At 43.9% G+C, this 71,842-nt stretch overlaps 3 protein-coding genes across 3 annotated transcripts; 1 reads left to right on the top strand and 2 right to left on the bottom strand.

Moving 5' to 3' along the window:
• The first annotated feature begins 362 nt into the window (after positions 1 to 362).
• LOC144104929 (uncharacterized) lies at positions 363 to 5,808 on the top strand. The gene is made up of 2 exons (XM_077638160.1): positions 363 to 559; positions 2,714 to 5,808. Exon 2 carries the CDS (start codon positions 2,878 to 2,880, stop codon positions 3,847 to 3,849), a length of 972 nt encoding a protein of 323 aa, XP_077494286.1. The 5' UTR covers positions 363 to 559; positions 2,714 to 2,877; the 3' UTR covers positions 3,850 to 5,808.
• Positions 5,809 to 30,474: 24,666 nt separating this feature from the next.
• LOC144104927 (atlastin-1-like) lies at positions 30,475 to 39,001 on the bottom strand. The gene is made up of 8 exons (XM_077638156.1): positions 38,844 to 39,001; positions 34,358 to 34,685; positions 34,091 to 34,303; positions 33,682 to 33,900; positions 30,906 to 31,070; positions 30,794 to 30,839; positions 30,668 to 30,739; positions 30,475 to 30,609 (listed from the first exon to the last, which is right to left on the bottom strand). Exons 2-7 carry the CDS (start codon positions 34,676 to 34,678, stop codon positions 30,720 to 30,722), a joined length of 984 nt encoding a protein of 327 aa, XP_077494282.1. The 5' UTR covers positions 34,679 to 34,685; positions 38,844 to 39,001; the 3' UTR covers positions 30,475 to 30,609; positions 30,668 to 30,719.
• A 2,623-nt stretch (positions 39,002 to 41,624) lies between these two features.
• On the bottom strand, positions 41,625 to 44,161 carry LOC144104926 (atlastin-1-like). The gene is made up of 5 exons (XM_077638155.1): positions 43,961 to 44,161; positions 43,852 to 43,908; positions 43,727 to 43,798; positions 43,536 to 43,670; positions 41,625 to 42,606 (listed from the first exon to the last, which is right to left on the bottom strand). The coding sequence occupies exons 1-5, from the start codon at positions 44,144 to 44,146 to the stop codon at positions 42,244 to 42,246; spliced, it is 813 nt and encodes a 270-aa protein (XP_077494281.1). The 5' UTR covers positions 44,147 to 44,161; the 3' UTR covers positions 41,625 to 42,243.
• Positions 44,162 to 71,842: the final 27,681 nt, after the last annotated feature.

Below are 71,842 nucleotides of genomic sequence, written 5' to 3'. Positions count from 1 at the left end.
TTATTACTTGTGTATTTATTTACTCAGTTTCTTGATCAAAATATTTTATTATTGTAAGTATTCCTCTCGAAAAACACACTTGCAGATTCCTTCTTTCCCGACATCTTGCGATGATACGCAAAAAAAATAGCAGGTAATTAGAAATGTCGATCTGTCAGACGTTGCATAACGTTTTCAAACATTGAATGGAAGCCGTTCAGGGCTCACAACAAGGAACTCTTTTCAGACGTCGTCATGCGATGAAGGACAGGCCTCAGTTATCGGCCTGACTGCTTGCCTGGCGATAGCATAAAAAAAGCAGATAAAAGAAAGGAGCAAGAGTATATAAATGGCTCGGACTGTTGGGTGAAAAAGGCAGTTGCGCCAGAAGTATTGCTGCGAAAGCCAACTCGTACGCAATAGGACCGTCTCGCCTTCTTGTAGGCACACATTTTCCCAGTCGTGCTACGAACAGTCAGCTGCGGACGGAGCCCGAGTTTGCCCCCTTGACGGTGAGCGGAGTGAGAGGCTTAGCAGTGAACAGACCGACCGTGATGCGGCCGACCTACTCATCAGAAAGGTAGGTGTATAAAAGGACTGGGTCTGGCTTTCACTACTTAGCATGCTCCTTCAAGAAATGGTCAAGTCATTCTGTAAGCTAAAATTAAGACTTTCAGACCTCATACATTGGACGAGAATTTTAGGATTACGGCTAACATGTTTTGTATTCTTGAGGTATTCTTGAGAAACTCAACAAAATTTGTCCTCTACTCTCGACGGTTTTCTTTTCCAGAAAACTTAAAATTGTTTTTGAAATGGGCGAACTAGTATTGGGAAATAGCAGTGCGAGATATTCTTTAGTAAATCGAGCGCCAACTTTTCGAGAAGAGTACAAAAGTAGACCTAGAAATAAATATTCAAAAACTAATTACTATATATCATGCAATATTCCCGACCAAAAATAGGTGCTCTAATTTCAAATTGCACGAATATATTTTGGATGAGCATAATCTTTTTGGTTTAGTACCCTCTTACAGTCGAACACAGGGTAAATAAGGTCCTTAGGTATATATGCTAAAATGACAAAACAATTCAAAGAACAAAGACTCAAATTTACGCAACAAGTTCGTTTTGCCGCGTATGAGGTTGCAAATTTTGCGCTAAGGTGTGTTCATACTCGGATTATAAAATAGATTTCATTTAATCCTCGATAAACGAGTTATATGAGTGTTTTTTGATACAAGAGAGAGAAATATTGTACAGGTTTAATGCTGCACCACTTGCCATGGTTGCCCCGCAGCGCCAATATATTGTACAGCAAGGCGGCACTGCTAAAATTATAGTGTCTCGTGTACAGGCGAGTTCAGGTGTTCATAAGTCCTCACATTGAGCGTCGCCAGCCCTAGCATTTTTCAGAGGATATATTTATTTACACGAGGGGTGGTGTTATTGGGGGGCCTTGACGATCGGCGCATGTGATCGCCGCAAGAGGCCAGCATATCGACACAGTTCCCGTCTCTTTTCATTCGTTCCCGTCGACCTCTCCATAGAAGGCGGCTCATTTTTGCTGAGCTCGAAAAGCAAGCCTCTTCGTCCACGTAAAGGGATGAGCACCAAACACCCAGCGTGTGCCTCTCTAGAACTGGCGAGAGTGCCAATGGACTTCAGTAACAATACATTTGGTCGACGAGGTGGTAAAGTCCAAATGCTTTTTGTTCTCTGCTACCAGAAAATTCTCCGTCACGTCCTAAATCGCTCTAGGAAACTACTGTGGCAGATTTCCAGCTTTTATTCTGAGCACGTTCGTATGAATTGTAAGGTCGCATACTCGACATACCGCACTATATAAAACCCGGCTGTCCTTGTTCCAGCTTTTTTTCCAAGAAGTATACGGTACAATAACCCCATCAGGAATGTTGGATTCCTCCGTACGGTGACGTATTTCCTTAACAAATTCCACTTTGCATAAAATTCTTTGTTTTTGCAATTAAAGCGTGTCTGTTCATTAGTCAAAAGTATTTTAGCGTGGCGGATGACTTATTCTTATAGAAAAAAACTACTTTGACTCGTTCCGCGCGTCTCGCGGACATTAAAAAACTTTCACATAACCAAAGTACATATTTTAAACTAAATTGTTTTAAATAATTTGTCAGTGGGCATCTAGCAGCAAGACGACGTGGTGCTCCAGACTTCAATGAGAGGAACGCCAGACTTGCAGTTCGATAAAGTTCAATAAATTGCCCGCAAGAAATCAGAGACTTCAAGCACAAACTGCGTGTCTTTTGTCATTTATAAGCCCATTTTTGTTATATGTGAAGCATACATAATAAATTCGTGAATAATTTTTTATTGTTTATTATTCATAGAATCGGACTTTTTATTTTCGAGATAAATACAGGCAGTTTGTAAGACGCAACAAATTTTTCTTCATACAATGAGGGGCAGTCAGCTCTACGTTTCTGCGTCGTGATATGTCTTGGAAAGATAAATGTTTTCCCTTCATTAAAGTGAAGAAAATGCAATAACAAATAATGACGGCACCTCACACCAAAACAGCGTAGTAATTTTGCCTTCGACTTCTCGTGACTCAGCTAATGGATTGCCTACTTCGATATCAGTTGATTATGCCTAGTCAGTGCATAAAATGCTAGAAGAGCACCGGTATGAACTGAATAAGCCAGACCCAATTAGGCTGACTAAAAACAAACTAAACTTTGAATTTCTCTTCCTGCAGGTGAAATTTTGGAATAAAGCGGATGCGCAACCGTGCTTCCTGCTTCTAAGGTTGTCCAGCACTTCCAGAGTGAGTGTGGAGACCACTTGGTTTGCTGCCACAGGTGTTCGACCACAGTTCCTTGCACCGGCTTGCATGCACACCTGATTTTGGAGTACTGCACCATGGCGTCCCAGCCTCCCTCAGAATGTCAGCGGGCATCTAGCAGCGAGGATGACGTGGCGCTCCGGCCTTCCATGAGAGGAACGCCAGACTTGCGCTCTGATGAAAGCAATGCCAATCCTCATTTGTCACTTGCTGCCGGTGGAAGAAATGTTGACCGACTCACTGAAATTGTTGACGTGGAAGAGCAATGCAAAAGGGAACTATGGAAAGAGCTTCTGATGGGCATTGAGAGTGTAAAGAAAACAGTGAGCGAAGTGGACCAAGCAGTTAAAGCAATAGATGATAATCAGAGAAAATTATCGGAGGACACGAGAGAAAACCTGACTTCTATCAGTGGTAAGATGGAACGCGTTCACCATGACGTCTTTTTAGTATCTGGTGTTTTGGAAAATTACATCGAAAATCAGGCTCGAGAGCAGCTTGAAAAGGTAAACCAGATCGCCGCCGACATTGCGGAGTTAAAAACTGATGCAAAGGAATGTTTTGAAACAATGAATAAAGTTACTGAATTGAAGGAAGCCGCTCAGAAGGATGAAGCTGTCCACCGCTTTGTCATAAAAGGTGTAAAATTCCTCCGAGATGATGCCATCAGACGTGGAGAAGCGGAGTACGATGGTGATAAAGCGTACCTGCGTGGGTACTACATGTCACCCGGTGTCACACTGAAAAAGAAAGATAATGGAATTGTATTGCATGCCCGGTTTTACATGCACAAGGGAGCGAAGGACAACGTTCTCGCGTGGCCATTCCGGAAAACAATCGTACTGCGCGTGATGCATCCAGCTCGGCGGGAAGACCAGGAGTTAAAGGAATTCGTCAGAGGCAATCATATTTCGTGTCGAAGGCCGGAAGCGTCAGATGCTCCCTTGGTGGCCTTTTGTTCTGAAAAATCACTCAGTCTCGATGTCCTCATCACTGAGGGCTACGTGGAACAAGACCAGCTTAGAGTGGAGTTCGAGGTGCTGCACTGATTCACACTTTAAACAGAAGAAGATCCAAGGCCACTTCCTACATTCCAAGGGTTCATAAAATGCCTGCCTTGCATCGTATCTTGAGCAATGTGGAAATTTGCAATGTTTCCGCTCTGATAGGTAGTGCTCTATGTGTTTTCTGTTTATTGCTTGAATAACTGAAACTGCGTTTGATCGTGTTCATCGCTCTTAGGTTGAGGGTAGAAGTAGCAAGAATGTTTTTGATCTTGTTGATAATATGCGAAGTGCTTAAACATAAGTATGAGAATAGCACCCTGTCCCATAACACGTTTTGGCGGCACTAGCAACTGTCTGAAAATGTGCGCGGCGTCAGTGCCAAAGTGGACATTATGCATTGCGTTACCTGAATATTGAGAATCCAGTGTGTCCCTATATTTGTAAATAATACTGTATGCCAGCAGGCACTCGGCCGAAATAAAAAAAAAACTCAGTATCAACAACTTTTAACGGATAGAAAATGCTGTTAATTCGGCGGTCGTGAACTGAAAATATGTAGTGGTCTGAATATCTAGCACTGTAAATGATATGCTTGCACCCTTGATGAGGTGATCTAGGTAAGCATGATGGGGAGGACATTCAATGATGGCAGGTTCCGGGCGAGCATTAGTGTGGCAGAAAACAGGGGACAACGCTCTCCCTGAGTGAGAAATATTCTTTTCAACCACTAAAGCGACTCTTCTCTGGCTACAAAGCTCAAAAGATAAATGATCGTCGAGGCACTCGCGCGTTCGCATCTGAACTCCCGCGATAATTATTGCTCGAAAGTCCGTGTCTTGGAATGTGTTATTACATGGGACGCATTTATGAAATTTAGCCAGAGGATTTGACAGATTAAGCAAGGCGGTTTTCGTTCAAAAAATATAAAGCACCCCTTACGTGGAACCATGCTTTAATTCCTTCAAAGCATCTATGCACCTCCCAGTCCTAATGTAGCTATGAAAATAACGATCCTCTTTCTTCCTTTAGGTGCGAAACTGTCTGGAGGCAGTTTTTTGGCCTTATTTGTTTTTATTTATTTTTAAATAACAATACCAACAGTACACGCACCGTTTTTGTTTAGCCGTTGAGAATGATACTGCTTTACTTTTTTTGCAGTATTTTGTAACAATTATTGCAGACTGGCAAACAAAGCTTCAGAATTTAAGCTACAGACTCGATATAGAGTGTGCATTTTGTTTCCTGCAAGGATACAATTAAGTGGGCACATATCTCATTTGAGCACAGATGGTTTATATCTATCTCGTCTAATTTAAAAAGAACCGGAATTTTTCACTGATTCTATGGCATGAAATGAACATTTGGGTTTATTCACGTGGCACGTGGCATTAATTTAGAAGTGAGCAGCTTCTATAATAGGCCAGCGGCAGCTGGCGGACCAGCGTACACCGGTACGATACTTTAGTGGCCTTGTGCGACTACCTCATACCGCCGAGAAGGCAATAAACATTTAGTTGCTTTTAGGCACCAATAAAAACAGCTTTTGCGCAAACAACAGCCGCAAGTCACATGTGTGTTATGTCATGCTATTCTAATGTACTCTTAACTGGAGGATGAACTTCGCAATATGTTTTTGTGTGCTTCAGATATCAAGTTGGGGTCTCTTTTGTAGTGGTGACGTGTGTTTGTAAGAATTATTTGCATTGTGAAAAGTTTTTATTATGCCGATGATCGAGACCGTACTACAGTGAATCTATTGACCAGCTGTACGGCCGCACGTCCGCGCCGTTGGTAGCGATTTGTACTTCGTTGTAAGTGCTTGCCTGTTTTTAATAATATTGATGTTTATGTGAATGCTTTCTGCGCACCCATGATATGTGTCTATGCTACTGCCAGAAAAATATCAGAAAAGCGTTTTTCCTGTAAACCTGGTTGGTTGCTTGCTTTAAGCTCCGCATTGCTTTGATTTTCGAAAATAAAAAGAATTCATTGATCGATTGATTGATTGATTTATTGGCGTTTTCCTCAATGATCAGACAAATGAAACACAATTTGGGAGGTCGGATAGATATATTGAAAGTCTTGGGCTAAGCAGTGTCCAAAATATTTAATCCCTCTACTAAACCGCAAAAATATAAGCATGCGAAAGAGAAGAGCAAAGCAGCTTAGTGGTCGAATCAGATAAAAATGAGCACATATATCATTTATGTTGAGTGCGTTCGAGCACAATCAAATTCATCAGTAGCTGTAATATTCCCTTGCCGTACTCATGTGCGCAGTACTGAATGGATAAGGAGGTATCTCTCCCCCTTCCGCCATCCCCTTGCAGGCAATCCACCTTTTTCATTCGTACAGCGACTCCGGAAAGGCCAATTCGGGAGGAAAAAAAAACATCGTATTCGAGAATACGGCCCGCACTGATCTATGGCTCCAACGCTCTTATTTACGGTCGGCTCCTCGATGCTGCTTCCTGCTGGCTTCGAACACGACGTTCCTAGAACCTGCTACGCAGGAGAATATGGGGTGAGAAAAAAGGACGACATACTACGCTGCAGCATGAAGAGCAAAACCGCAAAACAGGACGGGACTGAGGCAGTTGTCAGTACTGTCTCAGTTGTCAGTACCGCCCTGTGTTGTCGCCTGCCTCAGTCCCGTCCTGTTTTGCGGTTTTGCTCTTCATGATGTCATACCAACTGGCCTACACCAAAGTCCTTCTAAGATACTACGCTGCCCCTGACCTTGCCCAGACCGTCGATGAAGGCAGCACTTTACATGTGCTAACAGATGAACACCATGCTCGCAGATTGGAATAAGCAAAGGCCTACTCTATGTAATTTTTTTCTACATAAGCATACACTGAGAAGCTTTCCGATCATTGAGCAGAGCGACACTTAAAAAAAAAACAGAAATGCGATAACCCTCAAACTCGTCAGCGTTGCAGCAAGACTGCGTAAATAATCTTTTGGACCACTATAAGGGTTGCAGCCAAGTTTGTTCTTCAGATTGAGTTACACAAAAAAGGGCTTTCAAAATTTTAAACTCTTATCTGATGTGTGTTCTAGTAGCGCTGTTGAACGAAGTCGGATAAAGGCTGGAATCTGGAAAAGACTGAAAGCAAGTTTATGAAACTTTATTGTTATTGCATTTCTCCAATTATTGCGTCGCTAGCCGTGACGTGATCAAGCCTATATTTTAAATTACCTCCTCCACCTATATTTTCAAAGCCTTTCTATTTTAAAATTTTAGTGTTCTGCCGTTAGAAACAGATCTATTCAGGTATTTTTTAGCAAGAAAAAAATGTTGGGGCAATTTTTTTTCAGAGAAGAAATACAGAATATCTTGCGGCCTGTTTGTTCTGACCTAGGGATATTATTGGTTCCCTTTATTGTCTACCAGATATTTTCACTCTACACGTGTTTAAATCGCATCCACTATCCTTAATCAACCACAAGCATATGCCTTTCGCCCGTAAGCAATGTGCCATACTAACGAAATTTTAGTGGCCTTACAACATATTTTGCGATTTGTTCGTCTTTCTTTATTGGCTCATTGAATTCACAAATATAAAAGAATCAGCAGCCTAACATGGGGCCCAGTGTTAAAGCTACGTCGTTATGCATATATTATCGCGCAATATATAGCCTGCAGAGAGAATTCCTCGTTAATTAGACAACTCCAGCATCCTTGCATTACCGTTAGTCTTGGCTAAAGTTTTATTTATGTTTTTTACTCTAAAACGCAACCATTCTTTCTGTAGAGGAAAAAAATTCATAGTTGTAAGCTGTAAAATCATACTAACTGACTGTTATCAAGACATGAGGAATGCTACCTTATTGTACTTTTCAGTGTCAGAGCAAGGCATGCGGTTTGTTATCTGTTTATCTAGCATCTCTTTGAGGTTAGTGCTTTTTACCATGCGGACCTGCTTTGTAAAGACCGCCTGTGGGCTGCACACTTTCAGCAATGTGTGGCTTTTGCAAGCGTGTCACGGATGATGCGATTGCGTTAGAAGCTTGTTTTGCTGAAAACACAGCGTCGCCTGTCAGTGAGAAAAACCCCCAAATTTTTGAAATCAAATTATAAAAAAAATCAGGTACTGGGGCTCGAAGAAAAGGTCCTCGCATGCCAGGCAGGCATCGAGCGCATGGACCATGAAAGGTCGTTGGTTGAAGCTTGTTTGAGGGGCACTCTGTGAACTGGTTACGTTGTTTACTGTGTGTTTGGGTTGCGTAATGATAATATAGTAATAAAAACCAAATCAAATATTACTACGCTCATAAGGCGTCAGAAATTGCCGGGAATGAAAAGGCGCTTTTGTGGTGCCTTGTTCTCATGAAATAAATGGTGTTTAGGTGCATGAATATGCTGTGTCGTAGTTTATTGCGCAGTTAAACCAAGGAAGTGATTGGTGATCGATAATGCCATCGATAACTCCAAATTTAATGAAAGACCGTGCCGTGTAATGTGATACGGGATTGGTAATTGGCGAGAAGTGAAAAGAAAAGAATAAGAAAAGAAAAAGGGAGGATAAATGCGCTAATAAATCTACTTAAGGTGGAGCTTAGTGTCTTCCTAAATATCGTGATGAATTTTTCATGTACGTTGGGTATTAACTCTTAACAGACTATGTGTTCTGTGTTACACGTGTCCCATCTAAGAATGTCCGCTCGTAGTTTTTAGCCTAAATTAAAAACATTGAGGTTCTCTCAACAAAATTGCTTACAAAACATAATTAGTTTCACTCTGGTTTTCTTGTTAATAATGCCGCTGAGGTAGTGTAGAAAAAAATGTTCGATGACCCCTGGTGGCCAGTCACCTTGTTATCAGTGGTACTATTGTGCCATAAAAACACTATCATCAGCAAATATATTCGAAAGAAAGACGCTGGCTCCATTTTGCTAAGTGCCACACGATTGATTTTTTTCAGCCGCTCTCAGGTGTATATTAACATTTACCGCCGTGGTGACAGTTCCTCGTACATTCGAGTGCTGTGGCGGCGACAGAAGGGCAGCTGATATCAGCAGGCTTGAGGACTCGACGAGGAAGCTAGGTAGTGTTATTTCTCGCTGGAGTTGTAATCTCTTTGCATAGTTCTGTAGTACAACCATTTATGCTTGTTTCTTTGAGCGACATAACGAAGAATACTGAAGCCTCCCTATGCAATGGAGCAATTTTAACATGCTTTTTTATTACTGCATCACATTTGCTGCAATTACCTGCAATCCGTTGACGTGCTCGATGAGGACGATTCGACGCAGTCTGCGGATTGAGGATCCCAATCTGAAGACCTGACGCAGCGTGTGGGCTTCGCCCTTTGGCGCTGGAGCTCACACTTTTAGCGTGGAACACGGGAGAGTTTTGCAATCTCCGCCTCAAGGCACGGGACCTTGGACTGCGCCTTCGTCTTCCGCGTAACTTAGCACGTCGCGACGCAACATTGTTATGCCGTTTATGAATCGGCGTTGCTTTTACCAACCACTATGATTTCCGGATGTGGATGGCCGACTGTCCTGCCTGTGAAAGCTGCGGTTGTGAGGAGACCATCGCTCCTCTTCTCTGTGAGTGCCCTGCATTTGAGAGTGCGAGACATACACTGTGTTGTGCCCTGGACCGCCTCGATCCTCGCCCATTAACAGAGCAAAAGATCCTCGGTCCGTGGCCTCAGCAGTCGACTGCCCTCAAGGCATACAAGGCATTCTTTGCCTACTTGAGAACGACTGGATTGAGTGACAAATTGTGACAGCGTTGTGCGTGTGTGTATGTTATGCCTTTTTCCCCTTCTCTCTTCCTTCTCTAGCCCCCTAATCCCTCTTCCCCAGTGCAAGGTAGCCAACCGGAACCCCTTTCTGGTTAACATCCCTGCCTTTCCCTCCTCCTCTTTATCTATCTATCTATCTACCTGCAATCCATGTTCAACCTTTTTTTCATTATGATGTACACCTGAAGCATTGCAAGTCGGGAATTCAGATATACATATTTGCCGTCTAGTACGCATCCTGACATGTGCGTAACCCTCACGCATTCAATATCTGCATTCGATATGCCCTTCGCAGACATATGCTGGGTCAGTTAAACAATTGTCCCAATTTTCCTCCCATAGGCTGCGATAATACGTGCAAATGTTGGATACATTATTCGCTGTTTGTATAAATCGCGCAACACTAATGCAAGTGCTGTAATCTTATGTAGTTTCACCGCTTCTACACTTTCTGATACTATTGTTTGCACAGTTCAGTAGTGCCTAATTTAATGCTCCCACCACGTATCTCCTATGAGTGCTTAGGAGCCCTACCCATGAGCTCACTCTGTATAGTTTCAGCACAGTAAATGCGGTCGTGCTTCGAGGTAAGTGATCAAACAGTTTTTCATCACGGCCGTGCTGTATAGTTATATTGGATATTGAACTAATCAGCAATATTGCGTAAGTGTCAATTTTATCACTAAAATCTGTGGACACAGAGAACATAAGCTTTTCGAGAACGCATTTTCGTCTAAAACCTGAATTAGCGGTCATTGTAGTCAGCCTCCTGGTTAGCCTTAGCCTACTCCGCGTAAGTGCATCATCAGGGAGGCATTGTTAAGCTTCTGTTGAGATATAGAATTTGGTGTGTCCCTCCTAAAAAGACAAAGGTTGCACAAAACCCGAAACTCAGGCTACGGTTACGTGGTGATCAGCTCTAACTGTTATAATAAAAGCATTAACTGCTGTAAATCTGCACAAACGCTTATAAATTGCAGGGCTGCCACCACGAGCCGCGTCGCATAGAACAATCAGTATCAACAACAAATTTTGCCAACAACGTATTGATGTTTAAGAATAGCAGGAAATAACTGAGCAGAGCTCAGCAATTATTTTTAGGTCAGATCCTTCAGCGAGGCGGATTAGTCGGATATGATAATAACCATGTTCCCGCGCAACACGTTTTGACTGTGGAGGCTTTTAAAATTTTTACGTGTAAAATGTTTAGTGAGTGAGAAGAATACATGTTTTAACTAAATCGGATACGCTTTGCCTTGCTTCACAATCGAATAGAATTCGAATAGCTCAGCTATAATCGAATCGAATACAGAAAGTTAGGCTGTAAACCGAATTTAATATGAATTGAGTAATAAAACAGCCGAATAGAAAAACAATCGAATATTTTAACAAATTTCTGAATCTTAGGAGAATAATCCCACAAAGCAAATATTTAAAAGAAAGTTGAAGAGATAGATAAAGCGTTGTATTTAGTAGAGATAACGCTGGAGTTGTGGAAAGACACCACAGTGGTCTCCACAATGAGGCACGCGGCTCATTAATGAGCAGTTTGCTCAGTTTAATTCATGAACCTTACGAGGTAAACACTTGCTACTAACTTTGGCACAAAGGAACTTACGCGACATCTCAAGAGATTACAGATACCAGAGCTCTGAGGCATGGTTCCTAATATCAGGGACGAACGGGGCGTTTTCTTGAGCTCGCTTAACTTCCGCACATCTCGCATGATTGAAGTTTATATGTTTGGTCATCATGAAGACTCCAACACTAATTTTGACACTGCGGCTCTGAACGAGCAGATCAATCGCGGCAGCGCATTGTCGGATATCACTGTGGATGATGTTTCAAACTTTTTGCCTGTTTGCGAAAAAATTCTGCAAAAAAAGGACGTGTCCAAAAATAGAAGGAGAAGACATATATTAGGTTGGGGCAATCTGGAAAGATTGAAAAATAATAAGCCCCTGCCTTCACCACTGATGTAAAACAGGCTTAAATCTAATTTGAAGATGAATGGCAATGCCGGAGGGCAATCGTATAATTTTACCACCCGTAGGTGGGGAAATGGAAAAAAAAGGAAGGAGGGTCTCTACAATGCGACGCAAGCCGAGGGAGCGGGCCCGGGGAGACTCCCCTGATCTCCACTCGGACGTAGCGGAGAGGATGGGTAAAAAGGATAGGTTTTATGGTTGTCGGGAAAGGGGTTATGGGCATAGGGATGGGAATGGAACAGCAAGTTTTTTGCCCTGATCCTTCGAATGTATTGACTCCACTGCTGGCCTGCCTGGCCAAGGCAGGGAGGACGTCAAGGCTGCCCAATGGTGCGACCCCACTCACGGGATGCCCGAACACCCACCAAACGCAAAGGGCTAATCTAACCCGGGATCAGCTACCTCGAGCCCCTTCAGGACTTGCAGGCTTTGTTTCCAACCTGCCATCTACTATCCGTTGAGTGCTTTCTGCGGTTTTTCAGATACTGGAAGTATGTGGGGTGCGATCCGGCCAATAGAGGCTTAGGTCGTGAGCCTATCGGCCGTCCGGCCGTCGGCACCATGACCGAACACCTCCGTGGGACCCACCTGTGCTTCCAACCAACCAACCATGCACTTACTTTCTCCCTTAGCTTGCTCCGCTCCTACTGAGGAGGAAGTGTTCAAGGCTGGGGTGACCTGGCCACAAACTAACAACGTGGCCTAGGGTGAGATGACCCGGGCCTGCTCCGCCGGTACTCCACAACATTGGCGGGTTTCGCACTTGTCGGACTATGCCCGCCTACCTCGGCGTCCCGCAATGACCCCGATGGCCCCACTGTCAGCCGTGAGGCCGCTTCCCGAGGCATCCCTTCCGAGGAGCCTGACTGCTGTGAAACCCCGCGCGGACCCGGTTTCTCTGTAACCAGAAACCGGCGCGTCAGTCGCCAGACGTGCACACCCCTGCGTGCGGGGGTCACCGTGGACGTATTTGAAAACCTTCTGACTTTTAACGTGCCTTCCGTACCGGATTTCGTGGAACCAGCCTGGTGTGTCTCCAGGCCTGCCTCCGGTCAGGCATCGAACTGCACGAGCGCGACTAGCCCTCACAGTCGCTTGGGCGTCGCTGCCACTCCCATGGGGTATTGCATCCCCAGAGGATGGGCCCCGGCAAACCCATCCCCACCGCTGGCATTGCACTGGAAGAAATTAAGCCTAGTAGCCGAAACTACCCCGACCCGTATCCGGCGGCGCGCGGGTGGGGGGGGGGGATGCACGAGCAAGAAGGAGTAGACAGGACGACGCTGAAAACACAACTGAACTTTACCCGCAGATAATTATTACATTTCTGGGCGCACATGCGCGTCAGCAACAACGCCCACAAAAACAACCATTAAAACATTTGACAGTGCAGGTGCTTATATCTTGCACGTGACCAGATATGTCGTGCTCAAAATATTGTATAACTGTCGCAGTGAAACATGCACTAACTGGTCCAAAGAGCTACGGTTTCCGAGAGCACCTCTTAAGAGCCCGTTCGTAGTTTGAGCGGCGCCCCTCGTCGCCTACCTCGGCGTAACTGGCAGAGCGAATGAGCAGCAGAGTAAAGGACAAAAGACAGTGATCACTGGACACAGTGGATGATAAAAGTATACGATAGCCGAGAGCGCACGAAGGGGATTGCGGGGAGTAGGGTACAGACGACGGCCTCTGAGGTGGTCGCCTGCCAGGAGACGGCGTCACAGCATTCCACGCCTTCGTCTGTTGGCCAGAACAAAGGCTGTGCAGCGTTTGCTGCGCACTGCCCAAGCCGAAACGCAGTGCCGCCTCCGTTGGGCAGTTCGCGTTCCGTATGCGGTTTCCTGTGGTGTAATTACGGCAGCAGCTGCGCTCAAAATTCGGATTACCGAGAAGGTTAATCGTCACCAATTTATCAAATCCGGCTTGTTATTTCAAAAGACTTTGAACACTTCTAGTCCCATTCAATTTGTTTCAAATATCATAAATATGCACAAATTGAGAAACTCTGGAGGTTATTTGACCCCATTTTAAATATCACACACCGCTAAAATGTGGTTGAGCAAGCACTATAGAACTATAAGCACTGTAGCTTGACAGGCTCTGCAATTTCAGCACCTTTTCAACAGTACGTTATACTTGATGTCGCTGGAAATACGTTTTGGCAGTGTTTAGTCGCTTTCGTACGCGACCGCAAACACTGACCTTGGTACTTCTGCGTACACTTTTCGGGGAATCGGCATTAGGCATCACCAGAACAACGTATCCCGGAAAGGATTATGATGCATCTTCCCTGCCATTTATGTATTTCACAGCAGAGTAAATAGGGTTTTATACTCTCTAATATTCGCTTCGCTTACAGCGCTGCAGTGCAGGGAATTACCCAGATGACTCTTTAGGTTCGTCCACTGCCGAGAGAAAACGATTGTCCCCGGCGTAGTTCTGCCGGATGTCAATGATGAAAGCTACCCCGACATGGTCATTTAGAATCTAGTGCCGGGATGAAGCATGACTTTTTCCACTTCTGCTTACAAAAAAAAACAACAGCGCAACGTCGACCGAAGCTAGAATCTACGCCGACGCCACACGAAATACAAGCCAGATGACAATGTATTATCAGTTCGCACGCCCATTCGTCACCGCCGACTAAGTCGAAAGCTTTTCTACCAATAATTAGGCTGATATGAGATCCTTTGTCTAAAGAAGGAACCTGAGCACGAAATCATTTTTGAAGTGACGGCCAGCCTGCCAGTGGCGCAGTGCGGTCCCAGTTGTGCATGTCGTGCGCCCAACGCTATATTATGCACGGTAAAACAAGCTCGGTGAAGAGATTCCTTGTCTTTATTTTTTCTTTTTTTTCTTTTCCTTCTTAACCATCGAGCCAACCTTAGTCTCCAAGTTCGGCTCACTACTGATGGCCGAGGTCGGCCCAAGAGGTTCTAGTCAGTATGATTGCTCGAACAAGATTTCGGCTCACAAAAACTTTCCGCTTTACTCCGAACCACATCAAAATGTTAATAGCTTTTGCTTAAGTATTATACCTCGGTGTGGCTGCTTCCTTTCAGGTGTTTAACATTCCTGTCCGACATACACAATTTCAGCACTCCGCAACATAGGCAGCTTTCAGGATTTTTAATTGTCTCCAACCATTGGAGCTCGGCGCGGCCTGTGGTGAAAGTGAAAGGTTTACTATGCGAGTAGCAATGACACCCATTCACAGCGTGAACGATCGAAAGACACTTTAGTTCGTTCAGAATATTTGGTGTTATGCTTCAGATGTTCACGAGAGTGCCACACAAAGGGATATTCCTGACCACTGTCATTTAGCTGTTTCAAGACAGCGTTAATCCCTACAGTTGATGCATCCAACTAGATAATGCATGGCTTCTAGGCATCGAAAATGGGGAATACGGGCTCTTCATTGAGCCTTTTCTTCAGTTCTGGAAATGCGTGCTCACAGACTGGAGGCCACACCAATTTCAAAGAACTTCTATTTGGGCTAGATGGTTCATTGACTGGCCACTGACGTTGCCAAGTGTTATTTATACATGTCTGTACGAACATGAATTGTTAAAGGGCACAGAACCCGTCAAGCTGTCTTCTTCAGCTTTTTGTCTGTGCTCCAGACCTGTGTAAAGATGTAGAATAAAGATGAATGAATGAATGAATTGTACTCGAGAAAGGAAAACAGTAGCGCCGAAAACACGCACACACAGCAGAAGAACGACGTAGGACAAGCCCTTGTCCTACGTCGTTCTTCTGCTGTGTGTGTGTTTTCGGAGCTACTGTTTTCTTTTCTCGAGCACACCAATTTCGTTACCCTTTGGAGCAGCTTTGTGAGCTGAAGGCAAATTCTGCTTAAATAGCTAGAGTGCTTCCCGTAAACGTTGACGATGGCGAAAAATCGTTGAAGGTTCTCTCGCCGCTTAGTTGTGGGAAAAAGCATCATGGCATGAATGTTGCTTGATTTGGGTGTCACCAACCTGCAGAAATAATATGGCCATGCTACTGAACAGACGATTGAGCCAACGAGCAGTTCTTTCGCTAGAGCTTGACGTGAGAGTACCCTGACAAGATATCCAGTGTAGTGAAGTACTTGGAATGCGCGAAGTGGTCTAAAGCATTCTCTTTGCGTTATTGTTTGTTAATCGGGCAGATGAATGCGTCGAGTAGGCGACAATTAATAAACAGACGTGTGTGTCCTTCAGTACTCTTTTCTGCTAGGATTACTGGAACACCATAAAAGGATATGGAATGCTGCATAAAACCTTGCGCAGACAGGGCATTGACTTGCGTCGTTTTACACTCGAACTATTGCGACACCTGTTCAGAAAGCGATGAGTCGTGTTATTCTCAAAAATTGTCGCTCTCTGCTGCCTGGTTATACACCCGATGTCCGCCTGTGGTTTGCAGAACCCTCCGTTTTTTTTTCTTCAGAAACTCGTCAAAGAGGGCGCGGTAACATTACCTTAGCTCCCCACAAAGATAGCGCTGACCAGATGTAATTCTGCCTGCTTAGAGGAGACAAGAAACGCTCTCTTTGATTGAAACTCATATTGTACTAATTATTTACCATGTTTAAACAGAACGCTGCATCCTGGTCTAAAAGTAGATCAGGCGCCTTATATTGCAGTGCATGTACCTGAAATTTCCTCTTTTCTGTCATTCTGTACTCAAAATAGGCGCGGCTCAGAGATTTCAAGCGGACTAGCCTGCTGGAGGCTGATAGAGGAGCACCTTCTCAAGTGTACTGCTTTATGAATTAATTGTAAAGGGGCTCGTTGATACAGGTGATTGTTTCTCCTCTATAAAGAGTCGCAGAAACAGGTTTCCGCTTGAAACAAGTTCTGAAACGTATTAGTGAAGCTCTATGTCGCGCTGCGCGTTTCCCAGCTTGATATCAATAGGTGACGCAGGGCGCGGCATGGCGACTCCTTATGCCAGTGCATGTAGTCTGGACAAGCAACGTCTGAGCATTTCACGCATCGGTGCTCACAATCAGAATTTAAAATCAGAAGCTTTCTTCTCCTATCACACAGCACTGAGTGAGTTGAGGGATGCGGTAATTTTTTTCCTATTGCGTCACTCTTGAGGCGTAAACAAGATCGGCTTGGCCGACTCATAGATGCCTCTAATCAGTGCGCCATGCTCAGCCACTCCGGAACGAGGTGATAGTCATTCTCACAAGCGCAAGGTAAATGCCAGGTACGCTCCATCACTTAGGCACGAAATGATGTGAGATTCCTTGATATCAACAAGCAAATCGAATCGTCTTTCTGCGCCGTTGTAAAATTTCGCAGTCGGGCCTTTGGGCAAGCGGAAATGGACAAAGAAGAGAAAGTAGAATTTGCCAGCGGCAGCAAAACGATCTTTTTCTCTCCGTCTTCCTGACTTCACTCCCATTTTTCTGGCTGAATTATTAGCAGTAATCTTAGCCTTACGAAAATTAGAATCTACCGTTTCCCACGTCGTGGTTATGACAGACTCTCTGTCCATTTGCTCTTCCTTATCCTCACCCACTGACTCTCGGCCATTACGCCTCTTTAAGATCCTGATTCCGCTCCATCTAAATTCAGTAAGGTTGCTTTGGGTACCCGGTCACATGGGCTTTCACTTAAATGAGGTTGCAGATTCCCTAGCAAGAGCCTCTCTCAGCGGCCCAATTGTTGCTGTCCTGCCATCGTGTGCATATACAGCTGCGGTGAGGTTTCGCAGCTACACAATATTTCAGGAATTTGCTGCCTCGGCACTTGTATCATCTCCCGAATATCAGCATCTTCTGCATCCTTGGAGTAGCAAAGACTGGCGCTCACGCAGACTAGAGGTCTCTTTCACGCGCTTGCGTTGCCGGGTTCCCCTTCTAAATTTCTACCTTCACAGATCTGGCCTGGCAGCTTCCCCACTGTGCCCTTTTTGTGCCGAACCTGAGACAATAGATCCCTTCCTGCTGTTCTGCCGCTGCTTTTCTCATTTGAGGAAGCGTCTTTTGTAAATTCCATTTCATCAACTGGGCTTGCCTGTGTCTTCCGCGGTTGTTCTTTCCATTGGAGCTTCTTTGCTTGGACGAAGCGACAGGAGTGTGCGCTCTGCTGTGCAAAATTTTCTTCAAGAAACGCAGCGACTCCCACTCTAATTTCTTTTTCCCGCCCTCAGTCAGTACGACTTTGCAACATTACAGGCATTGTGTACTATTATGCACATTAAGCAATTGTCCCGTCTTTGATCTCCAAGTTAACTAGACCCCTTTCCTTCCCTCTTCCAATCTATCAGATTACATACTATTACCACTCCTTTTCCCGTCAAAACTTTCCTGTATCTAGTAATTACCCGCCTATGTCTTGGCCACTCCCCCGTAGTGGGTATGTGCCAGCAACGTCTGAGGCCTTCCTTCCTTCCTTCCTTCCTTCCTTCCTTCCTTCCTTCCTTCCTTCCTTCCTTCCTTCCTTCCTTCCTTCCTTCCTTCCTTCCTTCCTTCCTTCCTTCCTTCCTTCCTTCCTTCCTTCCTTAAAACGATCCAGTGTGCGACTGGGTAGGTCTACCTAGTTTTCATAAATATCCGTGATATACAGCAGAATGCGTTCACCTCAAAGTTCTCAGAAATGTGGCCCGCCACGTCGCGCTTCGACAACGAACGAACTTCTGTCTTGATTTTGAAGAATCGAACCCATTTTCCGATCTGCACGTAGTACGGTGTTGCAGAGATTTTTGAAATGCTGAGTGGCTAACTTAAGTGTAGATGATGTGGCCTTGTCGAGTAGACTTATGTGGGAAGTGCTGAGGTGATGATGGTGTCTTCGGGCTTGATGGCACATAACCACGGTGGGGTATAGACCTGGATTCATTGCGGATACAAACGGACTCATGGAGATGGAATGGAGTGCTTCAATAATTTTGTGGCTGGAGCAGAATTCGTTCAAAAAATAAAAAGACTGTAACGAAAAAGCAGCGAATTCACATTCACAAGTATGCAACTACTTTGACTTCATGCTCGCTTTCTCTCTGGATTGACAAAAATAATCACAAGACTTATGCGGCATATGCTGCAATTGTTTTAGGCACCTGACGCAGTTCTTGAAAAAAAAATTGTATTATCAAATGCTTGTAAATAAGCATCGATATTCCGCGATTCCCTCTAATTCTGAATAAATTTGTTCCCCTACAAGCTTTGGCTCTCCAACGGCAGCTTTGTTCTGCATCATTTTCTTGTCATTTTCATTATCCTCTGCTTCTTTGGTGCATTTTGTAAAAAACAACAATAAGACATTTATCCCAGAAGAAACAAATAGTTAATTTTCCAATACGTAATGTTTCCTGAGCTTATGTTACTGTTCTTTTTAAATTATTCAGCTCAGGACAAAACATAAATATTATCTAGAAAAACTACAAAACAATATTTTGATGCTAGAATAGGCAATAGCTGACTATAAAGGCTCTTTCAATAGATTTTGCCAGACGCTCTGATTTCTTAATTTCTAAAATGCAAGCGAGAGAAAACAACAAAGGCTTCAAAATATCAGGAAAAATACTATTTTTTTACAATTTCGTAATCTTTTAGACCTGCATCTTTTAATAACGGAAATATAAGATGGGCCCAGCTGTTTGTTTGCCTACCATAACGATTTGAATGCGCATTTTCTTTCCTCCTAAATTTGTCCTTTTCCTGATCATTTGCTAGTGATAACTGGAAAGTTTGTCTCGGCCTATTTTACTGCCCTCACGTTTTAAGCTTTAACTTATACGATAAATACATAATCTTAATTTCGTTTATCCGCAGTTAGCTTTTGCGGATTTTGTTGTTTTGAATGAGATATCTATAACTGTACACAAGAGGTCTGGTTAAAGGTGCTGCGTTTTTGAAGGGTACTGGCAACAGTAGGTTCTTCTGTTTCTCTCTTGGCCATATGGCAACACTGTATGTATAAATACACCTTACTAAATTCGAGCTTAAAACAAGTTTTTTTTCACCTGCGGTGCTAAATATTTTTTGTTTCCTTTGTAGTGCGTTGTGAATCAAAACATGTGAGGGCCAAGGTTGAGGACTACAAATTATCTATAAAGGGAAGTTGCTAGGAATTACAAGCGCAAGATTTCCATATGCGCCGTGTGTGCACGTTCTGAAGTGCGCATGCAAATTAAATTTTCTCGACGACACAAAAGTTGCTTGTAGACATTACGATGCAGGACGAATACAATGCTAGCGCTTTGTTTTTGTGAGATTGTAAATCAACTGACACCGCACACAACGGCTGCTCGATGGCCCTGACTTATTCCGATGGAGGGTATTGTCGACGTCTTTATGCACATTATAAAGTGCGCGTTCTCCCAGAGCTAAGCCATAAAAATTTGCGCAAAAATCGTAATGAGCAACATACGTCCCCCCCCCCCTTCCCGTAGACGCGATTACGGGCGCTGTAAGAGTAACTTATTATCACACGCCGCCATGCGTCAACGAGAGGCAGCAGACCTCATAGTGATTGTAGTCATGGAGACAGGCGGACAAAAAGAAAAGGGAGTGGAAATTAGTTATAGGTGCGTGTAATCCTAGGGCAAAAAAAACAGTTGTGCTGATAGTATGGCTGCAAATGGGGTAGGTGCAGCAATGGCTTCTGAAACTATGGAGAACTTTCTAGTCGGGTTCTCTTCAGACCTCGACTGGAGGCCTCTGAGTTTCGTGAGGCCAATTCCACAGTACTGGACTTGCGACGCCTGTGGATTGGTGCACAAGAGAGCCGCCTTGCTCTCTTGTAAACACATGCTCTGCGAGAATTGCCACAACCACTCGGCACAGGACGAAGCCAGGTTTTACCCCAAAGACGGCATTCAGAGCGAGCAGCGTGACGTCGAAATGAGGAAATTGAATTCTGCAGAGCAGCTCAGCAGAGAGGTAAGTGAAGTATAAAAATGTGGGCGGAGCTGTCTTTTATGATAGTTGTTTTGTTTCAAACAATCGCGGGAAAGTCTTGAAGTGGTGCGGTCGACGTTTTAGATCTAGGAGGTTCCCTTTACAAAATCTAGTAGGGCCCTTTTCGAAGATTGGGCCGGTTGGAAGTGGAGGCGGTGGTTGCGATTTCTAATATGTTGTTTATTGTTAAAACTGCAACATTAAAGCCAAAAAGGTTTCAACGCACACTTTATTTTAAAGCGATGTGACGACAATATGCTTGTATTAAAATCCCCAGGTAATAATAATGTTAATAAAAATAATCTTTTATTCCCATCAGAATGATGTAGGAAGCAGTGCGTAAAAGTTGTCTAGAAACAGCAGCTTGACAAAGGCACACAGCCCCCTGTAAGAGGCGGCAACAGGTGACAGCGGTGTGCACAAACTGTTCACACAAAAAGATAACACAAAACCGATATCATGAATATAAAGAGAGAACAAAGCCTGCAAGTAGGTATGCCGTTCCAGGAAAACAATCAGCACATGAAATAAAGATTTAGCTGTAAAGCTGTCGTATTTCACGTCTCTACGTTTTACTCAAGTCAGTACCACGGTTTTCCGATATTCATTTAACAATGTGGGAAGTGTCAACAATTTTTATCGAATAATTAATTTCAGTATGTAGAACTGGTTAGGTAGATTTTGACACATTGTTGCTGATAGAAGGAACGAAGTGGTACTGATTTTACAAATAAAGCAACCATAACAATGACCGAAATGAATATTTGCTCAATTCTTGTTTCTTATCCAATGGATTATGTCGACCTTAAAATGCACTAAAGTCCTTTGAATTCTGAGATATTGCTCTATAGAAAAGCCGGGCAAATGAGAAGCATCTAATGCCCCTTATTTCAGTTTCGATTTCCTTCCTTTATAGGGCAACCGCAGCACTTTCTGAGCATTGTGCGATATTAAAAGACTAAACTGTACATACGCTTCAAATAAAGCATGCCGTTCTGTTTTTGCTAGTGTTTCATTCAAATGGTGATGCAATCGATAATTAAATCTCAGGTTTCTTGTTACGACAATGTAGACGTGCGGAAAAGCTGGGTGGAACATCACGGGTATCAAAATTTCGCAATTCCGCGGCCGACAACTACGCCCTACCGAGCGCCATTGGATACTGTCAGAAAACTCTCGGCGTGCTTTGCCTGCAGTGAGATCGTTTTTCTCGCCTTAGAGCCAGAGTTTATGCGTTGGAATTCTGCCTATAGTCAGATGACGTCGTGATGCGCACCCCTTTTGGCGCCTTGCGCTGCGCAGAAGTTTTACGGCCCTCACGATTTTATTTGGCGATTACGTCACCATTTCAATTGCTAGCCCAAAAAGACTTCGTATGGTTTACCTACAAGTTTCACACAATCGAACTCTTCAAGCTCGTCGGGTTGTTCAGGGTTGTTCGGGTGGCCCTTGACAACAACCTAAGAGGAAGGTGTGCCACCTAGGTCACGGGACTTTGTTTCATCATCACGACCTGCCCAACGGATAGTGAGCAAACTGCGTACTGTGCAAGTTGGCAGGTAAAATAGTTATTGGTTGCTCGGGATGAGCAACCTGGGCCGCACAATGGCCGCCGCTGGGAGAACCTGCCATCGCAGGGCACTGGCGAAATGCTTATATGCTGCACCACTGGGGCAGGAGGGTTGTGAGGATTCCCAGGGGTCTATGAATGTGAAGTAGAGAACGGCCTTTTGCATATATGGGAATTAACCGATTACGCTATCGCGTCAGGCCCTTAAACCGGAGGTTGATTGTCTAATCCACTTTCTTTGTGGCACCCTAAACATTTTGGATGCTTAAATAAGCGTACGTTATCGTTGCAGGTGAAGTGCTGGAATCGAGGAAGTGGCTGTGGAGCCGTGTTGCCTGCTTCGAAGATCGCCCAGCACTTCCAGACTGAATGTGGACACCACTCTGTTAACTGTCGCAAGTGTTCGGCGATCGTCCTCTACAACGATGTCTGTGCGCACCTGAGGTCGGAGTACTGCACATCGGCGACATCCCTTCCATCCGAATGTGGAGGGTATACAAGCCGCAAGGACCAGCGGGCGCTGGTTACGTCAGAGACACAAGCATTAAAACGACCAGGCATTGATGTGAAAACCAACCCTCACATCCGGCTTTTTGACAGGAGCAAAGACATTCACCAAACAGGCGAAATTGTATACAGGGTAGAAAAATACCAAGACCCTCTGAGACAGGAACTCGACAGAGGCATTAACAGCGTCAAGGAAACAATCAGACGGGAGGTGGCGCAAAAGACGAGAGAACAGCGCGACTCTCAGAAAGAGTGCTTGATTGCAATAACGTCCTTGAGCGATGAAACGGCACTACGTACGATAGCAAATGGTGTTGCTATGGACACCCTTTCGAACAGTGTGAAAAGACTGGAAATAATTTTGGATAACAAACAGGCCAAAATGGCAGGAGAGCAGCTGGAAATGTTTTCCCAGACAACAGGATGCAATAAGGATGTTACGAAAGAACTGAAGGAATGCAAGAATATGTTGAATCAAGTAGGAAAAATATTCCGAAACACTAACGTGCACGGGTCGTGTTACGACTTTTTCTTGAAAGGTGTGAAGTCACTTCGAGAAGAGGCCCTTAGGAAGGGCTTCGCTGTATACCAGGGCGATAAGATATATCTACTCGGCTACTACCTGTCACCAGGAGTTTATCTTCAAAAGCAGAGTGAAACCGTAACTCTGCATGCCCGCATCCGCGTGAACATGGGTGACATGGATGACGTTGTTCATTGGCCTTTCACGAAAACAGTGAAGCTGCGTGTCCTACACCCAACACGTTGGGCTGAACTCGAGATCAACGAAACTATTTCTGGTAGAGTTTCTGGGAGTGAAAGACCGGACGAGAGTAGCACTGCTGCTGTTTATACAACTTCTTCCCTCAACCTCGATGACTTGATCAATGATGGTTACGCAGAGCGTGATGAATTGAGGGTGGAGTTTGAACTGCTGCCGTGATTCGCGGTCTAATGAAACAAGACGCCAATAGACTTCACATAGTGATAGCTCTTGGTTCAAAGTTGCTTTCTAGTGTGAGCTTTAGTGCAGATAGTTCGACTATTACTCAGTTCGTTCGACTCGTCTATCTCGTGTTACCTTTTTAGCACAGATTGAACGAATAAAACTCGGGCATATTTTCATACCTTCACAGACTTTTATGTATCTATTGAAACCATGTAAGATTGCTGCAACGAGCAAAAAGTGTTCAATAAAGCTTTAAGTCTGCTTCAAGCATAAATATCTTGTTCTTCTGGCATAATATTTTTTTCTGCTGTTAACACAATGATCAGCACTTTGAACTAACGGAACATGAGGTTAGACATCTTAATTTGTGCCACCCGTAGAGTGCACAAATCTCGTCAGTCGCCAGTGTCGCCAACTGAAATTATTGTGTTGTTTTCAAAAAATTCCGTTTCAAATGGTGAAGACGTTTCTTTTCTACACTCGGTTGTGAAGCGTGCGTTTTTATTTATTTTCTATAGCTTAAATGCTTCCATAGCTTCCATAGCAGTACTATTTAGCTGTATTTAGTATAATCCTCTTGGGTGTTGTATATTTCATCTAAGAGACTAATTTATCAACAACATTCACCTAAGCGCTGTAAATGCCTTCTTCTCTAAAGTTCTGCTTGCGCCAGGGACAGCTGCAGCAGCGTCACGTGAGACAGGAACAGGTACTGCACAGCGGTAGCTCCCTTTCCACTTTGCCTTAGCCGCCGCACGCCGAAAGCACAATTGCTTTGGCTCAGGTCATCGTTCTCATTATTTTCAGCATAACTATTCTCACGCAACCTTCACACTAACCTTCTGGCGCGATGTTAATATTGTTTTGAGATTGAGGTAGGAAAGTCATGAGATTGCGCACTCTGCCACACGCCCACCAGCATCTTTCTTGTAGGCCGCATCTTATCCGTTGCATTCCTCAACTCTCCACACACGCGCTCGCCTACCTGCCCATCGAAGTCTTTAAAGAGCAAAGTATTTCTTGAACCGTGATTTCCACCCCCCTATCTTGTTCTGGTATTCTGGCGTGGTGATGTCTACAGTGCCTCTCAGGCTTAGATACTGCAACACATCTTAAATAATATGCTCCTGTGCGGATAGGCTACACTTCACATAAATTTTTTGGCAATGTGAAAGTGAGCAGTGTACAAATATTTATGAAATGATCGCTTCTTACACATGAAGAATCCATCAAGCGAGATTTTCATCCTCAGTGGAGATATTAGAAAAAAAATTGGTGGGGACACTGAAGCTTTGCCTCAAGGGTACAACGTGATAGCTTAACGGGTTAATGCTCATATATGCAGCATTGGTGGTGCTCTACTTAACATTCATAAATCGCTGGCAGTCCTGACACCACTCCTGCAGCAGTGATGCAGTGGTTAAGCCATGCGCCACTGCCCTGCAATGGCAGGTGCTGCCACCGGTTGGGCTTGTGCGACTCGCTTTTCCTCTTGCCGAGCAAACTCTAGCGACCAGCCAAAAATTTAACTGCAACCTGGCAGAGTGCGCACTTTGCTTACAATCCTATGGGCAGGTTGTGATTTCTCCACAAGGTTATGTGACCTATGTGGTCCACCTGCCACCTAGGTTGCTTCATTGGGAATTTTTTATAGATTTTTCGTGGACGTTAGACGACGTCGACGCCGCAGTTACTGGCAAAATGGCTCCTTAGACATATCGCGTTAATATATGTTGCGTTGAGCAAACTGCGTGTTTTTTCTAATTGTCTCTGTATTGCCATAATTCCTGTGTTATAATTACATACATATAGATATTTTTCAAGCATTCCACTTCCTTGTGTAACGCCTCCAGGGGCCTTGAAGGTATTGGAATAAATAAATAAATAAATAAATAAATAAATAAATAAATAAATAATAAATAAATAAATAATAAATAAATAAATAAATAAATTGCTTCTCTGTCATGGCTCGGGAGTAATTCCAGCACCTTCCCAAACCGAGCCAGAAATGGGGTGTTGAGTTTGACGCCAAGCGCTAGCCGGTTTATTTACAGCGTTGTGAATCAAACAGAGCCACGAATGCAGGTAACAAGAAAAAGAAATATATTTTCGCGAAAGCTACACAGAGGCAAATCAAACGCGGCGTTACATTAAGCAAAAATACTATGTGGTGGGTACAAATAAACTACGTTACGCGTAATAGCACCTTTCTAGTAGAGCACATGCAAATTACGCAAAAACTATTGGAATTCAATGAAAGATGAATAATGAAAGCACGCGAAAGTTGCAAATGAAGAGAAGTGGAAAAGAAGCATACTACTTGGGCCGCAGTGACAGTCCATTCACCTACGACGTGAAAGCGATTCTCGAAGGCAGACGTCCTCCTGGAACATCCAGCACGTTGTCGAGGCAGATGCAGTGTTGTCGGCGTCTTGGAGTCTCGGGAGGGCTCGGCGGTGGAGCTACGCCCCGAGGAGCGAACTGAAGTGGGTAACGTGTGGAACTCTTTTTATAGTCTTTGCGGTGGTTGACGGAGACTGTCGTGGACACTGCCGTTTGTTGCCCAGTCACCTCCCCACTGAAACCTCGCGCATGTTCACAGACTGCTTTGCCATTGCTTGGCCTTACTGTTGCAGCGGTGTGAAGGTCACTTTGCTTATCGGTCGCCGTACATTACAAATAAACAAAAAACAAAGATGCGCGGGTCACGTTCAAGGCCAAAAATAATAAAAACATAGGGTCACTGACCAAGTCAAAATTATTCAAAATTGAAGAAACGTATTGACGTTTCGGAAGCCCTACGGCTTCCTTGTGAACCTATGTTTTTATTATGCCTCTACCTGACCAGACGACGTTTCGTCAAACTCTTGACTACAAGGCCAAAAATAAAGATACAAACAGAACAAAACTTCTCGTACACTTTCCTCTGTCTCCAGCGGTTTACCACAATAATCATGTACTGCTAATACAGCGTGCACTTACACGTACTCGACGAAAAGCACTTTATCCTAAAGCTTAGGGCACACAACATTTTGAAAAACACGGGATGCCTAAATATGTTTAATTATATATGCATATATGGTGCCAAGGTTGGGACATTCTTCGTGCGCACTATTTGTAAAATACACACAATCATAGCGGGCCCTAGTATGAAACTATCTCATCAAAAATCATTCCAAACTAAATTCAAAGGTTGCATTGGAATTCTGGGGGATTGATCTTGTTGCCACAGAATCACAAAGCTTCTCTGGGATCTTGATTTTTATTTCGCAAGAAGGAAGGATTCACACCCACTACTGCATATTTAAGCGTAGGGAAGCTTTATTTCTTCCTGAAGAATTTAAGGCAGCAGATGTGCGTCATGAATGTCTGTGGTGTGATTTCAGTGCATTATAATTGAAGTTACCGAAGTGACTTCATGATCTTCCCAGAGCGATGAAGAGGGCGCGTTGGAACGCTGTTTCGTGTAAATATAAATATCCGCAAAAACTAGCTTACTTCGAAGGCAAATTTAATTTCTAACAGTGCAGGTTAGGGCAGCTGCTCAAAAAAAAATAATTAAAATATATGTCGCAACAATATAATTTCAGGTGTTGATTTTCTTACTTAAAATGCCGCATGCGAACAGGTTTATTTACACAAAAAGCTATAATTGTTGGCCTGGGCGATGATTGTGGGAGAGACGGAAGCGGCGAAGAAGAAAGATCTGATGGATATGGACAAGATGGGATGGGTGTGGGTTACTAAAATACAGGAGTTATAGTTTATAAAAACACATAACCCAATGTCTGATTACCGCTGCGAATAAAGACCTAGCTGCTTTGAAATGAAGAAACGCTTGAACAGCAAGGCGGGCGTTCTTCAACTGCAACAGGCACGATGAAGTGTCTCCTTGGGGTCCTCCGACAACAGCGTATTGTGGAAAGAAGGAAAGAGCGCCCAACGCCTCTCTTCCATGCAATATGCTGAGCTCGGTTCTCAACATTTTTGACGTGACAAGAGCCAAACCTTTGACAGCCTGCACGCACGCAAGCCCAGGGGATGTGGACAGCCTTTCCTAGTTGGTGCATTTGCCACCAGGTGCTACTTCCACTGAGCATCGAAAATTCCCGCGTTACTTAATTTTTAATGTTAGGAACACGCCACTGATTACTTATGGCCGCAAAATCTCCTCGCCGAACACGCAGGCATCTATTTAAAAGGATGATAGGGCACAAGCAATTTGAATGGCCGCCATCTTGGATGCGAGCAACCGAAACTATGTCACCATTTCGTCCCCTGACGTCATACTCGCATAGTTCCACCACTGTCCACCATATTATATCGCGACGTCATCATTGGCGCGCGGCATGCGGTTGTTTCTGCAATGCTATTGTAGATGGCGCTGTAAGTCTCAATGCGAGATGCGCTGTTTTCTAGTTGCAGCCACAGATGGCTCTTTGATCTCAGGGTGGTAGGAGACCTCACGAAATCTTGAAACGTGGTGAGTAGTTGCTGCCAGAGATGGCGCTGTGATCAAGGGTGGTAGCAGACCCCACGAAATCTCGGAACGTGATGAGTAAGAGCTGACGCTCTTGATCCGTACATCTCGTTAAGGTGGAGAGCAGCCTCACGGGGAAAACGAGAACGCATACAGGAAAAAGAACTGCTTGCACTTTGGGCAGTCGACGATGATAAAAGAACACCAAAAATATAACAAAAAAGACAGCAGGGCAAACAGTGCCACGTTGCTCCTGACAAGAACGTCATATAAAATGAGGGGACGATGAGGGATTGAACGTGCAGCAGCAACAAGATAGGACTGAAACTCGTTGGGACATCAAGATTTATTGCACGGGAACGCTCCCTTTAAAACAGATTTATCTCCATTTCGTTCTTGACTGACCCGCGGATTATCTAAGCTTTTCTATTTCGTTTCTTCATATCCAATTTATCACTTTTGAAATTACGAAAATAAAATGGAAACAACAGAAGTTTTCTTTCTGTTGTCCGTTAGGTTCACTTTAACATTGGTTCTTCTGAAGGTGCTTTATCCGGAATGAGAAAAAGGTCAAGCAGTAGAGCATCGACGGGAATTCAGAATTCGCAGTAACTGAAAGAATTACGACAACTTCGAAAAAATGGTGCTCACATGTATGTCTAAAAAAAATTGCTGGCAAAGCAACACTGTGTCTGAGCGTATGCCGCTGCCTACCCTTGGCTTTCGGAAAACATTAGTAGTGTCGAGCTTTTCAAGAAATGAGTAACTAGCGCCATCTCTCGGCTCAAGAAGCGAACACTTCGCAACTTAAAGGGAATATTTTGCTTTGAGAACGTTGTTAAGATAGCTGCGTAATATTCCTGCTGGCTGAAAAATGCGGCTAGGAACATAGTTACCACGCACTTCGAGAAGTTTGGGATGTTTGATAACATCACTTAAACATGTTGAATATTACGGATTTGAGCAGCAATTTGGGATTCTTATTGCCTTAATGCACACGGCGGAAGCCGCCCAAAACTAAAATCCTTTCTCTAGATTTTCTGGACTAGGCAATTGCCGCGGACTCGAATCACCGCAAAAACAATGAAAAGCCTCTAGAGAATTAAGCCACAGTGGTTCTTTGGCAGTGAAGGTTTGCACGCGCAGAGCCGGATACGGTGACTACTACCGCGGAAGTAATTTCACAATATCAGTGGCGACGCGGGCAACCGAAGCAACCATGGCCATCCCGCCTTTGGCCATTTCTAGCTTGTATCTTGTGTTCCTTGCACGCTCAGTTTCAGAAAGTTCCTGTTCAAGCTGTTCAATCTTCTCTTGGTTCTCACATTCCAGTTTTTTAAGCTCGTACATATCTTTCTTCCATTGCTCCTCTTTTTCTTTTTCCATCTTCCTTTCCAATTTCCTCTCCTCCTCTCTCTGTCTTTCCTCTTCTCTTTCTTTTTTCCTTTGCTCCTCCTTTTCCTGCGCTCTCTGAAGAATCTGTTCTGCGTCCTTGTAGAGGCGGTCGAAGTGCGCCACAAGGTCCTACAAAAGAAAGAACTACGTTACATGTCAATACCTCTTTTATTTTTTATTTATTTTACTTAACATAGTGTTAGTCCCACTTGGACTGTTACAGGAGTGGATTTATAAGCAAGATACAAATTAACATACAGTAACACAAAGGTAAGCAATAAGATATAAAGAAACAAGATATTAAAGCATTCATAAACGGTCGCATCATAATTTAACCGCCTGACTCAGTCGCCAATGTTACGTTCACCTTCAATTAGAATATACTTCGTTACCCAAAGGAGCCCTAGTATATCACTAATGCGTATTACATGCCCGGCTGCTTTCAATTTCCCGTACTTCATGTCAGTTATGACGTCAGTAACTCGCGCTTGTGCTCTGCAATACTTTCCACTCTTTTACTCACCGTAGTTCGCACTTTGCTCCGAAAGGAATTCCGAGCACTTTCTTTACTTTCGACGATTATCTCTGACAGCCAATCACTGCTGCTACTCACCTCGGCAACTTACTTATTTCGGAGTTCGGCTGCTGAGCAAAAACGACGTGCCATCGAATCCCAAATGGTTTTCTCTATACTACGAGCGAAACCGCAGTTCCTATTATTCCAGAGTTGTAGAATCAGGCTTGAAGTCAGGGAAAATGTTCTGGTGAACTAAATATGCTCTGAGTGCTTGAAAACCTCCAATATTCTTTTCACCGAGTGGTGAAGGCAAAACGAAAAAAAAAACGTGCTTTTCACTGCACTGAGCGGTAGGGTGTTGCTAAGGATTGCAATCACTTGTTTTTTTTTCCTTTGCGCTCATCGGCATGTTTACCATCCCGTAGGTATTTAATGAGCACCAGCAAGCCGCACAAGGTTCTTTAAAGTTGTTAATGAAGGTTATGTAGCCTCGGTCACCGTTAGAAACTACCCAATGCCTACAGTATTTTGGCTTCTTTTATACAGCACTGATCGTCGAGAAAAGATGTGTCAATATAGGCAAAATAGTGGAATAAATACTTGCCTTGGTAAGAGCTTCCAAGTAGGTCTGTGAAATTGATTTGTCGCCAAACTTTGGAGTTTTTCTGAACAAATCTGTTGCTTTCCCTAGCAACTCTGCGTGTGCCTCCCGCAGCCCGTCGAGGTTTGCACGAGGCATCTGCATGTGGCCAAATGTTGCAGTCGCCATTCGACTAAGTGCATTAACTGCTACTCACGCTGTCTATGCATTCCAAGTAAAATTTCGTGGCTCTCTCCACGGCTGCCATGTTACTTGCCTTCGCTGTCGCCTAGAAAGAAAGTCTCCTTCGGCAAAGTGATTAAAAGAAAGCTGGGTAGCTAACCTGCAGCAGCGATTCCGGTGGGGGCAAGGTACCTGTCTGGAACGTTCTACATAAATCTGCAACGATAAGTACACGATGCCACCACGTGACCAAATTTGAAAGGTTTACTTACCCGAAAGTAGTTAAGAAACTCTTGGCATGTGACTTTGTGGCCATTTATCTGCTTGACAACAAGGTTTTCTGGGGCCAGGAGCCATGGAACCAGCTCTTTCACCTTCTGCTTGAATTTGTCGTCAATGTCCTTCAGGCAGCCGTCGAACGAGTTCTCTGTTTCGACCTGCGCTACAGCAGCTTCTATGAGCATTTCCGCGGGACGAAGGATGGCAGAAATTCTGCTTTACAAGGTAAACAAAACTCCATGAGAGACTGCGACCTCCTATATCATACCTGCTCCGAGAAGCTCGAGAGCGAGGAGGGCACATTTTCAATGGGGCTACATTTTCTAAACATCGTTTTCATCTGTATTTTCCAAGCTGCACACTTGCCTGGTAGAGTCGAGCACTTTTATGAGGCAATTACGCGGGCCCATCGGTACGTTTCAGTTATTGTGATCTTTCATTTGAAAGCGCCGAAGGTGCTTTATTATTCTGTACTCTTCAACTTACTTCAGCGAAAAGGAGAGATTTTAGAAGTTTTTTACCACTGAGGGAAGCTTTGAAAAAAAAAAGCACTTTTCACTTTTCTCCACTTCGCTTATGTAGTTTCGTGTTTGTACTCGGCGATCACTTTTAGGGGCGTTGAAGGAAACGCTAAAGAGGAAAAACCTTCTTTACTATATTTTTCCGCCCGATAGTTCAGTCGGGACATGGTGTGCCTGACGGCCTGGTGCACTGGTCTTTTAACTTCCTCGCTGCTTTAGCTGCCGCCAGCTGTGTGGACTACCTGCTGCACTATGTGCCAAAAAGAATTTCGTTTTCTTTCTTTTGTAACGCTGAAAATTTGCAGCTTTGCTAAAAATGCAACAAGGTTGTTTCTTGACCTAGCAAGCGCACAAGAAGAGAGGGACTTGGGAAAGTCACAGGTCACGCCGCTAGCTTGCATGAGATTTTTATTGACAACACGGAAGCATATATATGCTGAATCGAGTTCAACGAAGCATAGAGGTTGGGTCGCCGGGGTGGCCCAGAGGTTATGGCGTTCGGCTGCTGACCTAAAGACGCGGGTTTTATTCCACCAAAGAAGGCACAATGCTACTGGCCCGTGCACTGTGCGACGTCAGTGCACGTTAAAGAACCCCAGTTGGTCGAAATTTCCGGAGTCCTTCACTGCGCCGTCTCTCATAGCCTGAGTCACTTTGGGACATTAAACCCCTATAAACATCACACAACAAAGAGAAAGCGAATTAACTCAACACACGCGTGAGCCATTTTCCTCCAAGAATACCATTTCCTTTTGTGAGAGATTAAATAAGGGTGCACTGACGCACTCAGTTGCCTTTGTGTTGGTAATCTTGCTGTTATAATCTTACGGATGTAACTGTCGTTGCTTCGCGCCTTAATCAAGCGCTCAGTGCAAAATAGCTTCCAAGTTTTGCTGGGACAATGATGGAAGCGCTTTGATAGGCCACCGTGCCTTGGTTGTGACAAATTGCCCTTATGTACCGCTAGTTATTCCTTCGGCTAGTCTTCCCTATTTGCACTCTAGCAGAGAATAATGGAATACGATGCACCCTCCGCCCACCACGTTTGTATACTCCACAAACTTGGTCCGCTGATTCTTTTTTTACGCCATCTTGGGCTTCTGGGAAACCGGTCGATCATTTTACGCGATTTCGAAATCTTTTCAAGGGCAGAGACGACCATCCTCACATTTTGACTTTTTGCCTGTGCAAAATGCCATGCATGTACCGAATCACCGCCGTCTTTCTTATTCTTATGGACTGTTTAGAATTTCTCCTTTTGCACGTCTGCAATACACCTTAATAATAATAATAATTGGTTTTTTGGGGGAAAGGACATGGCGCAGTATCTGTCTCATATATCGTTGGACACCTGAACCGCGCCGTAAGGGAAGGGATAAAGGAGGGAGTGAAAGAAGAGAGGAAGAGATAGGTGCCGTAGTGGAGGGCTCCGGAATAATTTCGACCACCTGGGGATCTTTAACGTGCACTGACATCGCACAGCACACGGGCGCCATAGCGTTTTTCCTCCATAAAAAAGCAGGCGCCGCGGTCGGGTTCGAACCAGGGAACTCCGGATCAGTAGTCGAGCGCCCTAACCACTGAGCCACCGCGGCGGGTCCAATACACCTTCAGATACTGAAAGCAGTACATCCTTAGGATGACCAGCACGTACGTACATACATACGTACATACATACGCACGTACGTACGTACGTACGTACGTACGTATGTATGTATGTATGTATGTATGTATGTATGTATGTATGTATGTATGTATGTATGTATGTATGTATGTATGTATGTATGTATGTATGTATGTATGTATGTATGTATGTATGTATGTATGTATGTATGTATGTAGGTATGTATGTATGTATGTATGCATGTATGTATGTATGTATTTATGTAATACAAACTAAAAATAAAAATAAATAGAACATTTCCTTGTGCACTTTGGTGTCGGGGACCGTTGGCTTCCTTCACACACACACACACACACACGCACGCATATATATATATATATATATATATATATATATATATATATATATATATATATATATATATATATATATATATATATATATATATATATATATATGACAGTTTGGCTACATCCTGGAAACCTTGTGCGCTTGTGAGCTTACCAGCCGAAGGGGTTCAATGCTTCCTGTCATTGATGAGATGACAAGAATAGAATAGTGTTAACAAAAAGTGCCAAAAAATGCAACTTGACGCCTCTACATTTTCAAAGCAGATGAAATTACCTTCTGCCCTGGACGTGGCATGAGGAAGCAGTCGATCGGGGAGAAAAACGACCATATCTCCCTTCGTAGCCTCTGCAGGTCTTCATGTTGCGCCTCTGTAACTTCCAGACGCTCTTGTAGTATCATGCGACCACCTTCTGTGCCATAATCTGCCTCATACGGAAATGGCCAGTCCCGTACCAAAAACACTAGTCTTTGAAACGGCTTACTTCCTGTATCCTGAAAGAGCAAATGGCGATGACTCATTTTTTAGGAGTCGGCAGTTTTGAAGCTAAAACGGGCACCAAGAACGCATACGTTAACAAAAAGAAGCAAACGGGCGCTCCGTTTGCTTCTCGTTTTTCGTTGCTGTTAAGTTCTCTCAATCATTTAGTATAAGCTAGCTTGCATGGAAATGCTGTGGCAATACCTCTTGGGCCAGTCTGCCATATTCCGCGAAGAACTGCAGATGCTGGAGATGGTCTTCTTGGATATTTCGTAAAATGTTGTAAACATGCACTGAGCTTGTCATGATGCTCAGGGCAAATATGGTTGTGCATTCTTTGATCGTGGATTTGCAGTCGAACGACCCTTGGGTGTCCATCAGCAGCACAGCCACTTCCTCGCCTTTTGGTGTGTTCACCTGCGGGCAGAGTGTCAAGCTCTATTCTGCTCGGGCAAGGCATATCCAACTCACCAGAAACACTTCGTCCCACAACATAATGCCTCTGGTGTGAGGTTTGCTGCCTGACCTCCATTCGAAACCGTTCAGAGGAGTGCTCAAATCATCGAGCCAGTTTTCCTTACCGCCGTTTTTTAGGAAACGGAGAAGAAACGCGAGCAAGAAGGACTTTCCTTGGCGGCAAGCTCCGGCCACAGAGACCACAACAACAGGCTTGTCCTTCACCCTGTCGTTCGTCAAGATGTCTTCCAGTTCGTTTTCGTTGAGTTCGAAGCTACGGTCGTCATTTAAGCGAAGAATCTGCACCGCCTTTCCTTTCGTTCCAAGACTCGACATGTTAAGCCTGCAAAAGCAATCAATAGTAGCAGGAATATGTGATCATAAAATGAAGCTCCGTGAAACATTACACGCTTTGTGTAGATTGCGAAACCATAGACGGCCTTCAAGCCTTTCAATGAAGGAGCTTCTGTGGCTTAAACTACTCCAACGTTTTAAATAGATTCAATCTATGGCTACAGAAATTAATAGTATGACATTTTCTTTTTTTTCAGCACTAAAGACATTGTATCTTACGGTACATATTTTGCAATCTCGGCTGGTGGATTTACATCAGGCAATGAACGCGTTGAGAATGAGGGACAAAAAGAATCTACGAGTGCTGATTACGTCAGCGATACGCAGAATGTAATCAGAATTCTTTCCTGGCATTCATTATTAGTGTATGGAAACTACAGCATGTGAACTATGTGAAGATTAGGAAGGCATAACAGTTACAGCATAGAAGCGTCCTTAAATGAAATGAGACCGTCTCCGATAGGTTGGACAGAGTTTAAGAGAAATGTGCACTGAACAATTCAAGACTGAGTTTATAGTATGCCCATTACACAGCATTAAAAGCGATATAAAGGTGCCTTACGTTTGTGTGGGGGAGGCTCCTTCTGTAGCGAGTACTGGGCTAACTCATCTTGCTATCAAGCCACTCCTTAGATAAAAAAAACCTGAATACCTGGTTTAAACGATTAGAAGGAAAGAAAAAGTGCCTTTTTCGAGCGGCAGAACTAAACCAAAGCACCTGCGCTTGTAACAGATACTACGCAGGCGAGAACGCCTACTATACCGCTATTCGAGAGGCTACACATTCGTTCTTTAATCTTCAATTTCCCCAAAACCTTAACAACAACCTCTAAAATTCTGGCAAATCATAAAACCATCGCGCGTCGATGTTATTATTATTACCCTTACCCACACAATAGGCGAGGAGGTCAGTGGCACTCAATTAAGTGCTGAAAGTTTTAATGTTGAGCTTTAATCTGTTTTTCTGATGAAGCTGACGCTTTACCACCTTAACCGTCTACTACTGTACTTCCCATTTTACCCTGTCTGTCATTCTTTAATGATGGTACTTTGACTCTGATATAAAATAGCAAGTTCTCGTCATCAGCTGGCGTGGAAGAAATCAATTCGAAACTATTAAAGAAACACTAAAGACATTGTTGAATACCTGTCATTGTTGCTCACACAATCCTTTGCTACATGAAGCCTGCCGGATGACTGGAAAGTGGGGAAGGTCGTTCCAGTGCACAAATCAGGTGACAAGCAACCTCCCCTTAATTATCGCCCTATTTATCTAACCAGTGTCTCCTGTAAAATCATGGAACATGTCATTTTCTGCCCAACTATGAACCATCTGGGTAGTAGCAAGTTTTTTCATTCTTCAAAGCATGCCTTCCGCAAAGGCTTCTCTTGCAAAATCCAGCTCGCACTTTTCGTTCATGATCTGCATATTACTCTTGATCGTAATATCCAAAGTGCAGTCATTTTCTTAGAGTTTGCAAAAGCCTGCCTTTGACGCCGTACTTCACGCGCGTTTACTACTAAAGCTATAGCAGTAAATATACATCCTAACAATCATGCTTGGATCAAAAAATTTCTAACAAACCACTCCCAATTTTTCATTAACAACAAAAATTCTACCTCTCTCGCTGTAACATCAGGCGGCCCACAAGGCTTTTTCCTTTGTTCACTGCCGTTTATAGTCTATTTTAACGATTTACCGACGCACCTAACATTTAAAGTTCGCATGTTTGCCAACGATTGCGTCATATATCGCACAATATCTAACATGTCCAACATAAAGCAGCTCTTAAAAATCATCTTAACCACGTCCATCGCTGGTGCGACCAATGACTCGTGAAGCTAAATGCTAACATATGCAAACCTGTCTCCTTCCACCGCCGCCAGCAGCCCATCGTTTTTAACTACGCTATCCTTAATTCTGGTATTGAACTTCTACAATATTACAAATACCTTGGCGTAACCTTAAGCAGTGATCTTTTCTGGCGCACTGATGTCACTAACGTCATATAATCGGCACACCGATCCCTTGAATTTCAGAAACGCCACCTACATCATGCACCACCGCCCGTGAAATTACTCGCCTATAAGTCCTTCATTCTGGCTAGGCTAGAATATGCATCTCCTACCTGGCATCCGCATCACACTTATCTAGCTAACGCCCTTGAAGCTTTGCAAAATCACGCTCTAAGATTCATTCACTCTGACTACTCTTTCAATACCAGTGTAACAGCGTTAAAACTTCCGTCCGAGCTTTTTGAACCTAAGCGCTTGTCGTCATATATATAGCTAGCCTTTGCCTGTTGCAAAAGATATTTCGCAGTGCGCTTAATCATCCCCCATACCTAGCACCACCTTCACGCATATCGCACCGCACTACGCATGCATTTCATGTTGCTCGACCGTTCACTAGAACAACGACATTTGCTGACACATTTTCCCCCGAACAGCTGTCATCTGGAACGGCCTTCCCCACAAAATTGCTGCCATCACCTGTCCATCGAGGCTTGCGACGAGTGTTCCTCCTCACATGCAGAAATTGTAATCTTCACCTGTGATGTGTGACCCGCCCCTTGTGCAATACCTCGAAATGGGTTTTTAAGGCAATAAAACGAAACGAAACGAAACAAATCGAGACCCTTCAAAAGTCAAAAATAAGGCATAAGAGCACGAAAAAAAAAAAACGTCGCGTACGCAAACTGGTAAAAGGAAGAAAAAAAAGGCGATGATGAAATTTGTGTTCACAAAAATGATGAAACAATGCTAGAAAGTCGCTGTAAAATGAAACTGCGTAGAAAAAGTACATCTTAAGCACATATGAAACTGCTTAAGTGACTTCATATTTCTAGGTATGCGTATATTCAGTACCGGATATATAAGATAATGCGTAACGCGCCCAACAGTTACACTCGGGCCAAAAATAGAAAACTATTGTAGAGAAAGTGGTGATCTTACATCCCAAAGCGCGAGAAAAACATTGTTCGCAGACTGCGCAAAGAGAGACCAAGACTTGCGTTTAGGACGGGGAAACATGAACACTGGCATGAAGGCGCAGACAACCAAGAGTTGTTTCCTTTGTGCAGAGGACATCTTTGCCTAGGAGATTAGGGAATTTCGAAAAACCGCCATACTCTACCATGTTGCGAGCTAGCACCGCTGCTGCTTAGAGGCGCCTATCGGGTTGGATTGTTCACACACATGTTTGTGCTTTTCTAGGAGTTAGATCTCTGGGATGAGCTGGGAGCGGCATGTGACACCTGTGACAGGAGACCCGCAGCACATATATCGCAGCTGTGAACGCCTACATTTTTCTTTTTAGATAGCAGCTGTAACGTCACGGACTTCACATCGAATGAGCGCCTTTGCATCAATTCTCTTTAGTCGGGTGCTGGTGCACCGAGAATCGTCATTTATTCTCTTTGTGTAGTGTGAGGCATAGGATGATGTTATTCAGAAAAAGAGGCCTTTGTCTGGGCTGCTTATCGGCACTGCAGGAGGAGACAGAGGAACAAACACAGACAAAAGAGAGAAGCAGAAAGAGAGTTGAGAAGGAAAGGCGAGGAGGTAAATTTGAAGGGACCGGTTTTCTACCCTTCAGTGGAAGGAACTGCAGGCTTACTGTTTCCGTAACGCTGATACGAAAGATGTTCCAATACAAGCAAGTATGGCGAGAATAACGAACAACGTATCGCCAAGCGGGGCTACCCCTGCCAGCCTGGTCAGCTCTCCAAGCCTTCGACTATTAGCCAACTATGAGTCCGTCCGAAAAACGCTGCAGAGTTTTTGCGTTAGATAAGAAGAGACTGGATTGACGTTCGGGCAGATAGGCACCCAGCCACTTGTGATGCGCATGTTCCTTCCCATGCAAGCTCTATTAGGAGGTGCTGAGCTCATAACGCATTAGATGACCATTTAACCCGAGATGCTTTTCCTTTTGAAAATCATGCAATGAGAAGCGGAACTCTGAGATACACTTTAAGGAATGGAGCGTAACATTAAGCGATCGAAGAGTATTATTATCAATATACGCGCGAAAATTTAAGATCGATGGCATCGGTGGCTCTCTAGCATGAGAATTATTGCACTCTGATGCATGTTTCAAGGACAAAGCTAAGCGTCAGCGATGAGAAAGAATTTAGTCACTTACTTGAAGAAAGGTCTTAAGAAGCCCTTCCTTGTTTATTCCATTCCCTGAAATGTGCTATTGATAGATTCGTTGCGAGGTGTACACTGCACCCTTTCCCGGCAGGCACGCACGTGACTGGTGCGGCGGGTAAGGCGACGGCAGTGCTCAAGTTCCTCCTTGATTAGATAACAGCCGAGCGCATCGCCTCCGGTGTTTGAAAGGCAGGCTCTCTTAAAGCGATAGCCCGAAAGTGTTGTTGGAGTGCGGAGAATGGGTAAAAGTCCGGTTGGTCTCAAAACGGTTCGAGGGCTCTTCAAAACTGAGCGTTGTGGCATCCGGTCGGGAAGCCTAGAGTTTTAAGAAAAAATAAAGGGCCAAACAGGACAACACAAAGGAAGAGACGACAGGCATGGGGCCTGTTTGAACTGTCGTCTCTTCCTGTTCGCTGTCCTGTTTGGCGCTTCACTTTTTCTACAACCCATGCACAACTTTGCCCCGCAACGTGTTTTACTGAATGAAGCCTACAGTTCTTTGCCCCCTTTATATTATGACTGGGTCTCCACGCATCGAGCGCCGTTGTTAGAGAATCTTTAACGTAACCCAGTTGTATTGGAGGTAAACGCTATGCACGATGCGATCGACGATCTTGACGCTGCGCGGAAAAAAAAGAAAAAGTCTAACTGGGTACATTCGGAAGTTCCCGCGTGAGTCCCACGTATCCAGGCATGGCAAAGAGAAGCCTCGGCGATTGAGCAGAGGTAGCACAAAACGGGATGTGCACGGGCAGAGCTCCAGCGCTAACTCTCTGGTGCTGTGCACGTTTCGCTATACAGCCGCTGCCGAGTACACGCCCGTGATTAGCGTGCTGCCGGCTAAAAATTTCCTGGACATGCACGCCGGTCATCTGCTCAGATGCACCCACTCGAACCAATATAATGATGGTGACGGTTACTTGTCCCGCGCAGTGTCGTGCGCTTAACTACCGGGAGGGGAGAGGGGAGAGGAGGAGAGAGGTTTGGCCCTACAACATTTAAAAAGTAAAAAGGGATATGTTTGGTTCCTGAATCACAGTTCGCCTGCAACTCGGTGGTGGGGGTGGTAATGGTTTTTTATTAAAAATAATCGTAAAAGGAAGGAAAAAATTTTTACTAGCCCCGGCATCTGCCATCGATACTGAAGCACCTGAGCTGGGGCACAGGAAATAAGGAATAGCAGGCAGAATGGAGAAATTGAATGAAAGAGGTGAGGGGACAGGAAGAGAGGATAGGGGGAGAAGTAATATATACAGACTATTTACACAATAAGAAATGTGTCCAGGTCAACTCGGTGCGCCGAACCTGAGGTTTAACGAAGGACATCGCTAAGTGTAATCCACTTTAGAATACCAACATACAAAAAGCCCCATTCATTTCCTGGACAAAATATTGCAGCGGAGGCTTCTTCACCTCGAATGGTGAGGCTTGACACTGTGGGTAACTGAAAGCACGCAGCCATTCGTAAAATTGCATCGCAACCTGTATCAGACGCTAACTCGATGTAGCAGACGGAGGAGAGAAATCTAGAAGTTATCGGTACGCTGGTAGCAGACAGGGGGGCATAACGCGACTAAAATTTGTAAATCCTCGTCGTAATTTCTTATTTACTGATATCAGGAAAGAAATACCGATTAATTATTCTCCGCCGTCCTAACATCACCCGCGCCAAACATGTAAAGGCAAGCTGAATAGGAATACAGTAAAATTTATAAAATAAACATTAAGTTGTTCGCTTTTGCACACCCCCCATGTGCGGGAAATAAAGTGCAGGCCTGCAAAATGAAACGCCCATTTAAAAACAACCATATTGCTCATGCCTGAGAAGCACTTGTTTCTGGTCTAGTGGGCATTATCTTCATCATTAGGCTGACTGCACCCACTACAGGGCAAAGACCTTTCCTATGTCTCTCTAATTAACCCGGTACTTTGCCAGCTGCGCCAACCCTATGCCCACAAACTTCTGAATCTCATCGGCCGACCTGACTTGCTGCCGCCCCCTGCTACGCTTGCCGCCTTTTGGAATGCACTCCGTTACCCGTAAGGACCAGCATACCGGCACACTTTCATCGAAAAAAAGGTAAGACACGTCGTTCTGTCTTTCACTCTTGTGTTCCTCCTATGTTCTTCCAACTTGTTATTCACACTGGCTATTTCTGCACACTATGTTGCTCTGTGGACATCTAGGAAATCTCTTCAAGCCTATTTTAACAAAGGACAACTAAGACCGAGCCGGACTTTCTTTTGTTCCTAGGCTCACTACAGTCTACGGCAGTTCTACCGCCACGCTCTTGGTTTAGCCTGGCCGGATGGCCTGGTTAGCCTGGACGCTCTTGAATTTCCTACCTTCATTGTAAATTTTTCTTGTGTTTTAGTGTCACATTTGCTTCTCTTTTGCCGAGCTGTGTTCAATGAACCGGCGGTTTTGTTTGATTCGTACAGCGCGAAGACAATGTTTTTGATAACATTGTAGGCAAGACCGAACAGAGGTTCCTGCATTGACAGAATGCGTAAAAAAAAAAGCTCTTCATGCTGGCCAGACAGATTTCGGCGATGAGGTTTACAAGCTTTTTAAAAGTTTCTTCTTTTCAAAGTGCCTCATTTTCTTTGCTGTTGTATGCCGAGCGCATTTGGAAACATCAAAACGCATGATGGGACAGGCGTTCTGTGCGTGTTTCCAGATCTTTCTGCATTTTTTTTTGCGCGAGCTACTTGGCATTCGTTGTCTGTTTATTACGTTGAGTCTTTTCTAAAGAATGACGAAACAGAGTAAAAGCTCTTGAGCAAGCAATAAAATGACTGCATGCACTTTATTCCTTACGGTAACTCACAACATCGTGTTCCACCCCAAATGTAGCATGCTCCTAACACAATTCTACCTTAATTATCCGAGGATAAAATATTCTGGACCTTTGCATAAAAAGATAAGACTCATCAAATGTAATTACTAAGCACCTATATTAATACCTGATGGGAGGTTGAATTGTCTGCGGAGGTTTGAAATATATGACATGCATAATTTTGTGTTTTAGAGCTCTTTCTGGTTCACCAGCAAGACATCGCATTTTTTTGTCTCGTGTTACACGGTTGAAATGTTTTCAACCCCGAAGTGAGTTTTATTAGACATGTGGCAAATCACAGCAAATATATGTCAATGTAATATAATTAGTCATTAGAACGTTAAGGCGCACAAATAACATAATCTCGTGTCTTGCCGCATTACGCGTTTTGCCCAATTCAACACTAATTTACAAATGGGTGTTGCTTGGGTTCTAAAGATCGATGCATTATGTCATCATTTTTCTTGTCAATTGTGAACGTGCTGCTTTCTTCACCATGTAGATTATAGCACACTTTTTCCTGCAGTTAACACATGGAACCTTGTGCTCCTACGGACGAGGAACAACTTTCACAATTTCCGTGGCGAACTCGAAAGCTGAGCGTGCGACGCCGAGCCCTTCGGCGGCCACAGCTAGTCGGTTTTGTTCCAAAATGTCAGTTTCCAAAGCAGAAAGCTTCTCCTTCAATACTTCAATTTGCCTCTCATTTGCCTTTTCTTTTTCCTTCTGCCCTTGCAGCTCTCTCTTCAACTGCTGCATTCTTTCTTTCTCTCTTTTTCTTTCCATTTCTCTCTGCTCCTCTTTTTGCCTCTCAAGTTGTCTTTCTCTCTCCCTCTGCTTTTCTTTCTCTGCCTCTATTAGCAGAAACTGCTCTTCGTCCCTGTAGAGGCGATCAAAATGCCCTTGAAGTTCCTGGAAGAAAGGTGTGTACACGCTCAATTAGCGTTAATCACTGTGAAATTAGTGAAGTTTGCCAAATATACGAGGATCGCTTTTTGTTTTATATGTATTCTTTGAGTTATAACACGATGGCGCAGACAATATTATACTTGCAATCATCATTACTGTGTATTTTTATTCCTAGAAGCTTATTAAGGAAGGAAAAGGTAACCTCCTGAATCACGTCTTTCACTTTGTATTTTCTATTGTGTTAGTCTTTCCTGCCTAAACAACTACAAGTTTTATCAGGTGCAAACTCCAATTAATGATACCCACGTTGTGTTTTACAGCAAAGCACAGAGAAAATGTGCGCCTTGATTTAGGACGGAAATGTGCACTGAGGCCACATTTTTTAACAATAGCAGTTATACACTACGTACTTAAAGACGTTGCTCGAAACTTCGAGGATATACAAACTAAAACTCTATAAAGAATACGACCATAACCTCTGGACAAATTTCGGAGGTAGGCAGTTGGTATGCCATGCTAGGTTTGCCTCCAGTTCAAGATGCCTAAGGCAAATTTCTCTTTCTTGGCGTTTAAGCAACCTCACCATCTTGTGTGACTTTATATTCCTTATAACATTCTGCCCACTTAAGAGATAAAAGCGCCGAGCCTTCTAGAGTGTGAGCCTGTAGCCTTAGATAACAGCAATACCGGTACGGGTAATCAAAGCCTTAATTAGTTTAACACGACATGAGGCGGTAAAAGCACAATGCTGCCACATGTGATTGCTAGTAAAGTGCTGATCGCATTCTGTGACTACATATCTCATTTAATGTATAAAGTAAAAGCAAGAAAACAAAAATAAACGCTCATGTTCAGCAATTTTTGAGTTGGCGGTAGTTTAGGAGAATGCATTAATGTTGGCACAGTAATGCGAGAGTCGAAATACAGCTTGCCTTTGTGAGACTTTCGAGGTAGCTCTGTGACAGCGATTCGTCGCCGATCTTAGGAGCTGTTCTGAACAAGTCTGTCGCCTCGTTCAGCAGCTTAGCGTGTGCTTTTCGCAGCCGGTCGAGGTCACCACGAGGCATCTGCGTAGCGAAGAACTGTTGCTTCTGAGTCGCTTTGTATCATTGTTCTCACTGACCTCATCCATGCCTTCTAAGTAGAATCTCGTGGATTTTTCCTTGGCGGCGCTGTGACTTGCCTCTGCCGTCGCCTGAAAAACACGATTAGTTTCGCAATATTCTACAGACAAAGTTCGTGGCTCACCTGTAGCACTGATTTCGGTTGCGGCAAACTGCCTGCCTGGAATGCCTTGGCGTAAACCTGCAAGGACAAGTAAATGTGCCCGTCGTACCACACAGAACGATTTTCTTACCCGAAAGTAGTTCATGAGTTCCTGACATGTGATTTTGTGGCCATTGATCTCCTTGACGACAAGATTTTCTGGTGCCAAGAGCCAAGGAACCAACTCCTTTAGTGCCTCCTTGAATTTGCCGTCAATGTCCTCCAAGTAGCCGTCGAACGACTTGTCCGTCTCCACCTGTGGCACAACCGTCTCCATTTATCATTTCAACATGAAAAATAGTGACAAGCACTGAAACTGCTGGCCGACTCCTTGGTTCCTATAGCAATACTTATGAATCCTGTCTCAAGCGTTCCAAACATGTGTGTCTATGAGAGGATTTGTTTGATTATAAAACAGATGTGTGCATCTCCACTGCGTAGCCGACAAGAGAGGATTGTGCAGAAAGCAAGGCATGAAAGTTTGAATCCTTCAGCAACTGACAGCACACATTTTATTCTGCCTACCCGAGTTCTAGTTTGGTGCAGTCCAGTGGAACTCGCCATTTCGCTTTCTGGATATAGCCGTCGATGCCCTGCCGAGCAAAGGACACCTTTAAGGGCTTAGCGTTAAACATTAACGCTAAGCGGGCGCGCCAGTAACTACATGGCATCTTGCTAATATACTAGGATGTTACAGAAACAGACACGACGGCCTTCGGTAACTTGTCAGTAGGGGTAGAATGCACACCCTTTACAAAGGTCTTTCATATATTAAATATAGACCAGGATTAATTTTTGCTAAAATGCAATAAAGAACTGGAGCACACAATCAAGCTCCGCCTTAAGATTATGAGGTGATAGTTTTAATGGTATGATGACCATAAGAGCCCCAACTATTTATTTACACTGTCAATTCGTAGATCCATGAGAGTCATCATAGTACACCTAAAGCAGTGGTGCAGCTGTCAAACGATGCTGAACTCCCCTGCGATGGCAGATGCTTTAACAATGGGCCTTTTTTTAAGGTTTATCTTCCAGAGAAACATTTCGCTATCAACCAACCAATAATAATAATTGGTTTTTTGGTGGAAAGGAAATGGCGCAGTATCTGTCTCATATATCGTTGGACACCTGAACCGCGCCGTATGGGAAGGGATAAAGGAGGGAGTGAAAGAAGAGAGGAACAAATAGGTCCGTAGTGGAGGGCTCCGGAATAATTTCGACCACCTGGGGATCTTTAACGTGCACTGACATCGCACAGCACACGGGCGCCTTAGCGTTTTTCCTCCATAAAAACGCAGCCGCCGCGGTCGGGTTCGATTAAATTCCGCCTGCCACTGCGCAGTTTGCTCATAATCTGGAGGGAAGGATACGATGATGTCAAAGCTCACTTCGCCTACTTGGACCATCTGCCTCCTAGTCTCCATTTCTGGTAATTTCGTGAAGTTTTCACTCACCGCGAACGGTGCCAAAGCCAGAACCGGAACCAATGGCTACTCCGTCGACGACGCCTGCTTCTCGGCGACGCGGGGCCCTTAAAGCTTGCCATCCCGTTTTGCTCAGTTGTCTGAGCGGCTGCTCCGGTGAGCGGTGGTCACGGATACGAACCCCGCACCAGGACGAATTTTTCTTAAACTCTCAATCTCATGAGGAAGCTGTATAGCTTTCCTTTGTAGCCGCATGGCTGCGCTTGGGTGGATGCGAATGAGTAATTACTCTCTTATTAATGATTTCATTGTTAACCGTCTATAAGATTCATTGTCTGTGTCAGAGTTTTCACCGTTTCATTTGCTCTTTTATTACTTTTTTATTATTTTCGTTCTAACTTTAGCTTTCACTGTTCCTAATGCACCACTCTAAAAGGTCGTGGCTGTTAGTGGGCAATAAACAAAAATAAATATAGTAAAATATATTCTGTTCCACGTTATATCCAAGCCTAGGTCCAATTTCCTACCGCGTATCCTAAGCAGCATTTTGTTCCCTGTTTTTGAGCAATATTTATTCCTTGTACTCTGTTTCTTTGGTTATATACTTGAGCGTGATGTATGGCAATGAGTTCCAATATAATTGCCCGTGGCTTAAGAATGCTGAATGGTGTTTGCATGTTGAGGAACATTAAACAGCACTAGGTATTGAACGCCATTTTTGGTTCGAAAAGTGGTCATACACATTCTACTCACCGCTATGGACTTACTATTTATGGAATGCAGCGCTATTCCATCGTTAAACAGAAGAAACCCTAATACTGCATTTCGGTTGAAGTGAGTGATTTAAAAACTGCGCAGAATAACACAAGACGTGTGTGTGTGTGTGCTTGTTTCTCCCTCCCGTCCTGTGTTATTCTGCGCAAAGTTTTTAAATTTGTCGGTACACCAACTGACCCAACGTTCTACCCTATCTGGCTCAAGAAATCGTTTATGACTTAGGAATATATCCTCTCATCAACTAAAAGCTTAAGACGCTGAATTTTAATGGACCCCACTTAACAACAGCTGCATTGAGGTATTTTTGGGCGAGCAAGGCAGAATAAAATACTTTCCCATTTGTTCTCCACGGCACTGGCGATCGTATCCGTTTGCCTCCGTGCTCTACCAGGTGTGGTGCGAGCTCGCATTTACTTCGTATCGTTCTGTGTCTATCAGCTATAAACGAGTACCTTTCGCGCAAAATAATGTATGACTTACAAGAAATTATTCATGGCATTAATACTCACTACTCTAGACTTCCGTCTGCCACCTAGGTTCAGGAAATGAGTATCGTTATATAGCTTTACCAGCCTATCCATTACGACCCTTAGTTATGGCCACTTGATTATACAGCTATTGACGCTTATCACAAGACTTGGAGAGACTTTCCTCTTCTTTTCGACTTGTAGCCGGCTTATGTGCAAATGTATTCTTACGTCAAGTTTGGCTGTTTTTTTTTCTTTTCAATTTTGAAATGCAATGAGTTGGTCGGCGAAAAAATAATTCCACAGTTGTGAGGCATTTTGTACTGCATGGTTAATTTTTGGTTACACTACTGTAGGAATGCTAGTTCATGCTATTTTTCAATATCAGTGTAAGTTATGTCGGTTGCTTCCTGCATTTCACATCACATTCCTGTTACGGCGTTTAACATATCTTCCTCCTGACATGATTTTGAATATTTTGTGCTGTCCGCGATATTTCACTTCGTCTATTTCCTGCCTTATCTGACCTTACAGCCGAATATTGCCTTGGCAAGCAAAAAAATTTATACTTGATAAAAATTTTAAGTCAAATAAGTATTGCTCTTTCATTTTACTTAGATCGAAATTGAACATCTACTGTGCTGTGAGTGCCTAGACAACATGTCTCCGGGCTATTTATAACCTAAAAATTAAATATACTAACCTCGGATTCTAGTTATTATTGCCCCGAAGCGTATTTAGATTGACGCATTTTTTTCTTAATTATAATACCGTGGCGATAGCGCACGAGGAAAACATTTGATTACTCATTATGACCAGTCACCCTGTGATTATTGCTCATTGGCGCGTGATGCCCCTGCACCATAAAAATTCTCGATTATCATCAAATACATCTTAAGCAAGCAGCCTTTGTCCCTTTTAAAAGTTCCTCATGATACAGCCTTATGAATTGCCCTCACCAGTCTTCTAACCGTTCAGGACGCAGTGACGATTCTTCTTAACTTCAAGTGATCCGAGTGTTTTCATAGCGCAGCTCATCCAACTACGCTCGACGGTTCGACGAGGAAGTGATGTGACGTAATTTCATGCTGCGGTTGCCATCCCAGTAGGTAGCAGCGATATTTGAGTTTCTGTTCCTTCTTGCTTGGGAGGCATCAAGGGGTACATTACACGTAATAGTCAAACGCTCACTATCAAAACCGCAATTTTTGAAGTAAACCACCACATTTTATGCCAATATATGCAATCTGCGTCCACGTCTTTTCATCTTGATGTAAACTGATAGCTCATGCTGGCAATGCCGATTTGGAAGTTTGAAAATTGGAAAAATAAGCCCGTTTTTTTTCAAATTTCAAGCGTTTCATTCTTGTTACACTGAAAATTACACGCGATCAAGAAACCAAGTTGCGCGCTCGTCCAACTCAGCAGGCTTCGTCCCCAATCGCATAATAGGCTGGCCCAGTAGAAACGCGATATGCGTGCAAAAGCTTCGGAAAGCTTCTCTGACGCTGCACGCACGAGGGAGGCAATAGCCACGAAATATGGGAGGGCTAAACGACAACGGCCACTCGCTCAGGACATCGTCGCAAACGCGCTGTCATTTAAGATGTCAATGTCTATGTCCCCAGATTGCATTGAGGAAAACTCGCAACTTACATCCTATGTGCCTGACTGCAGAAATATTGGATGCACCAGAATCCTATCGCTGCTGTGTCGGTGATGAAAATTTGATTTATAACATATCTCGAGGCGTGAGTGCCTTTACTATGCTGAAGCCCTGAAGAGTTGGTTCCAGCGTAGGAGTCATAAGCAGTTACTCAAAAGAACCAGCAGCAGAACTTTATTTGTGAACAACTATACATTCAGAAGAAGAATGGCATTAAGAATGGATCACAGGACCAGGGACAAGAAAATAATACTAAAGCCAGCTGACTCTCAACTGCGACAATTGCCTATGCTGCAAAAGATAGCCATATTTAAAAAATATTATCTGCACAAAACTTAATCAAGTCTGCTAAATATTTATACACTCGTTATTTTTGTCAACGGTTTCAGTTTGCGAATAACACCGCTAATGCCGACGCTGAGCACGTCATGTTTAAGGCTACGTCCGAACGTGTACCACCGTGCTATTATGCAGGTCTTCCTGACAGGTTTCCACTATCAGATATATGTCCAGCTGACAAAAATGCTGATGGTGCTTGACAGTTGTTTGAAGGAAAGGCGTTGGCGTTTCAAACTCGGCACATTTAAAATTACGCGCTTTTCATGGGGTGTTTGAACACTACATGTGTAGGGTTTTGAGTCGGTGCTCAAAAAAAAGCAGTAATACAGGACTAAACTTCGTCGTTATCTGCAGGGATGGCAACTGCAGAGCGCAATAGCCCTGCCAGACTTCCTTGTCGGGATTATCGTCCCACTGATATCAGCTGCACCTCCAAAGCTCGCAAGAACACTTCGAGGTACGAGTGACGGTCGCAGGAACCGTAATGGTTAGGGACAATTCTGGGAGTTGATGAGAATGGTTCATGCTGCATTCCGCAAAACACAGCCGAATTTTTTTATTCCAGCTATTTTCATTCTATCTGCCTCCATTCTATAATCGATAACAAATTTTACGCAATAAAAATAATTACATTCAAGCGCAAAATTAACTTCAAATGAACGTGAGATCTTTAAAATTCTATTGGGAATACAGTTTACAGGAAAGGGAGTTCATTCGTGCCTGTCGAATGAGAGTATTGTCGGCACAGCACTATACACTTCGCAAAACTGGCAACCTCGCCTGCCTCATGTGTGGTGAGCATCCCTCAAATATTCACACAAATAGGTTATGCCCCCGCCCCTCTAACTTACCCACCGTACATTCGTCACACATTGTGCCTCCCTCCTATGATCTCACGTAGGCCCGGTGGATCGCTCCGCCAATCCCTCTGCGGCCCTTCCTCTGGCCGCTTCTAGCTGCCCACGTCCGGTACATTCAAAGAAAATGTGCTACTACTCCGCTCCCACCGCTGCGTAGTGCCCATTAAAAACGCGAAGAAGGTTCGGACATGAGGCAAAAAATATTAGTTTCTCTCTCTGCTTAAAACTCTACGTTAAATTATTATCAGCATACGTTTTTGTCGAGGACGCACATATAGCAGAACTTATAACCATTTGCGAGCTTGATGACCACTCTTGGACAAAAACTGTAAGATACTGGTATATAAATGTTGAAGGTAATGATTAATTTTTCAGATGTGGGCTAAGAACCATATGGTGGACAAGACTGCCATAGAAAACCAAGTGGGAGCGCTTTTGAGGAGAGCAAAAACGTAATAGCAAAAAGAATGCAAGCATGCCAATAGGAGATCTGCGGATATATATTGATTGTTAAAGTGGAATCAAATATATATGAGAATTTGTGCTTGTAAAATTTCCTGTTTAAGAATGCTTTCATCCAGAATTGTTGGGCACGAAGAGTCCGAGATAAAAAACAATAAGCGAGAATGAATCACAAAGCATCTTAGTGTACCATAACGAAAATCCTAATGACTAGGTTGCAATAATACATGGCTCAGTTTTCCCTAGCTGGCACATTGCGCTCAAGACGGGAAGGTCGTGAGTTCGATAATAGGAACTGGTAGAGGCATTTTGACAGCGCTGGAAGATCACTTCCATGCGTAGAAGGAAAACGCCCCACACATTCTACATTTGAACCATAGATAGTGTCACTTCCGGTGTTGCCTTGAAACATGTATGCATTGTGTGACATATTTGAACAGTGAGAGGACGCACAACACCATTAGAATTGCTCTGGCACTAAGCTAACGTACAGCACTAAGGACTGCTGTTCTTTCCGCGGAAAACGTCACGTTGCCCTTTTTGGCATGTAGTTCCTACCCCTCTATTATACACCGGCGTACAAGATTGAAGCCGCTATTCTAAATTTGCAGGCTTTTTAAGATTAGCGGACTAGCAGGATTTTAAATTTATTTGTTGTTGCCATTGCGCACAGCCACAATCGCAACGACACAATTGTATTACCAAAATCCTAGATGACTACTGTCCGCCTGAGAATTCTTGGCACTGTGCAAGAGGCATGCACGAAATTAGTAAGATGATATGTCAAGAGATCCTGGAGAAGGTGTATATTCAATGCGAAAGAGGAATAAAACAGTGGCCGGCCGAAAATTACTCGGGTAAACTGGACGACTGACACTCTTGGCTGAGCTTGGCCGACATTATTGTCCCCGGCTTGACAACTGATATTGACCGCATGTTTTAGAATGAAAAGAAACAGGGAAAATGACCGCAGCTGCGCACAAGACGTGTCATTTTGCTTGCTGGCAGGCTGGCTGTCTGGCTTGCTGGAACGCAAGCAGTCAGGCATGCTGGCTGGCCGGCTGGATGGCAGGCTAGCTGGAAAGCTGGATGCCTGGCTGGCTGTCAAGCAAGCTCTCGGGCAGGCTTGTTATCTGGCTTGGTGGCACGCAGGCATGCAGCCTGGCTGGATGGAAGGAAGGTTGACTGGATGACTGGCTGGAAGCCTGCTGCCTGGCAGGCAGGTCGGCCCGCTGGCTGGCTGGCTGGCTGGCTGGCTGGCAGACTGGATCACTCTCTGACTGGCAGGCTGGCCGGCCAGCCAGTTGGCTGGCAAGTTGACAGGCTGGCTGCTTGCTTTGCTGGCAGGTCGGCTTGCTGGCATGTAGGCAGACAGGCTGGATGGCTGGCTGTCTGGATGTCTGGCAGGCTGGCTAGCTGGCAGGCTGCCTGTCTAGATTGCAGGCAGGAAGACATGATGGTAGTCTGGCTGACTTGGTGACAGGCGGGCTTTCTGGCGTGAGGGCAGGCAGGCTGGCTGGCTCGCTTGCTGCTTGGCTGACTTGCTTCATAGGCAGGCATGCAATCAGTCATGTTTGCTTCCTGGCAGGCGGGCTTGCTGGCTGGCTTGCTGGCTGGCTGGCTAGCTGTCGTGCTGTCTGTCAGGCTGGCTGACGTGTTGGCAGGCAGGCATGCTGGCTGTCTGGCTAGCTTACTGGCAGGCAGGCTTGCTCGAGCACAGGCAGGAAGGCAGGCAGGCTGGCTGGCTGATATGCTGGATGGCTGGCTTCCTGGCAGCGAGGCATGCTGGCAGCCTGGCTGCATTGCTGGCAGGCGGGCGTACTGGCGTGCAGGTAGTAGCCTGACTGGCTTGCTGGCAGTGTTGCAGTCTGGCAGGCTAGCTGGCTAGATGCCAGGCTGGTCAGCTGGTTGATATTCTAGCAGGCAGACTGGCTGGCATGCAGGGATGCTGGCAGTCTGGCTGGTTTGGTTGCGCGAAGGCTTACTATCTGCAGGCAGGCAGGCTGGTTGGCTTCCTGGCAGGCAGGGATGGTGGCAGCCTGACTGTCGTGCTGGCAGGAGGGCTTGCTGTCGTGCAGGCAGGCATGCTTGCAGTCTGGCTGTCTTGCTCCCAGGAAGGCTTGCTGGCATGTCGGGAGGCAGGCCGGCGGGCTTGCAGGCTTGCTCGCAGGGAGGCATGATGGAAATGTGACTGACTTGCTAGCAGGAGGTCTTGCTGGCTATCTGCATATCTGGTTGATTGGATCGCTGGCTGTCTGGCCACCTGGCAGGCTGCCTGTATTGCTGATAGGCAGGTATGCTGGAAGTTTGACTGACCTGCTGGCAGGCATGCTCGCTGGCGCGTAGGAAGGGAGGCTGGCTTACAGGCTGAATAAATTGCAGCAGATTGGCTGGCAGGCAGGTTCGCCTGCTAGCTGGCCGGCTGCCTGGCTGCCAGACTAGAAAGCAGTCAGGCTTTCTGGCTGGCTGGACTTCTGGCTGCCTGGGTGGCTGATTGGCAGGCTCCCTGGAAGGAAGGCTAGTGTGTTGGTTGGCTGGCTGGCAGGCTTGCTGGCTGCCTAGCTATTTAGCTGGCTGACTGGCTGGTTAGCTGGCTCTATAGATTGCTGGCTGGTCCGCAGGCTGGGCGGCTGTCTACCAAGCAAGCAGGCTGTCAGTCTGGCTTGCTGTTTGGTTGGCTGGCTGGCAGGCTGGGAGGCAGTCTCTATGGCTGGCAGGGTAACGAGCGGCGTAAACCCTCCGGACGTCATAGAAAAATACTGCCTCAACATCTCACTTTTAGGTCGGCCGCGCACACGATGCATGAAACTTCGCTTTTACCCCCACTAAGCACCAGCAGCGCACTGGCACCTGAAGCTGAAATCAGCGCTATGTCACACACTGAAACACCCGATGACAGTGTGTAGTGGCGATCATTCATTCGATGCCGAGCACTGAGTCAGAAGCTTTTAGCAGAAAATTCGAGTGAGGAAAGATTCCTTTTGCGAATTAAACAACTTGTCTACGAAAGCGTTCTCAAAGTAAATGGAAATAATCTTGACGGTGGTTTTTAAGTCACATGCGTAACATATGTACTATTTTCTACAGATTTCATACAGAATCGGTGGTAATTTTGTGTTAAATACAACTACTATAATCCATCACAGTAAAAGCACGTAAAATATAATAGTGCACTTTTAACACCTTTTTCTTCGGTGTCAACCGCGTGCACTACAATAATCTAATTAATTCGTCATTTTAGGTTCATTCCCAGTGATTTTACCTGGAAAAGAGCGTGAAAAACTTAGGTTTTGAAGCTCGGTCCAGTATTATTGATCTCGTCTCCTTTATTTCTTTACATAAATCCAGTAGCTAGGAGCCCTAGGGAATGTCTAAAAAAATAAACTTTTCAACGCACCAACAACCAATCATATTAAGTACACAAAAAGAAGGTGGACACGAACGCACTGAAGTCTAACCGACTAGACTTGCAAACGTATGTGTTCATTATTCAATTCGAGGGGACACTTAATCTCCAACTTAAAGGAATTTTACAACATGTTTTGTGGGTTAATGTCCACATATACAGAATTGGTCATTCTCTACTTGAGATGCATAAAAGGCTATATCGTCTTACCTCCACCAGCGATGTGCCGTAGCTGTTAAGCGACGCGACACTGCACTGACAGGTGGCTGTTCCTGTCACAGCCACCGGTATTGATTGTGCGTGCCATGTTCTTCTTCCTAGGTAACCCACCGCGCAGTTGGAGCGACGGCCTTTCTTATAAACAAGCTTACCTGAGTTACAGCCGGATATTACCAGAGTCTCTGGTAAGCTAGGGTATTAGCTCGTGTAGCTAGGTTATGACAAAACATTGTATGCACTAGGTTATGACACAGGATTTGACGTACGTACAGTGAGCGGCCATACGGTGAGAAGATTCTTGGTCGCTGTTGGTGACCATACCGAACAAAACTATTAGCCAGCTGCTAGTTAGACGGCGGGATTTTATTTTTTTAATTTGAGAGCAGAGCCAGAATTCAGATATTCCTTGCAATAAAAGAAAGCCGGAACACTAGGTCAGAAAATATTGCACACCACGGTGCAGCAGTTGTTGCAAGATGGGCAAGTGTGAGAGTAATGAGACAGGCATAATGCGGTCTTTGGAAAATCGCTCTCATGCGCAGAAGGAAAGTTCTTGAAGGAAATATGAACAAACAGATTTTATGAGGCGCTCCTGGTTTCGCATCTTCTTTCGCATATTGTTGCGTGACGGCCAGCGGAAGAATGAGGCGAGATGACTGACGGCTGAGATGATTTAATTGCAGCTGGCCTCGCGCGACCTCTCCGTCCCACGCCACTGCCAGCTTCGCCTTCTTCGTGAGACTACCCCGGGCCACCGAGCGGTCGTCCCGATCGTAAATAGCCCAAGAAACTAACGAAATGACGCGAGAATTGGTTATGGTCTTCAGCAACATCACAATAGCAATGACAAAGTGGTGAAGTGCTGGCCACCACTATAAGAGAGATAAGCGAACGAGTCCCAGTCCACGAAGCTTCTGATATTGCATTAGCAGCAGAGATTTTACATTACCCCTTCACAGGACGCTTTGACGTGGCGTCCGTGATTTTAACTTCACCGTCGGATATTCCTTCGGCTGAGTTTTAGATTTCTGGTGATCTGACGTTTTCCGGTGGCGCGAGGTGGGAGGTGGGCACCGCTTGTGGTAGATAACGCATGTCTAGGGTGCGGTTGGGAGGGTGGCTACGTGTAGTGGGTGACAACTATGTAGGCAGCTGCGTAGCCGGAGATGAGGTGTATTCGGTGGTGCTTTTGAACCCTGTATTCTACTGTTTGTCTCTTTCTAGTGCTACGATTTGGGGCATTCCGCTCATACAGCCACGCAGTAAAAGGGATGGCTGAGGTTTAGATCAGAGGACAAGCACTTCGTTTGCCCGAAGACGTCTCATCAGAGAAAAGAGCGTCACAGTAATATAATAAATCACTCAATCAATCTAATTTTCACAAGAAACATCGGGGTTATCACCGAGTAAACCGCGTCATAAAGCCCCAGAGAACCTTTATACGAAATAAATATTCAAACATTCACACAATCCGGAAATCAAAGATATCGATTACGGCAGGGTGCTATAAACAGCATGATTGTACAAAAAAATACAATTGCGGTTTCTCGTTTTTCTTTATACGCTTAACAACTTGAGAATAATATAGATACATTCGCTTTAGAGCTGAAGTCAAAAAAAGCCACACACAGCCACTACATACAGAGCTTCAATATTTACAATACAAGGAATAGAGAAATTAAGGCAGCAGGACAATTTTTTGATCTCAAATATATTCTGCACTAACCAGCATCATATAACTGCAGCAATTGACCAGGGGTGAAAGAAAATAAGTCACGTTTTTACGGACACATATGGAAGAAATTGCATAGGTAATATGTGTACAAAATGAATCAACTCCATCGGACGAAAATCGGCTGCATCATTTTATTTTTCTAGGAGACATGGCAAATTATTAGCCAGCAATTGCAGTTTATTATTTGTTCTGAAGTGCAGTATTTCCTATACATCCCTGTTCTTGGTTTTACTACATGTATTTTTATGGACCGAAGTCCTGAGATTTTCTAGACAGTTTTCAGAACTTTATGTGTATAAATACGTAACCTGTAGTAAGCGAAATAGCTTGATGCGAGCAACGTGCACCAGATTGTATATTTTATTGTCCATCTTGTCTGTGCATTTCAAGTCTTATGGATTCCTTTTTCTTTACAACTAGGCGTTTATGTATGTTAGTTTTCGTTGTACCCCGGACTAATGTGCAATAATTTAGATGTGGAAGGATGAGAAGTTATTTTAATGCGACAGAATTAAGAAGCTTGTGTCGCAGAAAAGGTGATGTCGTCAGCGTCGGCCGCGAGCGAAAAATGCCTCCTCATCCCCGTGAGCGAAAAATGTTTCCTCCCCCTCCTCCTTCTCTTTGCAATGTACGCTACGGCCCCAAAAGATGGAGCGCGTCGACTGCGCCTCCCGCTCGCCTCGTTCGGGCGCAGTAGGGCCGTGCGGGCACGCAGGAATCACGTGGTGAGCTGCGAACAACGCAGCGCACATCCAAAGCGCGTTCACCACGAAGCTTGCGGCTTTCTGCCCGTTCGTTCGGCGCGGAAGCTATGCTGGCGTTCATGGCATTGGGTTTGTCGAGATCGATGTGCCGACGAACTACGACTGCAACTTGAGTCCCGCGCGTTTCGGCAGGCGCCTGGTAGCTCTTCTACGTGGTTTGCCGCTCCGCGCGTCCGTTTCACCGTACGTAGCAGAGCCATTTGTCTAACACGCAAGGCGTCGTGCCGAACCGGCGATGGCGTTCCGTGGACTCCCTGTTAGTGCGGCAACACTCTGTCGCGCTCCACTCTTAAAGGCAAAGCTTAAGCGTCCTCCAATTTTTACTCGTGTTTGGAATTGTACACTCCAGGCAACATCAGGCGGCAACGTGACATTATCGCCTTAACAACCAAATGCTTCTTACGCAGGATGTCTGCGTGATTGTCCTACTGTAAATGACACAAATAGTTACCGAGTCTATTTATTGTTTCAAAGTTTTCATTTTCAAGTCTCAGAGTGTAACTTGGACCAACTATTTTTTTTTCTGCGGGAAAATAATAGCATAGGTTTTTGCTGAGCTAATCCGGGGCAGGTTTGCCTCAGAGCATGATGAAAGATTTGTAAGCACTTAACTACTCCTAACTATTAAATGATCCATAAATCTGCTAGATATAAACAAGGCACCGATATCTGAAAATGCTTCAAACAAAACAGACACCTCAATATTTAAAATGTCATTAATACGCGTATTGATAATGAGAGGACTAGAAATCCTTCCTTTTGATACCTCACATGTGATTGGTAAAGAGTGAAAGTTTCGCTCTTAGTCGATGCATTCTGATTTTTGTTCTTTAGATAAGCTAAGTTCTGTTATTTAGATAACGCATAAATTACACTACTATCCTGTTGCTGGATTTGCACCTGCTGCTATCTCCTGATGAGGCCCGCCCGACAAATTACCACCGCCTAATTTAGGTCTGTGCAAAAAGAACTTGTTCACTAAGTGAACTGTATACATTCCGATCATTGAATGACCTACAGAACGCCAGAGCTCCGGGCAGGTCTGAAGCGACTGCATCATTCTCTAACTCACATGATTTTTTAGTATATTCTGTCGTTTGTTATTTTACTACCATTTTTTACCGTTTATTTCTACCTTACTGGCCCATATCTCATTCAACGGGCGTGTATGCAGCCCAGACTGTTTAAGTTTGCTGTTTTAACAGGATTCAACATGTTTTTGTGCCTGGTGTACCGTATTCGATTCCTCAAGGCAGCGTATTGCTTCCTACGAGGAAATACGGGCATAAGATTTCCCCTATTTTTTAACGTCTCATAGCTTTCGATAACTCTCACGCTGAGTTTGAAGGCCTATGTCATTTGTGCACGAGCACCAGAGTCTTCGCGATAGCGCGGGCTACCTAGCGATTGCGCTTTTGTCATCAGCGCAGAACAGTTTATTGATTAGACTTACAGGTTCCTGCTGGTAATGAGCACCTTATTTTCAAATAATAATAATTGGTTTTTGGGGAAAGGAAATGGCGCTGTATCTGTCTCATATATCGTTGGACACCTGAACCGCGCCGTAAGGGATGGGATAAAGGAGGGCGTGAAAGAATAAAGGAAGAAGAGGTGCCGTAGGGGACGGCTCCGGAATAATTTCGACCACCTGGGGATCTTTAACGTGCACTGACATCGCACACCACACGGGCGCCTTAGCGTTTTTCCTCCATAAAAGCGCAGCCGCCGCGGTCGGGTTCAAAGCGCAAACTCCTATTCGTCTTCCACCTCACATATATATTCTAAATATGGGAACAGATGAAACCGCGCCAAATTTTTAGAAACCAGAAACCAACCTCGCATATAGAGCGCTGAATAACGATTCCTATTCGCGGTAAAGTTCTTGAGACGTTCCAGTCCAGTAAATACTTTCGGCACAATACAGTTCCGTCAGTGCAAAGACGCGTTAACGTTAGTATGTTCATGTATTTCACTCTTACAAGCTTCGGGACATGTCGAGCCTTAGATTTTTACTAGAAGGACATAATTTAAGTCGATACTTTTTGCTTACACTGGAAGAACTGCGCGGAAGCTAATCATACCTACACTATCCTTATTTTACTAAACTTATATTCAAGGCAGCATTTTACCGCGTCAGGATTACTCCGACTTCAACACCGTCAGTAATACTTCAGTGTGCGCAGCAGTATGCTGATATTGCCCTATCGAGGTGACAGGTAATCACTGATGGCTCAACATGTATTTTGTTGCCAACTGCAAATTTTGGGCAACAGTTGTACACCTTGGAATTTATTCGCTCATGTAAACAGCGCCTGTCTCGTAAGTTTGCCTTTCCGGCTTACCCGTTTCTTCGTGCTGTTTCTAATAGTTTTGCTTCATGAACATTGCTTTTGCGTTTTTGTTTTCACTTGTCGTTCTTGTGATAGTTGGAATATAGGAACCCCGCTCTAAATTAAAACAAACACAACCGATTCAGAATGTGCGCCTAGGTTGAAAGGCGATTTATACCGCCAGTTTGCCGTTAAAATACGCGCTTTTCTTTGTAATATTTTAGGTACCAAACCATACGAAATACCCGAATGTGCAATGAAGACAATACTAAAGATATGTGTTTTATAGAAGTAACTTCAAGTTCAGGGTTGTTGCACTGTAGACAGAAAGTCTGTTCGAATGCTTGCTTGTTCCTGAAATGAATCAGTCGCTGTTCTGCGTAGCTCAGCATATTTGGATACCTACTTTGTGGCTGTCGTGGACGATTGGACGATCGTTACACATACCAATATACCCACGCCCCATTTCCAGTACCTAAAACACTTCAAGTGTTTCTCAGCTAGAGCACTCAGCGAGAAACCAGGAACCTTTTAGTTTCATTCGTCATAGACGCAGCTGAGCAACTGCCGAGTGCAGATGAGAACATGTACGCGGAACAGAATCCATGGAATACTCATCGTCTACCAGCACTAGATAAGCACTTTGCACTTCGTGGGAATCGGCCGCAACAGGCTATCACCTTCTCCAGTTACCTGGAAAGACCACAGGATGGAGCCCATAAGCACTTCGAAAAAGTTCCGCGTTGAGATGACGCGTCGGTGCGGATTGCTGTTGCAACCACAAGTCTATGAAACGCTTCAAGAGTTATGTAGAACTGCTAAAAAAAGCTCTTTGTTCTCCTGCACTTGGGAGGAGAGGTCATAACTAGTGAGGCCGATGACATTTCGCAGAACAAAGCAAATGACATAGAACTTCATGTATATCGGTTGGAGTGTGCATGTACGTAGGTGGGGATAAAACAGAACGAATCGCTGAAAAATGCGTGCCATTTCCACTGAAAATTGTTCTTGTCGTTACTCCCTTTATACCAGTTGAAAACAATTCAGGCAAAAGCTGCAAAAGCACGCATGCGTTTCGCACTAGCTAACCAGGTAACCCAACTAGTTTGTTTCAAAGAGAGGTTATATGCTGTAAGTGAGCAGAACTGTGAAGGTATAAAAAACTTTATTTGCCGTGACACCAGAACGTTCTCTTCGTTGGTGAGGTTCTAAGATTTTTATATTTTTAAGTGGCCCAAGTCAAATTACATAAATGTAGTGCAGTTGAACAACTGGAGAAAATGAGCTCAGGTAGGAGGTTGCAGGATATTAGCCGAGGAGGGGTCAAAGAAAAAAGATGTAAACTGTACGAAAAATATGGTATAAAAACGCCTTCACCGTAACTTTCTGTTTCATTTACAGCAGAAAATATACATAGCCACAAAATTCAGCTAGAAAATCATAGATGAAGTGCTGTGTCATTAATGTTCCTAGCATTTATGGTAGTGCGCTTGGCACTAATGCGGGCAAATTAATTCGCTGAAAGGCTTAACTAAAGCGTACTTGCCTCACATTGTGTTTTGGCATTTAGGCTTAAATTACAGAGGCAGAACCTTAATTGCTTAACGGCTCAAGGAACTCTAATAACCGCATACTCAATTATCGGCGCCCCTGGAATGTGCGGTTAAAAAATCTGATAGTGTCAATACTTTACGCCAAGAAAAGTGTGCGTAATACAATAGGATTAAAAAGGCTGCATTTTCAGCATACTTTAAAACAGAAACGATCATTTTGCTTCTAGAATCGCACAAGGATATCTGAGCACAGACCATCTCCAAGAGCTAACAGAAGTTGTTAAACTACATGAAATCTCCACCAGCGATGATAACCCGAGAGATTAAAAGTCCTTATTCAAAAATTTTTAGTGAAAAGTTTACAAAGGTAGAATCGTGCCATTAAATCTTCTGCTGATACACTGCAAAGAGAAGCGTGACTGCAGTCTTCTTGAGGCAGGAACCACAGCATTTATTGCTTCAATTTATTACGGTCCTGCTGTAATTCTAAGTGAGTTGTGCATCCAGTCACGCGAAAATATTTTACACTCTGTAGAGGTTTCAAAGCAGCAACACAAAACGCACAAGCTTAAAGAACGTGGTGTTAACTAAATCGCTTGCTCATGCGTTAGGTACCTGAAGCGTTTACCATTTACATCTTGTAGCAGTGAGCTGCTTCAGCAGATAATCCCCAGTCCAGTTATTCTTCTACGACTGGCGCCTTTTCCGTCTTCATACCATGCCGAACCTCCTGCAAGCATGTCCCACATAATTTCCTCACTTATTCATTCGGGTTTTATTTAGCCTACCCTAAGCTGCATTTTGTTCTTCTTTGGCTTATTCTACTCATATCTGGTATGTTTACTGGCTTCCTCTAAACTCCGTGCTTACAAGTACAAAACAAAAAAGCCTGCTCGTAATAACTGAATGATTGTGAGATTTAACTAGGCACCCGGCCCGTTGAAGTTATTTTCATGCTGCAGAGGATTATATTAAGCCATCCCTGTCTCGCTGTTGAATTTTTTTTGTAGAAGTACTTGGCGAAGCACCAAATGATCCATTCTCATGAACATTCCTCAGCATCAACACTTCTGGAGCTTGTGGAAGCTCCTCGTAGCTTGAAGTGTTCTTGTCAGTTTTGCGGGTGCAGCACATATCAGTGGTCTGCAGAGTTCGATCGGAAAGTGTGACCTGGTTATTCTGTTCTGCAACTTCCATCCCTGAAAATCACCAAAATGTTTACTGACTATTTTAGCTAGTTTTGGGCACCGGTAGCACCACTACACATATGATATGTAAATGGCCCAAAGCAATGCACACATATTATAAAGCGAAGTGTTTGAATGTATCGCAGCGTTTTTTGTAAATATGGTGAGGCAACTAAAGAACCAGAGACTTGTATTTATTGTAGTCTCACTAGCATCATTCTCATTCTCAATTCTCAATAGCCTCGAATGCTGAATTTTGAAAAGATTTAGGATTCTGAACATTTACTGAAGGCATCTTACGAGTGCGGTCAAGCATTTCATGCAAAACAAAGAAAAAATTAAATACGCTCGTGTCTGCTCTCTACAGCACTGACGATGGATATTATCAGTGAACTCGTGTTTACTTCGTACCATCCAGTCTCATATATAAGCGAGTGCATTTCACGCGATAATGTGTTTAATAAAAGGGTTTCAGTGCTTCAGTATTTTTATTCTATCGCTCCGCTCTTTTTTCTCAGCTCAATAATATCATAAATAATCTTAGCTTTAGCAGCCTAACATTGCCGGCCAGCTGTTATAGCCGCTTGACTTACAGCTATTGTCATGTAGCACACTCCTTGCTGAGACATTTTTTTTGTTTCTCGCATCCTGTTTGTATAATATGTATTGTTCCCTGTCGTCTATTTTTTGTTTTCATTCCGAAATTTAACCTTTCATTCCTTGTAAAAACTATTTCTATAATTTAGGCATGTGATACTGCATGGTTACTTCATAATTACACTACAATAGGAGTGAGAGCTGATGCCTTATTTCAGTGTCAGTGTGTGCTATGTGGCTTGTTTCCTGTATTTCACATCAGATTGCTCTTAGGGCTCTTTAACGTAGTATGTTCTATATAACATGCCTGCATATCTTGCGGTGTCCGGGATACTCCACTTCGAATAGAGTGCCTTTTGGCTCTGATATTCAAGCTGAGTCCGGCTTTGGCAACCAACCCATGTATTCGTGATGAAATTCACAGGTGAGATAACTATTGCTATTACATTAAAATTAACTCCTAAATGAATATGTTTTCTGTGTTCTTTGCCCTAAGCAGGAAAGTATCGTATAAATATTTAGCATAAAGATCTAATAACCTAATGTTCGTTTCCATCTATTATTAACCGGAAACGTATTTATTAATGCCCAGGATGTAGCGCAGAATGAAAAATAATTTATGACAATGGATGACCAGTTACCATCTGATTGGGGCTCTTTTTGGCCTATCATGCCTTTGCTGATTAAAAGATTCTGATGTTATCAAACATAAAGCCTTGTTTTGTTTTTTTAGTTGTAACAAAATCAAAATTTATCAAGTGCCCTCAGTAGTCTGTTAACTGTTACGGCCCTTGCGGAGGTTCCTAGTAATATGAAGTGTTTTTGCGAGCTTTGGGAGTGATCCAGTTATCACTAGGCTCAAGGATTCGTCGAGGGAGTTCTGTGTCGTCATTTCGCGCTGCAGTTGCTACGGTTGAAGTATTTTACACTTCTTGAATAAACCACACAATCCTGGTGGAGGTACCTAAGTTTTCGTCTTATGTTTTAGTTTCCAAACCTTGGCGCTCCCTAGTAGCAACATTGGCACGGTGTGAGTGAATTGATGCTACTGGTTCCCTCCTATGAACGCTTGAGAGCCCTGTGCAGAAACTCACTCTGTAGCTTCCGCACTGTAAACGTGCTCGTGCTTCATGGTTTTTGATGAACCACGTTGTTAGTCACCACTGCGGCCAAATTTTTTTGGTATTTCTCGAACTCCGGCAACCAGCCACATATTGGAGTTCTAATTTAATTTACTACACTCAAAGCTGCGGACACAGGCATGAAGACGTTTTCATGGTGAAGGTTGCCCACTACGTCCTGAGAAAGTGGTACTTGTACTTAGCCTCGAAATGTTCACAGAGTCTTGCCCCCGCGTAATTGTAGTGTCCGGGAGGCGTTTCTAGGCTTCTCGTTTAGGCGCACACACCTGATCAGGCACAGGCGCCAAGAAGCCCAAGGCACAGGCTACACACAAGGGGGATTGTGTCTAATTATTAACAAAAAAAGCCTTAAGTTTATCATATCTTGGCGACAGCTTCTAGAGTGCACAGTTGCCAGAACGCCTCATGTAATACATAATAACCGACATCACCCCGGAAGTTTCGAATGCTTCGTACATGGTGTTGATGTTGTGTGGCTTTGGGAAATATTTGGCAGGCTCACTAATCATTTCCGGATCAGATATTGATGTCAGGAGGATGAGTTGTCGATGACAATAACCACGTTCATCCAAAATCTTTCGGGCTGGTGTAGATTTCTTAAAATTCCAAACCTAAATATGCAAGCTGGCACCTATGGTACGTTTTATGAACGAAATCCAACACTACATGGTATTCCTTCAGGACCGTATCGAGTACCAATAGCTCTTCAAAAACCAATCAAACATTTACAGTTTACCTATAAAGCGAATCGGATACGAATCGAATAATAAAGAACTTGATGGAATATGAAAAATTGTTTGTATTCGTATTAGGAACTGACGCCTACTTTCCTCGAAACGAATATTTAAGCGGAACACCGAAATGACAGCGGCAATGCTGTATCTCATCTCTCATGGAGGAAAGTATTTAGCTGCCGAAGCACGCAAGAGCGATCTCCACTATGAGGTCGCTGAAGCAAGTCAGTTCATTAAACATAACCCCTTCGCTTGATGTGCCCCGCAAGTGAGTCGTTTCCAACTGACGACGACGCGAGTGAACTTGCGCCGCATCCAAGTTGATGAAAGAGACGAGAGTTATGAGCCGTAGCTCTTGACATCAGGTTTCATGAAGGCAGGGTTTGCTGCACCTAGCTAAATCAGCCCGCATCATTGCTCATTCAAGTAACTTGTTTGAACGTCAAGAAGGACCTGACTGTTTATGGATCACGTCGAGGATCTGAACGGGCAGGCGGAGTGCAGTAGCATGGGATGCGATGTCGGACTGAGCCCTGTTTGTGAAGCAGCCATAGATGATTTCTTTGGCGCTGCCGATTCGAGCTGTGTCTGTTCTACGAAAACTGTTTGTAGACTGGATATTGTTTTCCGTTTGGGTGGATGATTTTATTATCCACAATTTTTTTTATTTTCTGGCTTTTAAAATTTGAGAATGCTCGATTCAAAATGAGAAAACTGACTATATTCACGAATGGACGAATTAAAAGTTCATTAAGTAAAGTAGCCAGTGCCAACACAATTTCATGTTCTTCCAGTAGTGCTTTCAAACTGTATTCAATGAAAAGAAAATCTAGTGCTCGTATAGTTTCCCTCTACGCGGCCACTGATGTTGATCCCTGAGGAATTGTGGACCATCCACAGAGGAAGTGCCTTAAACAGTTCCACAAAAAGATAATTGCAGGCATGCTAGCAATGTATGCTGCCTGCGGTTTATTTGTATCGCAGGACAGAAAGTGGGATGTCGTTGTCCGTATTGTATTCTCTGCCTACAGTCACGCCGTGGAGGAGCCGCCCTGATGACTCCGTTTGATTGGTCTGCGATTAGTAAGAACACGACTACGCTACGTAATCCTTTCAAGCATCGCCGCCGAATACAGCATCAACATTCCCGTTTATATCTAACGGGAAGAAGTACGATGCCTTGCTCCTTTTCCAAATAATCGCTATAGAGCGCACAGTCACCTAAATCTAGAAACGATCCGGCTTCACATCGAATACTAACCAGATGACCTTGCATTTTTAAGTGGTGATATTAAACTACTAGTTTCCCGCGTTTGTATCACTAATTCGTTTTCCTCCTATACCATTTCTTCGTCACGTTATTGTCCCTCCCTTAAGAAAAATGTGGGGACACTGTGTGCAAGTGACGACGAAGTTTGCTGACGTCCACGATATCACTCTGCCATTCGGAAGCGAGGGGTGGTATATCTTGCAGTTCACGCTGAAAAATTTATGTAAACCAGGTGGGGTCCTTCCTTAAAAAATCTGAACTTTCTTTTGATCGAACACAATTCAGTTTCAAAGAGCACTGCGTCGCCAAAGCGAAGGTTGAGTGGAAGAATTTATCGCAAATGATCTTGTTCTTTAGATGTTAAGCAAAGGTGCTTTTCATGCTTCCCGTTTAGGAGTGCTTTACTTCTTTCTTTAACGGGCACTGCTATGATGAGACCCCGTACATGAGAAACGAGGCAAGTTAGCCCGTACATTATTTGGTGTCATCTTGTACTTCTCCGTAATTGCACGAAGAAGTTCGGTCTAAGTCGTTCGGGATCGGTAGTTGGTTTTGCATTTGCATTCGAAGCGCGATACTACGGCTGGATTTCTTCGTTCAATTCACTAAGCAGAGGTTACGGCCATGATTACGTTACCATCTCATGTGTGTTACTAGCAACCGTTATAAAATAGTGGAACAGGTTATTTACTCGTACATTATGAATTTCTCAGACTCTAACTATCCCAGCATAGCTTTCGCAAGCGGTACTCTTGCGAAACACGGGTAGCAATGTTCCTCAGTCATTTACACTGTAACCTGAGCAGTAAGAATCGGCCTTGCGTAAATCTCCTTTTTCACTCTAAGGCAATTCACGAGGCAGAGTTCATGCTCTCTTTTATTTTTTGTATATAATAACGACCTTTTGCAGCATGTATCTTACCATTTCAGAGCATTTGCTGATGACTACTCAATCTACCACCCAGTAACTAACACTACTGATGAAGAGACCATCCAGCATTACCCGAATCACATTTAGCAAAGCTGGCAAAATTTTCTGATGGCGCATTACCCACGGAAATGCAAGTGTCTTTTCATTACCCCTCACAGAAAAAGTAATGCCTTTACATTCTAAATAGCTAACGCGTCCATGCAATGCGTATAATTTTCAAATATTCCAAATACTTAGCTGTCACATTATCTAATGATCTTACGTGGAATGCTCATGTTTTAAACATGTGAAGATTAGGTAACAAAACACTATTATTTATTAAAGCCAATACTGCCATGCCCAACTTCACGTGAAATTAGCTGCTACAGGTCACTAGCTCAACATAAATTAGAGCATGCTTTCGCCATGTTGTACGCCAGCGTGTTATCGGCAAGCGCAATCTAGAAGCAGACGAAAATTGACTGCCAGATTCATCTCTTAGACGACGTCAGTGTTCTAGCTCTAAACACTATATCATAACATCGCCTCAACATCTGAATCAACTACCCACCCTATTATTGGGGTATGAGTTTAATGCTCATATGATGCTATTGTGCGTATCACAGCGTGCCAGTCATCGAAAAAACTTTCCCATCCAGACACCAAAGTCATTCCTTTTTGAGCCGTATTCTTTCCATGTGGAGATAAAGAATGGAACAGCCTTCCCCACAATATCGTCACCATCACCTGCCAACTATTGTTTGCATAAAATTTAAAATAAACACTATGCATCTAAAACTTGTGGCATTGCTCTTTTTAATATTTTTTCCTTATCCCACTCTCTAAATAATGCTGCCCTTGCAATGCCTTCCTAAGGGGTCGATAAATTAAATTGGTATGCAATTAAAAGATAAACGGATGAACCTCGCCCCGAAAAGAAGCTGCTTAAATCGGACAGCTAAATATTCCGCTCCTCAATTCAAAATGAGTTTCGCACGCTTTCCTGCTGAAAAATTCTTTTCCACTACTTTGTAACTACTTTCGATAGTAAACCAGCCTAACGGAGTAATAAGGGCGGCTCCTCCACTGCGCGACTGTCAAACGGCAGTCAGCATACATTGTTAGCATGCCTGCAATAGTCTTGTTGTGGAGCTGTTTAAGGCCCTTTCTCTACGGATTCTCCTCAGCTCTTCAGGGATGAACATCAGTGGCCACATAAGAAGAACCAAAAGGAGCACTAAAACTTCTTGCGAACGAAATTAGTTTGAAAGCACCCCTGGAAGAACACAAAATTGTGTTCCGCCTGCCCGTTCAGAGCCTCAACGTGATCCATTAGCAGTCCGGTCTTTCTTGATGTTCAAACACGTTACTTGAATGCTCAACGATACGGGCTGATTTAGCCAGGCGCATCAAACCCTGCCTTCATGAAACTTGATGTCGGAGGCTACGGCTCATAACTCTCGCCTCTTTCATCAACTTACAGGTGGCGCAAGTTCGTTCGCATTGTCTCGTCGTCAGTTGGAAACGACTCACTTCCGGGGCACATCAAGCGAACGTCGTATGGTTAATGCACTGACTTGGTTCAGCGACCTCATAGTGGAAATCGCTTTTGCGTGCTTCGACAGCTAAATCCTTACCTCCATGAGATTCAGCGTTGTCGCTCTCTTTTCGGCGTTCCGCTTGAATACTCTTTTTGACGAAACTTCGCAGGCAGTAGTTCCTGATATGAATACAAACATCTTTTTTTCATCTTGCGCCTTGTTGTTTAATTATTCGAATCGTATTCGATTCGGATTACCTATAAACTATAAGGGTTCCATTGGTTTATAGCTAAGCTATTCGTGCCCGATATGGTACTGAACAAAGACCATGTGGTTTTGGATTTTTTTCAAAAATCTACTATTCGTGCCCACCTTGCATTATTAGGTTTGGAATTTTATGAAATCTAGACCATCCCGATAGATTTTGGACGAACATAGTTACTGTCATCAACAACCCATCCCCCGACAGGGAAATTTGATCTGGAAATGATTAGTGAGGCTGCCAAATATTTTCCTCAGCCATACAACATCAACATGATGCACGGAACGTTCGAAATTTCCGCTGTGGTGTCGATTGTTATGTGTTACAAGAAGCGTTGTGGCAACAGTGCACGCTAGAAGCGTTCGCCAAGATGTGGTGAACTTCAGGCTTTTTGTGCTAATAATTAGACACAATCCCCCTTTTGTGTAGCCTGTGCCTTGGGCTTGTTGCCGCCTGTGCCTGATCAGGTGTGTGCGCCAGACCGAGAAGCCTAGAAACGCCTCCCGGAAACTACACTTATGCCACAACTATGAGTGAAGTAAATTTAATTACAATTCAGATATGTGGCTGATTACCGGAGTCAGAAAAATACCAACAAAATTTGGCCGCAGTGGTGACAAACAACGTGGTTCATCACAAACCATGAAGCACGAGCACGTTTACTGTGCGGAAGCTACAGAGTGAGTTTCTGCACTGGGCTTTCAAGCATTCATAGGAGAGAAGTAGTAGCATCAATTCATTCACACGGCACCAAAGTTGCTACACGGGAGCGTCAGCGTTTGAAACTAAAACTTAAGACGAAAACTTCGCTAGCTCACCCAGGATTGTGTGGTTTATTCAAGAAGTGTAAAATATTTCAACCGTAGCGCATATTATCTAGGGCAATCGTTTGAAGATTGCCTCTATAGTTTTTTGACATTCTTTTGGCCGATGTCATGTCTGCGGTAGGCATATTTAATGGAGCAAATGAGAGTGCGAGCCTTACACAAATAACAGAACGCGTGCTACCAGCCAGTATGCAGATCGGTTTACCCCCTCGGTAAGAACACCTGAACGTGGATGGCATATAGTTTAAGAAAGTTTGGTGCAGCACCTAGAAACACTTTTGTTTTTAAATGCACCTTCGTTAGGGGTACTAAAACTTTACAATTGAAGTCCTTGCTAACAGTGCGCAAAGCAAAAAGTCCCTGATGGTGGTGCTAGTCAAACTTCGCAGTTATCTTGGCGGATGACAACTGCAGCGAGAAACAACGGCACAGAATTTCGTCGTCGAATCCTTGAGCCTAGTGATAACAGCAGCACTCCCAAAGCTCGCAAAGACACTTCAAGTTACTAGGAACCGCCGCAAGGGCCGTAACGGTTAACAGACTACTGTGGGCACTTGATAAGTTTGGATTATGTAAAAATTAACAAAACGGAACAAGGCTCCATGTTTTATAGCATCAGTAGCTTTTAATCAGCAAAGGCATGATAGGCCAAAACAAGCCCCAATCAGAAGGTGACTGGTCATCGATTGTTATCAATTATTTTTCATTCTGCGCTACATCCTGGGCATTAATAAATACCTTTCCGGGCAATAATAGCTGGAAACGAACATTAGGTTATCAGAACTTTATGCTAAATATTTATACGATACATTCCTGCTTAGGGCAAAGAACGCAGAACACATATTCATTTAGGAGTTAATTGTAATGTAATAGCAATAGTTATCTCACCTGTGAATTTCATCACGAATACATGGGTTAGTTCCCAAAGCCGGACTCAGCTTGAAGACCAGAGCCAAAAGGCACTCTATTCGAAGTGTAGTATCCCAGACACCGCAAAATATGCAGGCATGTTATTTAGAACATACGTTAAAGAGCAATCTGATGTGAATTACAGGAAACAAGCCACATAGCACACACTGACACTGAAATAAGGCATGAGCTTTCATTCCTATTATAGTGTAATTATGAAGTAACCACGCAGTACCAAATGCCTAAATTCTAGAAATAGTTTTTACAAGGAATGAAAGGTCAAATTTCGGAATGAAAACAAAAAATATACCACAGAGAACAATACATATTATACACACAGGATGCGAGACACAAAAAATGTCTCAGCAAGGAGTGTGTTACATGACAATAGCTGTAAGTCAAGAGGCTATAACAGCTGGCCGGCATTGTTAGGCTGCTAAAGCTAAGATTATTATGATATTATTGAGCTGAGAAAAAAGAACGGAGCGATAGAATAAAAATATTGAAGCACTGAAACTCTTTTATTTAACACATTATCGCGTGAAATGCACTCGCTTATTTATGAGACTGGATGGTACGAAGTAAACACGAGTTCACTGATAATATCCATCGTCAGTGCTGTAGAGAGCAGACACGAGCGTATTTTATTTTTTCTTTGTTTTGCGAAACATTTTTCACCGCACTCGTAATAGGCGTTTAGTAAATGTTGAGAATCCTAAATCTTTTCAAAATTCTCCATTGGAGGCTATTGAGAATTCAGAACCCGAATGATGCTAGTGAGACTGCAATAAGTACAAGTCTCCGGTTCTTTAATTGCCTCACCATATTTACAAAAAACGCTGCGATACATTCATACACTTCGCTTTATAATATGTGTGCATTGCTTTGGGCCATTTACATATCATATGTGTAGTGGTGCTACCGGTGCGCCAAACTAGCTAAAATAGTCAGTAAACATTTCGGTGATCTGCAGGGATGGAAGCTGCAAAACAGAATAACCAGGACACACTTTCCGATCGAACTCTGCAGCCCACTGATATCTGCTGCACCCTCAAAACTGACAAGAACACTTCAAGCTACGAGGTGCTTTCACAAGTTCCATAAGTGTTGATGCTGAGGAATGTTGATAAGAATGGATCATTTGGTGCTTCGCCAAGTACTTCTACAAAAAAAATTGAACAGCGAGACAGGGATGGCTTAATATAATACTTTTCAGCATGAAAATAACTTCAACGGGCCGGGTGCCTAGTTGAATCTCAGAATCTCTAATTACGAGCAGGCTTTTTTGTTTTGTACTTGTAAGCACAGAGTTTAGAAGAAGAAGCCAGTTAACATGCCAAATATGAGTACAGTAAGCCAAAGAAGAACAAAATGCAGCTTAGGGTAGGCTAAATAAAATCCGAATGAATAAGTGAGGAAATTATGAAGGACAGGCTTGCAGGAGGTTCCGCATGGTATGAAGACGGAAAAGGCGCCAGCCGTAGATGGTTAACTGGACCGGGGATTATCTACTGAAGCAGTTCACTGCGACAAGATGTAAATGGTAAACGCTTCAGGTACCTAACGCATGAGCGAGCGATTTAGCTAACACCACGTTCTTTAAGCTTGTGTGTTTTGTGTTGCGGCTTCGAAAACTCTACACAGTGTAAAATATTTTCGCGTGACTTGATGCACAACTCACTTAGACTTACAGCAGGACCATGCTAAATTTAAGCATTAAACACTGTGGTTCTTGCCTCAAGAAGACTGCAGTCACGCTTCTCTTTGCAGTGTAGCAGCAGAAGATTTGGTGGCACGATTCTACATTTCTAAACTTTTCACTAAAAATTTGTGAATAAAGAGTTTTAATCTCTCGGGTTATCATCGCTGGTGGAGATTTCATGTAGTTTAACAACTTCTGTTAGCTCTTGGAGATGGTCTGTGCTCAGATATCCTTGTGCGATTCTAGAAGCAAAATGATCGTTTCTGTTTTAAAGTATGCTGAAAATGCAGCCTTTTTAATCCTATTGTATTACGCACACTTTTCTGGGCGTAAAGTATTGACACTATCAGATTTTTTAACCACACATTCCAGGGGCGCCGATAATTGAGTATGCGGTTACTAGAGTTCCTTGAGCCGTTAAGCAATTAAGGTTCTGCCCCAGTTTTTAAGCCTAAATGACAAAACACAATCTGAGGCAAGGTACGCTTTAGTTAAGCCTTTCAGTGAATTAAGTTGTCCGCGTTAGTGCTAAGCACACTCACATAAATACTAGGAACATTAATGACTCAAAATAGTTGTGTTATTTTGTTAGCTAGCGCGAAAAGCATGCGTGCTTTTGCATCTTTTGCCTGAATTGTTTTCAACTGGTATAAATGGTATAATGACAAGAACAATTTTGAGTGGAAATGGCACGCATTTTTCAGCGATTCGTTCTGTTTTATCCCCACGTACGTACATGCACACTCCAACCGATATATACGAAGTTGTATGTCACTTGCTTTGTTCTGCGAAATGTAACCGGCCTCACAGATTATGACCTCTCTCCTCAGAAGTGCAGGACAACGAAGAGCCTTTGATAGAAGTTCTAGAGAACTCTTACAGCGTTT

Source organism: Amblyomma americanum, chromosome 9 (assembly GCF_052857255.1).
Source record: "Amblyomma americanum isolate KBUSLIRL-KWMA chromosome 9, ASM5285725v1, whole genome shotgun sequence".
Lineage (NCBI taxonomy): Eukaryota > Metazoa > Arthropoda > Arachnida > Ixodida > Ixodidae > Amblyomma > Amblyomma americanum.
Note: the sequence above shows the minus strand (reverse complement) of the source record. Positions and strands in the feature narration are given on the sequence as shown.

Bases quoted from the DNA above. Each gene is read 5' to 3' on its own strand.
- LOC144104929 (XM_077638160.1), top strand. From the start codon at position 2,878: ATGGCGTCCCAGCCTCCCTCAGAATGTCAGCGGGCATCTAGCAGCGAG.
- LOC144104927 (XM_077638156.1), bottom strand. From the start codon at position 34,678: ATGTCGAGTCTTGGAACGAAAGGAAAGGCGGTGCAGATTCTTCGCTTA. The intron at 34,304-34,357 runs GTGAGTTGGATA...CTCTGCCCGCAG, and splicing joins TGTGGGACGAAGTGTTTCTG to GTGAACACACCAAAAGGCGA. The intron at 30,740-30,793 runs GTTAGCTACCCA...CTTTCTTTCTAG, and splicing joins CACCGGAATCGCTGCTGCAG to GCGACAGCGAAGGCAAGTAA.
- LOC144104926 (XM_077638155.1), bottom strand. From the start codon at position 44,146: ATGGAGACGGTTGTGCCACAGGTGGAGACGGACAAGTCGTTCGACGGC. The intron at 43,909-43,960 runs GTAAGAAAATCG...TTGTCCTTGCAG, and splicing joins AACTCATGAACTACTTTCGG to GTTTACGCCAAGGCATTCCA. The intron at 43,671-43,726 runs GTCAGTGAGAAC...TTCGCTACGCAG, and splicing joins ACTTAGAAGGCATGGATGAG to ATGCCTCGTGGTGACCTCGA.